Here is a 61,449-nt window from a genome sequence, read left to right on the forward strand (position 1 = left end):
CAGTCCACTTCCTGTTCCTGGGCTCAGCTGAGCCTGCTGCCCTGGGCTTCACGCAGCTGCTGGCCTGCCCTACACGCTCCCATTGTGCCATTTTAAACCAACTGTGTTGAGAGAAGCTCATCTGACAATGCACATGAATTATCCTTGCTTCTTTGCTGCTACCATAAAATGCCTGGAACCCAGACATTTCCCAAATTCCAGCTTCATGACAGGCCCCATTCATTTTCTGTTTGTGGACATCATGTGGCTTGTTTCCTACCAGTGCAGCCATTGTGCCCGGCTCCCCTGGGGTCGGATGTTTTATTTTCCTTTGGCAAAGCTTGCTCCATTCTTTTCCCCACTGTAAGAGCCTGGCAAAAACACAGGCTTCGGTGAAATGGCCATCAGATCGCTGTGTGGTTTGGCCCTGCTTGGCTATCTGTCTCTGGGGCACCAGTCAATTCAATTAAACAAGGTCAAAGCTGTGCTGGCTAAGTTTATTGTCACTACTTTTCTACATTTTCACCTTATTGGAAGAAGTTAAACAGCAATGAGAAGGGCATTCATTGTAATTTGATCTCAATTAGGTACAAAAACATAGAAACAAATACCTATAGAAATATACACACATCTGTCCCACCACAGCACACACACAAAGAAAAAAAGACTGGAAGGAAATACGTCAAAATATTTATAGTGGGTATCTCCGAGTAGTGGGGATTTTGACTCTTTTATTTGCTTACGTATACTTTTCCGTACTCTTCAAAATTCCCCAAAGGGGCCGCTAACACTTAGACTCACAGCAGGAAACAGATGTCAAGTTCCAAGAGACCTGAAGAGCATTCAATGAAGCCACTGTTTGCAGAGGTTCAGAGTTAAGGTCACTGTACCAGTCCTGGGAGGTGAGATGACCCTGCAGTAACAAATGACTGCTGAAATCTCAGCTTATCTCTTGCTCACGCTGCATGTCTAGAAAGGTTCCTATGCTCTGCTTCACGTTCCTGTGTCTTCTCTCTGGGGTGTGGACTAATGGAACTGTCTCTCTCTGAAATGTTGCTGGTTATTGCAACAAAAGAAAAGAAAACTCTGATGATTATTCACTGCCTATCCACGTGGCAGGAAAATTCATGTGGTCCTCCTCAATGAGGAAGCCAGGAAGCACACTCCTGACTCGTATCAACAGAAAGAACCCCAGGGTTTGGCAAACAACCCTAATAACTACCAAGGTGCCACTAAGAGACGGGAACACACTTAGTGAACAGCAACAGCGGGGGGCTGGTAGCAGCCTTCAGTCTGTACTTTGGGAGTGAAATCAAGGCTGGCAGGGAGGAAGGGAATAATCCTGCTTCTCTTTCCTTCCACCATCTGATGGAATGCATCCGATGGTGCACCCTTAACAGAACCCAATCAGAATCCAGGGGTCACGGAAGCTAGGCAATGTAATCGACATGGGCAGCCTCCTTGGACACCAGACACAGCAGAAAAAAAAAGGAATGTATCTGGAAATATAGCTGGTATTATTTTTGTAACCAAATAATAAAGTGTTATTTACATAAAAATACAGCTAAGAGGACTAGCAATGAAGAAGCATCATTCCACACATCTTCACATGGCTGTGACTCTGGGCCAGCCCTGCCAGCCTCGGACTCAGCTCTAGGAATGTAGTGGTTTACCAGACACAAGTTGTGCTTTTGAGGAGTCACAGGCTACCTGGGGGAGAGAGACACCTAACCAACAACTAAAACACAGGGAGATGCAACGGAATATGACTCAGCCTCAAATAAAGGAGGAAATCCTCTCATTTGCAATAACATAGACGAGCTTGGAGGGCGTTATGCTAAGGTGAAATAAGCCAGACAGAGAAAGACAAATACTGCATAGTACCACTTAGATGTGGAATCTTAGAAAAAGAAAAAAGAGAAAAAATGTCAAATGCATAGAAACAGAGAGTAGAATGGTAGTTGCCAGGGCTGGGGGGTCGGGGAAATGGAGAGAGGTTGGTAAAAGGGTATAAACTTTCCATTTTCAGATGAATAACTTTCCATTATCTGAGGATCTGATGTAAAACATGGTGACTACAGCTGTATGATACAATTGATATTTGCTGAGCATGGAACTTACACGTTTTAACCAAAGATGTTTTAAAAAGGTAACTATGTGAGGGGAGGGATGTGTTAATTACCCGGGTAAGGGGAATCCTTTCACAACATATATGTATATTAAATCATCATGCTGTACACTTCAAACATATTACAATTTTATTTGTCCGTTATACCTCCATAAAGCTGGAAAAAACCAAATGCTGGTCTCTGGGTGGTATGTTGGAAATGAGGACAGGGTGCTCACCGCTGACAAGTCTTCTGAATGGCCCGGTAAACCCAGTTCCCTCTCTATTTCTGTTCAGCTTTCCCACCTGCAGAGTGAAACTTCTCAATTCCTAGCTCAGAGCCACGAAGTTCCCAAGACAACAGATGACTGTGCGAGGGAAGCCAAGGCTCACGTCCGCTCTTAACTTGCACTTTTACTAAGATGAGTGTAGAGGATGCACACTCACCAGATTCTGATTTATTTCAGTCCGTGCTGGCTTGGAGAGGGTGTCGGGGTCAGAGGCACGCGCTGATTTGCAGGGTTCGTCCACACGTGCACGTGTATGTAGATATGCGCGCGCCCCTTCCTCTCTGCACTGCTCGTCCTTCACTTAGCAGACCCAAAACTCACCTTTCTCGCCTGGTGGAGAAAAGACTAGTGCCACTGGGTTCCTCCATTAGCTGAAGATGCGCTTGTGATGAATTATGAATGACCCAACACGTCTGAAATCATAAAGAAATCCAATTTAAGTTTCTACACACAGTTCAAAGTCCGCTTTGCATCTGTCCTATGCTCACATCTATTGTGCATCTTAGTAAGTTTTGCAGAGGAATGATCAGCAAATGTTGGGGTTTTGCATCAGGCAGATATTGACTAATACTCTTTGTTGCTTTTTGCAGAGAAAGGCATATTTTAGTCTTTCATTTTCCCTTTTCTGTGTGTGAGAGTGTGTATGTGTGTGTGTTTAATATCCAGAAACATTAAATAGCGCATCAGCCCAAGAGAAGCCGATTGCTCTCTTTTATGCTTTTCCACTGATGGGATGGATCCAGGGGACTCTTCTAAGACTGAGCAAAGAATTCAGTGCCTTTCTAAAGGCCTGTGATCCATTTAAGTGGAGAGCCACAGTTACATTTCAACTTTGTCTCTTAAAGACTCCCTTTTGGGGATTGGTGTGGGGAACTCTTTGTAGTAGTTAGAATTTGGTCAGAAAAATGACAGTCATTTATGGATTCCCTGTATGAAGGATTTTTTTTTTATAGCTACACTTTTCATTTTGACATTGCAGATTCATATGTAATACACACAATACAGAGAGATACCATGTACGTGTTACCCAGTTTCCTACAACGATAACATCTTGCAAAACTAGTGTACTATCTGGATATAGTCCAGAGATCTTAGATTTCCTGTTTCATTTGTACTCATTTGAGTGTCTGTATGTGTGTGTATTTAGTTCTGTGCAATTTTAAAAGCATGTATGTGTTCACCACCACAACCAAGATACAGAGCAGTTCCTTCATGGCAAGGACCCCTGTGTTGCCCTTCTTGCCATACCCGCTTTCCTCCTGCCCTTCACCCACCCAACCCTCCCTAACACCTGGAATTACTCCTCTGTTCTCCATTTCTATAATTCTTTCATTTCAAGAATGTTATATACATGGAATGATGCAGTATGGAACATTTTGGGATGACCTTTTATCACTCAGCATCATCCCCTAAAGATTCATAGAAGCTGATGCAGGTATCAAGCGTCTGTTTCATTTTGTTGCTAAATAGTATTCCATGGTATGGATGACGCATCATAGTTTAGTCAACTACCGTCCACTGAGGGACATCTGGGTTGTTTTGGGCTATTAGGAATAAAGCTTCTATAAACATACATGTACAGGTTTTTGTGTAAACACAAGTTTTCATTTCTGTAACACAAATGCCCAAAAGTATGATTGCTGGATTACGTGGTAATTACGTGTTTAGTTTCATGAGAATCTGCCAGCTGTTTTCCAGAGTTGGCTGTACTGTTTTATACTCCCACCAGCAGTGTCTGTGAGTGAGCAGGGAGTGAGCCAGTTTCTCCTACTTCTTGCCATCATTTGGGGTTGTCACAAGTTTTTATTCCGTTCATTCTAAAGGGTGTGTAGCAATAGCTTATTGTGGTTTTCATTTGCATTTCCCTAATGGCTAATGATGTTGAACACCTTTGCATGTGCTTAGCTGGCATCTGGATATCTTCTCTGGTGAAATGTCTGTTCATGTCTTTTGCCCATTTTCTAACTGGATTGTTTTTTTTTTTCACTGTTGAATTTTGAGAGTTCTTTATATATTCTAGATATATGGAGTTCTTTGTGGCATATGAGATTTGAAAATATTTTCTGCCATCTACAGCTTGTCATTTCATCCACAGAATGAAAGTTTATAATTTTGATGAGGTATAATTTAACAATTTTTCTTTTTATGGATCACGTTTTTGGGGGTCAAATCTAAGAATTCTCTGCTTGACCCCAAGTCCTGAAAATACTCTTTTTATCACCTAAAAGCATTATAGTTTCACATTTTACAATTAAGTCCATGATCCACTCTGAGTTAACTTTTGTATAAGGTGTGAGGTTTAGATTAAGGTTCATTTCTTTTGCCTGTGGATGTCCAATCAGGACCACCTGCTGAAAAGGCTATAACCTTCTGCCATTGAATTGTCTTCCCAGACCGGGGCACGAACCCGTGTCCCCTGCATCGGCAGGCGGACTCTCAACCACTGCGCCACCAGGGAAGCCCTGTGTTTGCACTTTTTTCCAAAGGTCATTTGGGCATATTTGTGTGCGCCTATTTCTGTATCTCTGTTCTGTTCCATTGATCTCCGTGTCATCCCTCAGAGAGTACCACACTGTCTTGATTATTCTAGGTATCTAGTAAGGTTTAATATTGAGTGGAATGATTCCTCCTACTTTATTTTTCTTTTCAAGATTGTTTTGGTTATTCTAGGGCCTCTGCCTTTGTATATAAATTTAGAATTAGCTTGCTTACGTCTTTTTAAAAAACTGTATGAGGTGTTTTAGTGTAAAGAATGAGAAGCTTAGACAGCCATTTGGAGGGCTGGAGGCGTGAAGGCAGCAAAGCCTTGTCTGACCATCTCAGCAGCAGTGTTGAAGCAGGGGCTCTGAAGGGCTCACCCAGAGGCCATTATAAACCTTAAGAATCTCAGGAAAGCTCTTACCAATTTTCTGCATTGGCTGCACCAAAACAGGTGACTCTTTAAGTCAACTTGGAGCAGCCTTGACCTCCAGGCTGCTTCCGTATTTACCTGCCACTCTCCCTGGGGGCCATGGCCTCCCCTTCTCAGAGGCTGACTCAAATGCAGGAACAGGATGGAGGGCAACCTCTCTAGCTACAAAGGGGACCCTCGAAGTGGTAGGAGGGTCAGGGGTTGACCGCGGATAGTTTAGCGCTGCCTGGGTTTGTGAATCTGTTGTCAGATTTCTGTGACGTTGACGAGGAAGAGATTTTGGAAGCGAGGTCTTCCTTTAACTTTCTCCTTTCCATCTTCTCATGGAGCAGCTCTCAGAGGCTCAGAGCCATCTGGGAGAGGATCCCTGAAACCCAGAGAGGGTGCTTTTCACATGTTCATTCATTCAGTGCCTCAGGGGAAAGGTGTGTCCATCAGCTAAGGAGACAGTGGGGTGGACGTCCCAGTGGAGGTGCCGGGACAGGCAGGCGAGTCGACCATGGTGGTGGCATCGGGAATGCTGTGGGGAAGGGATGCTGGGCCATGGGTTATGCATGGAGGTGGGGCTGTCTTTGTGCACTGGGGAGGATGCTGCAGAGGAAGTAAAGTCTCTGCTGAGAACTAAAGGTGCCCTGGAGGGGGCCAAGAGGAGAGGACATGTGAGTGATTTTACTGGAAGCAGGGAGGAAGGCTGGGGTGTGGACTCACTGCAGGCTGGAAATGCAGACCCCAGCTTATTGCCTCATTTCTTACTTGGCCCTGGGGAGCCATGTGACAACTCCAGTCTCCCAAGGGAAAGCTGGAAAGTAGATTGGACCTGATTTCTGTGCTTCCTTCCCACACCCCAATTCTGGGAACCAAGTACTTTGTGTTTTAAAAACAGCTGGTAGGGGGCTTCCCTGGTGGCACAGCGGTTGAGAGTCCGCCTGCCGATGCAGGGGACGCGGGTTCGTGCCCCAGTCCGGGAAGATCCCACATGCCGCGGAGCGGCTGGGCCCGTGAGCCATGGCCGCTGAGCCTGTGCGTCCGGAGCCTGTGCTCCGCAACGGGAGAGGCCGCAACAGTGAGAGGCCCGCGTACCGCAAAACAAACAAACAAACAAAAGAAACAGCTGGTAGGTTATGTAATTTGGTGCTTCTCCCGCCCTTCCCCCATCACCCTGAACCCACCAACACCCTTTAGAGCCAGAGTGAAGACTGACAGGGCTCCTTTGGAGAAAAACAGGATTGTAGATCACACTTGTTCTACCCAAATGAAACACTTCTCTACCACGTAGGGCTCTCACATGAATGACACGTCAGTTCTAATTTGTGACAGGGAGCTAAGTTAATCCGGCTCCAGCCCTCGCAAGGCCACACGCAGCACGTCCCAGAAAATAATAACGCAATTGTTTAAGTGTCACTGCGGCAGGGCCGAGAGTCGGGCTGTCTGTGGCTCTGTACCCCTGTGTGGCAAGAATGTCCATGTTGTGCGAACTGCTGGGCAGTGGGGCAGCTTTGTGGGGTGACTATTACTCTGCCCTGGAGGGAGACAAGTCCTTCAAGAAGCATTTGGGCTGCATGCCTTCAGTTCCACAATCCCAGGCTCTTCTTCAGTAGTCAAGCCAAGGTCATGGTCTGAGGCTGTTCCTCAGGGGTCAGCCCAAGGTCATGGTCTCAGGCTGCTCCTCAGTGGTCAAGACAAGGTCATGGTCTGAGGCTGTTCCTCAGGGGTCAGCCCAAGGTCATGGTCTCAGGCTGCTCCTCAGTGGTCAACTCAAGGTCATGGTCTCAGGCTGTCCCTCAGTGGTCAACTCAAGGTCAGCTAGTTGACAGCAACAGTGGAGCTGGTGACTTAGTACTCAGTGGAAATATCCAGGATAGTCGTTCGAGTGAGAAGAGGGACCATGGAAGAGTTAATGTTTAGATGGGCAGGTGATGTAGTTACTTCCAGGACTGAGCAGCCTGATGAAGGGGCTGGTCGTCTTCCAGAATCTTCAGTGCATAGCACTGAAGAGAGGCTTTGAGTAGATGATTTAATTCCCACTCCAAGAGGATTATACTCTGTATTTGTTTCTTGGGGCTGCCCTAACAAATTTCTAAACTGGGAGGCTTAAAACAACAGAAAATTATTCTTTGACAGTTCTGGAAGCCAAAAGTCGGAAATCAAGGTGTCAGCAGGGTTGGTATCTTCTGGAGGCTCTGAGGGAGAATCCATTCCATGTCTCTCTCCTAGTTTCGGGTGGCTGATTGCAATCCGTGACATTCCTTAGCTTATAGCTGCATCGTTCCTATTTCTGTTTCCATCTTCATGTGGCTTTTCCGTCCTTCTGCACGTCTTGTCCCCTTTTCTTCTTTTATAAAGACACTTGTCCCTGCATTTAGGGTTCACCCTAATCCAGGATGATCTCATCTCAAGATCCTTAACTTAATTACATCTGCGAAGACCAAAGAAGGTCACATCTGCTGCTTCTAGGTGGACATATCGTTTAAGGCAATCATTCAACATTTCAACCCACCACAGCTCCCAAGATGCTCAGGTGTGATTGGCCATCTGACTTGCTTTGGTCAATGTAACATGAGCAAGAATGAAGTATATTTCTTCTGAGCAGAAGCTTTAAGCAACATTGCATGATGCTGCCATGCTCTCTCCCCGCTCCCCTCTAGAAGTGTGTGTTCCGAGGGGAATGCTTTCATTGGTCCAGCATGAAAACGATACAAATATAGAGCTGAGCCACAGACCCTTGGCTAATATGTAATAGGAGAAATCTACCTTTGTGCTGTGTTTACCACAACATCACCTAGAAAAACCAACTCAAATATGCACACTGAGTTTATGAGGTACATTTTAGACAATCACACAGCATCTTGTCAAGTCCCAAGGCATCATCTCAGGTTTAGAAATGGTCTAACTCTCCTTGCTGCTATCATCTACCTTTGTTGTTCTTCCATTTTTGAGACATGCTTCCTGCAACGTCCTTTTAACTGGTTCCCAACTGCAGTAAAGAAAATGCTGTAAGCTTTTGTGTTGATTGATGAACAAAAGAGCTTCAAAACCAAAGTGAGAAAAAAATACAAGTTCTGGAATGTAATCAAGTCCAGAACAGTTATGGCCCCTTCCCTGGGGCTTCTGACTCCCGAGATTGTCACCTGTGGCCCCTCGGTGCTCTAGGGTGGCCTTCCATTGTCTCACTCATGCCTTTCGGTAAGCAGTGTTTACCTGTTTCTACTCTGCATGAGCTGGGCTCCTTTGACCTCTCTGTCTCTACCCCACATTTATTCCAAATCCCGCATCACCCCTTTCTATCTCCTGCACTGCACCTGCCTTGGCCAAAGCCACAATTCTTTCCTACCTGACCTACATCCACAGCCTCCTAACAAGTCTTCTGTCTCAACTCTTACTCCTACTAGGTGCACGGGAACTATTTATGAATTAATGGGTGGGTCAGGCTTTGTGCCAAGCTACAGCACTGTGTTCTTGTGGAGGATACAGACCCCAAACATATAATACACAAAATGTTTAATCTCGAATTACAAAGGAAACAAATGAGGGATTGAGATGGAAAGGGGGACGCTATATTGGCTATGGGTGGGGGGCTTGTCCAAGGGGGTCACATTTAAGTACCGATGACAATGCAGAGAAGGGTGGGTGGAGCCTGACCCGGAAACAGGATAGGAGGCTAAGAGCTGAGTGGGCTGGATCCCTCATTGAGAAATGTTCCCTCCAGTGACCTGACAGATGCGAAGTATATTTTGCTGTACGATGTCTGGTGGCTCCTTGCCACGTGATCCCTCTCCAGAAGTTTGCTCTCTGGAGCGGCAGCTTTGTATTTTGGGTCACTGTTGAGAACATCGATCATTTTGGTTGCTTGCCTGGAGTAACCAAATGGTGACCCCCAGAGCTGTGAGTTGATACAGGGGTGTTGTTTTAAGCCCCTAGATTTGTGGTGATTTCTTACACAGCCTAGACAAACTAATACCCTCAGATGAACCATGACATCCAAATGTTCCCATTTTACAGATGAGGAAACCAAGGCCCAGCATGGTTGGCCATCTTACCCAAGATCAGCCTGTTGGTGGTAGGGAAGGGGCTTGAACTGAATTCTGGTGATCTCCCAGTCTATTGCCTGCCACAAGGCCACATGTACTTAAATCAAAGAGCCCTGGGTACCTATTTCTTATTCAGATTACTCAACCATTTGATCCATTTAGTTATTTAAATGTGCAGAAATTGCTCAAAATAATGGCAAAAGGACCATGCACTGTTATCACCTTCGCTGGCAATAATAGACAAGTTGAGGTCAAGCTTGTGTGTTAATTACATGGTGGCCAGTTGGAGAGGCCCCGTGTCTTTGGTTCTTTTTACAGTTGCAAAGGTGACAGGATCTACAGCTTATGGATTCCATACAATGGGTTTGGCCTAACGTGCATGATGGTAACAGACCTTCATAAATTGGAAGGAAATGGCAAAAGCTAAATGATGATCACAGGTACACTTTAATGTAATTGTGTTCTTAAAGCCGCCTTCCTTAAGTGACTGGAGCATTGACTTCAGACTGAATTGGAGTCATTAGTCCAAAAATAATTCATCCCCAACATCTCGACCTCCGTCTGAGTCAACAGTGCGCGACACACGGAGCTTTTGCCTTTATTGTTGAAATTCCATAATCTATGAGGCACTCTTGGTCAGAAGTAGCTCGTTATTAAAATATAGTATTACATTCATGGGTGATGATGGCTTTAATTCAGGACTCTGTTGGCTTACCCGAGGAGGCCCCAACTCTTACAGGCGCCACTCTCCTTTCTCCCACGGTAAAGTTAATTTACCACTATGATAAAAAATGTGATTTATTTTACAACAGATCAGTAATTGTGCTCTACAAATAAGTTCGTAATGATAATCAACAGCATTTTCAACATAATTGAATTTGTCTTCTCCCGAGAGGTAGTTAAATGCAATGATAATAACACCAGCGTTATGGACTCCGCAGCAGTTAATCATAGTCTGAATATGCAGACAGCCCCAATATTGTATTGACAGAAATTAAATTAACCATCAGCTTGGGCAATCAGTGGCTATACAGCTATTAAAAGCAATAAAGGCAACAAACCCCAACCATTGCCAATTACGTTTTGACAGATACAAGGGAAAGGACAGAGGCTTTTGATGTAAGATTTTTATTTCAGTGAAAATAAGACAGGAGAGTAGAACTTTGAACTTATCCAAGGGCCTCTTCTCCAAGGTTTGCTGAGCACAGGATGTACTCTCATGTGTGGTCCCTATCATTTGTTTTCTTTTTGTTAAAAGATGAAATTGAGTGGCCAGGATTCATAGTTTGTTCAATTTTAAGACATCTCTGCAATCAGCTTGTGTTTTGTTGCTCCTATCACAGTTTCCTACTTTTTTGTCCTAATGCTGTGACATCAAACACAGGCACATTATGAGGACTCAATTTTTTTTTTTTTTTTTTGCAGTACGCGGACCTCTCACTGTTTTGGCCTCTCCCGTTGAGGAGCACAGGCTCCGGACACGCAGGCTCAGTGGCCGTGGCTCACGGGCCCAGCCACTCCGCGGCATGTGGGATCCTCCCGGACCGGGACACGAACCCGCGTCCCCTGCATCGGCAGGTGGACTCTCAACCACTGCGCCACCAGGGAAGCCCCCCCAAAATTATTTTTTAACTAAGGTATGTACATTGTTTTTTCAAAAAACATAATGCTGTTGAACATTTACTAGACTTACAGTACAGTGTGAACATAATTTTTATATGCATTGGGAAATCAAAAAAATTAGTGTGACTTGTTTTATTGCAATATCCACTTTATTAAAGTCGCCTGGAACAGAACCCACATATCTCCGAGGTCTGCCTGTGTGTTGCATAGATTGAGTCCTTCATGCCTTGGACTTTTTAAACCCCGAAGCCCAGGTGCTTGCAAATACAAAGCATCAGCTTTTGAAAGAGGCCAGTGTTTTCTCTGATTTCTTGCCATATTATCCTTCTCCTGAGCTGATGGACGTTACTGATGGGACGGCAGACAGGACAAAGAAAACAGGGAACAGAAGATTCCATCCACTTTTCAAAATGCCATTCTGGCACGATGCCAGGGCATAGCTCTGAGTACAAGATTCCTTGATGTCTGGGTGCCCTCTGCTCCTGAAAGCACTGAGTCCCACTCTGCCCTACTGGTTACACAGTACAGGGCTGTGTCCTCCTCAGAGCACAGAGAAGTGGTCTGGTTTGGCCACAGGCAGGGTGATCAACTCAGTTCAGTGTGCCTGTGACTTCCCTGGTTTTAGCCGTGAAAGCCCCATGTCCCCAGAACTTCCTCAATCTCTGGCAAGCTGGAGCAGAGGTCACTCAGTCACAGACCATAAAACTCCTGGCAGAGAGGCTGCCAGAGCCAGCAGGACCGCCATCACCTGGCATCTTGGTTTCAAACTGTATCCAAAGAGCTTTAGAAGGTCCATGGACCCCTCCTCCCACTCAGGGGCTTCAGGGAACATGGGGAACGGGGTTGGGGTGGGGCACAGCTTCAGACTCCAGACTCCTGCTTTCAGAAGGGCCACCTGCTCTATTGGGCTATACTTTTTGGCCAACCACAAAACCCAAACTAAGCTTGAGACAAACAGATGCAGCATGGGACCATTATACATATGGGGAAACAGGCCTTAGGGAGGAGCAGAGACTGGGGAAGAATAAGGACCCGAGCTCCATTGTCCTAACTTCACATCCATGCTTGTCTCACAGCTCACGTCCTGGCCCATGTGAATGCAGCTCCCCAGTAGCCCTGCTCAAGCCCTCTTTCCCTGTCATGCTTCAGCCAGCTGTTCAGCTCTAGCGATGCTCCCAAACCTCACAGTAAATAAACAAGGACCCAGGTTCTGGCCCCTGAGGCTGCAGGAGGTGGAATGGTCACTGTAGTCTCATCAGGTAAAGAAAACTCAGGATTCTTTCCTCCCAGATAATACCACTTAGAAACTCCATTGTAAAATGAGTGGTGTTTGGGGACATATTAAACCTATTTAATTTATGCCTTTGCCACCAGTTAACATCATGCAAGCTGGGGCAGGCAGAAAAGGGAGAAGGAAGTGTTCTTTGGGAATATTTCTCTGACATATTTTTCGAAAGTGCACCCTGCCATGCACGGAAGGTGCAGTGGTGGGAGGTACGGTCCCTGCCTCCAGGAGGTTGTCATCTAAAGGAAGGGCATGGTGAGCAACAAGCATGGATAACAGGATAGTCAGTTCTAGACAGCAGAGCTGAAAGGTGGTTTCAGAGTCCAGGGCAGGGTGATCACGCTGGTCTGGGGGCTTGTGGGGAGGTCACGGAAGGCTTCTCAAAGGAAGTTGAAATTAAACACTTGGAAAAATAAGCCAGGCAAAGAGGATTGTCATCTACTTGGATTCTCACCACAGTTCCAGGAGGGGGTGACTAGTCCCTGAAAAAATGCCCCCTTTAACAGATAGGCACACTTGGGCCCAGGGAATTTCAAGGACTTGCTCCAAGTCTCAGAGCTTTCTAGGGGTGGATTCTGACCAGAACACAGATTTTTTTATTCCAAATCCAATACTCTTTCCACTTTGGGAGAGGTGGACTCTGCTTCTTCAAGAGGACACTGGATGGGCAAAAAGGAAGATGTTGCCATTGGGTCACTTGAGGACCAAGTAGACAGCTCTTGAATGGCAGTGACTTTATGTCTCAAACTACGTTTCCCTGTCCTGAAGACGTGCCCAGGGCCCTGGTTAGAGAATTCACACCCATATTTTCTGGCCCAATTCAAGATTACTTGGAGGGTCCTATCACCAGTGGAGGAGGCGTCTCTGACACTGTCTGGATTTTGCTACAGGAATATATCAAAATAAGCCCAATGCTCAATCTCTATAAACTAATCCCACTTGTATTTTTTTTATTATGTACATTTATGTGACTATAGAAATTGACTACACGTTATGATTTGGGCTGAGTTTCTTCAGAGTTCTTGACTTTAAAAAATGGTTATGATTTCAATTCTAAGCATTGCTCATCTACGGAGGTTAAGGCCCTATTTGAAAAATGACCTTAACATGGAAATTTTATTTAGAAAATGGAATTCAAGTGATTTATGACCTCTGGATTTATGAGCACTAAAAAACACACCCAGCAGAAGCTAGACGGTTTCGAGTTGATATCGGACTTGAAATTTAACTTGTGAATCAGCTTGGAGTTCTGAGTTGAAGAACATAATCTTCTATCTTCCTTTTGCAAAGCCATGGGGACTTGACATTAAATCATTTCATCTTCTTATGATTTATGAAAGAACAATCAACTAAAACCTTAAAGAAAATAAAAACGTTTGTGACATTTATACAATTATTGGTCAAACTCAGTTTGATCTTTAATTCAAGGTACAACTTGGATTCATATATTATAGAAACATGACAATAGTGCAAGTATTTGTCAGTAATAAAATGCATTTTAAGACAATATATTGGACCCTTAAGAATATCAAGAGGGCCCGATGTGAGGGGCCGGCACTGGGGGTGGCAGATTTATGTGGTCCCTTGGCTTACATGATGAAGGGGTCAATGTATCAAGGTAATGCCATGAATTGATCCAGGAAGATATTTTCTAGATTATGGAGAGCTTCAGAATCGAGGAGCATAACTCTTTCTTTCAGCAGGTAAAGCAAATGAAACTCAAAATGGGTAGGTGGAATGTCTGGGACTGCACAGATGATTCCAGAAAACGATGTCAAGAGCAGTTTGTCAGACAGCTCATTGTGGTACCCCGTTTAGGAAGATCTAATGCAATTATCTCAATTTATTTTTCCAGACAATACTGAGCACCTACCATGTGCCTAAATGTGCCAGCCTCAGAGGATGCAGAGATAAATGAATACAGCCACGCCTGATGTCAGGAAGGATGCAATCTGGTTTATTTATGTCCCATACAAAACTTCAAAACAGAAAATATTATTGTGCGTCTGGCTGGTTGGGAGTGCAGTTTGATGGATGAGAGAGTATCTATACTTTTGGAGATAATAGGTTTGCATAAATACAAATTCAGTGCATGTAAACTGGTTTTGAGATGACTCCGAAGGCCAGTGAGGCTTTTGAAAGGAGACACAGGAGTTGATGTTCCTGGGAAAGGACCAGAGAGACCAAAGCACAGAGTTTTCAAATTAAAGACATGAGTTTAAGATGAACCCGTCGTGCTACTTGGGCAAGTGGAGGAGATGCAGAAGCAGCTGGGAAGTGTGGGAATTAATCCTTGATTAACTGGTCCTTGATTGTCATGGTGAAGAGTTTGGATTCATGTATTAGATCAGGGCTGGCAGATTATGGCTTGTGGCCCAAACCTGGCCCACCACTTGCTTTTATCAATAAAGTTTTATTGGAACACAGACAATCTTGTGAATTTTGGTATTGCCTGTGGCTCTGTTCACGATACAATGGCAGAGTTAAATAGTTGTGATGGAGACCTTGTACCCAACCAAGCCTGAAATGTTTGCTCTCTGGCTTTTTAAGAAAAAGTTTGCTGCCTCCTTTATCAGCCACTGGGGAGCCACGTGGAATTTTTGAGTGGAAAGAAGAATATGGGGTTATTTATGGGGTACACTGGATGGTGAGGGCTCAGGAAACTGTTTTCCTATAACTCTCTTTCCCTTTCTTCTCTCTGGCATCAGTGGTGTGTGTTAAGTGTTCAACAATCTGCTCTGTGTTGGGGGGAACCCTAATCTGATTTATAGAGTTTGCTGATTTCTATGGTGTAAATACTCCCACCGCAGCTGATTTTATACTACTAGGATGAGGTCACTGAATGCACATCTGGAAGAGATGTGTGCAGTCAGCCTGGGAGCCACTGTACAGAGGCCCAGTAATTCAGCCAGCAAGCCTGAAAACCCTCACAGAGAAAAGCCACAGAAAACTCTCACTTCCTTGGTGTCCCTAATACAAGCACCAGCACTTTTCTGGTCAGAGAGCCTTTTGCCAGCAACAGACACTGCGTTGATTAACGCAGCAGAAGAAAAGTGTGTTGGAAGCATAGGGAAGGGTCTACAGGGAGGAAGGAAAGGACTATTGTCTGATTTTCTGGAAAGATCAGAAATGGGGTCACACTGGGACCCAATAGACGATCTCTTTGTTTTGTCTTGTTTTAATTTTATTGTAGTATATTAATTTACAATGTTGTGTTAGTTTCAGGTGTACAACATAGTGATTCAGTTGTATGTATACATGTATCTGCTCTTTTTCAGATCGTTTTCCCATATAGGTTATCACAGAATATTGAGTATAGTTCCCTGGGCAATACAGTAGTTCCTTGTTGATTATCTATTTTATATATAGTAGTGTGTGTATGTTAATCCCAAGCTTCTGATTTATTCCTCCCCACCACGTTTCCTCTTTGGTAACCATAAATTTGTTTTTGATATCTGTAAGCCTGTTTCTGTTTTGCGAATACGTTCATTTGTATCATTTAAAAAAATAGATTCCACATATGAGTGATATCATATGATATTTGTTTTTCTCTGTCTGACTTACTTCACTTAGTCTGATCATCCCTGGGTCAGACGGTCTCTTTGTATGAAGGGTCACCAGGTGATGCTGAATACTGCTGCCAGGTGAGAACCTTTGTGCGGGGCTTCATTTGGGCAGTACCCTGGCTAAGTAACCTGCCAATCTGAGTGCTATGAATGGATTAAGTTAAATCCTCTATCCAAAATTTCTTACAGAAATGCCTACTGTGTGCTGGGCACTGGGGTACAAATATAAGTAAAAAAACAAATGGTACCATTAAGACCTTGAAATCTGAGGAAGCAGAGGGGCAAATACACAAGCAACTGTAGTTCGGTGTGCTGGTAGATGGGGTTGTATGCTGTATGGTCCTGCCAGTGCAGAGCCCAATGTCCTGTGACCTACCCTGCTCACAGACATGCCTTCTGAGAGCTACATTTTCATCAAGACTTCTAATAAAGGATCACATGAAGCATGGATGAAAAATTATATTTCTGCATCTTTTGTTGAAGAAAATATTCATCGAATGGCCTACTGCATAGAAAGTCCCACAATCCATTCCCCTAAGACTTTAGGAAAATTTTTCTCTCTTATTGAATGCTGTGCTGAAACTGTTGTCAGACCATGAGACTTTAGTGACTTATCCCGTTTCCCTTTTTGCCTTGACTGCTAGGAAACTCCCACTTAATTAAATGTAGTGCATCACCATCATCACCATATCTGTCCTGGATTTTTAGTGCAATACTCTGTTCTCTATGACTGGATTCTTTTCTGGTTCTCTTATAACTGCATCTTTTAAAACAAACTGGCTGAAATTCTTTCTAGAAACAAATCATATATAATCATTACAGGAATTAAGTTGAGAATTTAGCTCTCATGGCATCATTTCATTCTCGATCTGATGTGATTCTCTCATGTTTAGAGCTGAATTTTCCTCACTGGTGAACAGTCTTAAGTGGACAGCCTATACAATTAAATGATGAAAGTATACAAGTGCTTATGCCACAGTCATTGCTGCCCTTCCCCCATCTCTGTAATTAATCCAGCTGTTCTCCAGTTCGCTTGCTTTGATTGCTGTTCCTAACTCCCTCCTCCCCTCTGAGTCCCTTTGGAATATATACCTCAGCACCCAATATTCACCCCAGGCTTCACCTGCCTAATCTATGGTGAACTTGCTGTCCTGACTCTCAGGGGTCTCTCCAGGACACTGTACTGGTACTCACCACTCAGTTCCTATAGCTGATACTACTGCTTCCTCCTAGGCCTCACACAGAACAAGTGGGCTGGCACTGCTTCCTGTCTGTTTTCCCAGCAAGGTTCAGGCAGGAATAGCTCAAGAAATGCTTTGAATTTATAGGAATTCACATTGGAGAGGTAAAACTTGAACTGGTGAATACCTGGCACCAGCCCCATCTTCAGGGCCAGGGGGAGAGTTATCTCCCTGGATAAACATCAGTTCCAGACACTGTGAAAACCTCACAGCAGGCCACAGGAGGAGGACTAGCAGTTTGAAGAGCTTCTTAGGGTCCTAAAGGGGACGTCACATGAAGCCATCAGAAGCCAACCGAGACATGGGGCTATGGGAACTGTCATTTTCCTCTTTCCTTCCTCCTTAACCACATTTTAATACTTCCTCCTTCAAGGTCACTGTCTCAGCTTTCCTTTGCAAGGTATTTCCCAATGAAAGACAAAGAAGGGCTGATGCATGGTATGGAAAGTTATGTATCTGGTAATTGGACTGGCTGTAGATTTCCTTCCTGTCACACTGGTGCCCACCATTTCCTACCATCAAGGTGATTTTTTGGGCATGGGTCCTCTATGGGTGAAGGAGAAATAGGCAGAAAGTGTTGTCATCAAACTGCAGGTCACTGTGGCTTCTCTGGTTACCTCACTTGGCAATGAAAAACAGGATTGTTATGTAGCAATGGTATGCCCCCACGCCCTGGTCTCTAAAATATTAAACATATATGCACACACATACATAGACATAAATAAAAGGCAACCCTCGCTTGCCTAAGACACTGAGACAGAGACACTGCCCATATATAATCAACCAGGAAATTTTTTCCAGGTGATGTTCCCTTCCTTACAAACATCCACCCATATATTACTGCACTGACAGCAGAATTCATATTACAAGCACTTTTATTTTCCGTAACAGTTATCCAAAGAAGTTTCTGCCTTGCTGAGTGGCAGGTTTGCATGCACGGACGTAAGGCCACGGCTGATTCTCTGTTATGACATCCTTCTACCCTGATGAGGAAAGACAGAATATTTCTCTGGTTTCTCTGTCACTGGTGAGTTTTCCTCCCTTCTTTCTCCATGAAGATATATGTCATAACAGAGATCAACAGCCAGGTGATTTCTCTTTCTGCAAAAGATAAAAACATTGCCAATTGCTGACACAAAGTTGGTACAGAGAGGGCAGAAGATTCCACTTTCCACCTGTCAGTTGGAAAATGGAGAGCTTGGAGAAGTGCGTGGTCCGCTCACGCAGCCTTGGTTCCCTTGAACGCCTTCCTCATTCCCGCAGGTGGCCGCTGTCCCGAGCTATCCCGTACTCCTCAAGTCCTCTTTCAAATTCCCCCCCTTCTAACAGAGCTTTCATCTCTGATCTATCACCCCATCCACCTGACTTCTTGTTGGTTGTCTATGCTCTCCTTCTTCAGCTCTCCCCATCGTTTCCTTCTTTTCATGCCAAGTCTTGCCCTTGTGTTCTTTTTTTTATTATATTTAAAAAATATTATTGAAGTATAGTTGATTTACAATGTGTTAATTTCTGCTATATAGCAGACCGACTCAGTTATACATATATATTATATATAGAATTATTATTAATAATATATATTACTTATATATACATATCCTTTTTCATATTCTTCTCCATTATGGTTTATCACAGGGTATTGAATATAGTTCCCTGTGCTATACAGTAAGACCTTGTTGTTTATCCATCCTATACATACTAGTTTGCATCTGCTAATTTCAAACTCCCAATCCACCCCTCCCCCACCCCCTGCCCCTTGGCAACCACTGAGTCTGTTCTCTATGTCTATGAGTCTGTTTCTGTTTTGTAGACATGTTTATTTGTGCTGTATTTTAGATCCCACATATAAGTGATATCATATGGTATTTGTCTTTTTCTGTCTTACTTCACTTAGTATGATAACATCTAGGTCCATCCATGGTGCTGCAAATGGCACTATTCCATTCTTTTTTATGGCTGAGTAATATTCCATTGCATATATGTACCGCATCTTCTTGATCCATTCATCTGTTGATGGACATTTAGGTTACTTCTATGTCTCAGCTACTGTAAATAATGCTGCTATGGACATAGGGGTACATGTATCTTTTTGAATTATAGTTTTGTCTGGGTATATGCCCAGGAGTGGGATTGCTGGATCATATTTGCCCTTGTGTTCCTGATCTAGTCTCTTCATTCATTTCAGCAACTTGCTTCATTCTGTTAAGCCCATTCTTTCCAGCTTACGTAACTTCTCCCAGTTGGTCATCAGTAGGTTCTAGCTGGCAATTCCAATGCACCTTGTCTCACTAAGGCATCACCACTCCCCCTTTCTCAATAATCAGTCTGTACTCACTTATCTTTTTTAGTCATCATCTTGCTTTACCTCCCAATTCGTATGCATTTGATATATTTTTCCATGTCCTCCCTTTCTTTGGCTTCTGGGATGTTATCTTCTCCTGTCTCTTGGGGTTTGTTCAGCCGTGGTAAGAATAAAATCAGTTTATATGAAGTGCTTAGTATAATACTACGGGCTGCTCTCAGGAAAAGATAAATAAAGCTTATCAGTTATGGTGATGTTAAAAAAAATTAAAAAATAAAGAGTCAGCCATGGGACACCAAGATGCCATTGGGACAATACCTTATGTATAGTGTTTTAGCAACTATCAAATCTTTGGATGTTAAATGTTGTCAGTGATTCATATTTGAGGCAAAGATTCCTCACTTCTATTCTTTGAAGCTTCAGAGTCCATTGAGTTGAAAAGAATCCTAAGTGTGCAAAGCAGGTTGCCGAAACATCTAACAACCTGTTACGATTTACAACTACTTAATGTGAATCGGAATTTTTCTCGATTACGTGGGGCGGGGGAGGAGGTAAGACAATGATTGATTCATAATCCCTACTTTCACATTTTTTTGTGTGTTAAAATAACCTGACTGTTTACAGTGGCTGGCTTCCTGTTATAGGACATATACCATAAATATTAACTGATGACGATCCCGCTTCATCAGCTGGGTAATTGGGGTCGGGTCTAAGCTTTCATGTGAAGAAGGCCAGTTGGCTGTTTACAAAGGATGACACCATTGGCTTGTAAGAGGAAGTCTTTCAAACTTTTGAAACCTCATTTCCCTGCAATTTCTCATATACCCAGAGCGGGGACCATGTGGATAATATTGCCTTTTCCTTTCAAATCTGTGTTTTTCACGCCTGTGCCCTTGCTGTTCCACGGGCCTGGAATGGCCCCACCCTCCTCAGCCCTCCTTAGACTGCAGGGCTCAAAGCCTGTGTTCATCTCTAATGTAGCTTCATCACTTTGTTACTACTTGTATAGTCGCTTCTACCTGTTAAGTTCACCCCCTTAAGGTAAAGGCCACGTTAATTTATTCACATTTATCATTTATTTATCCATTCATCATTTACAAATACAGATGGAGCCCTCACTATGACAAAATAATAATAATAATGTGCAGGAGCTCACAGTTTTGTGGGAGATGAAAACATATTTAAGCAAATACAATATTGCGTTATTATGTTAACAGAGAGTATGGGAAATGGGGTCCTTGCAGTGATGGTAAGGAGAGCAGGAGTGGGGAGGGACCAGGAGATCTCACATTGTCTTGGGAGTGAAAGAGGCTTCCTGCAGGGAAGGAGATTTGAAGGACAACAAGAGTTAGCCAGTGAAAAGCCATGAGTGATTCCTCTCTACATGCCCTAGCATCTATCACTTGCTTGATATATGCTAGGGAATTACTAAATGCTTAGTAAATGCATAGATATGTGGCTGGATGGTTGAGTTGACCAACTGACGGATGGATGGATGGGTGGATGAGTAAACTAAATGAAAGGGTAAGCAGATAGATGGATAAATGGAAGGATGGGTGGATATATGGATGGTGGATAGATGACTAGCCTTGACAATTTCCGGTGGAGGAGAGAGCTGTTTGGAAAATATTTTTTCAGCTGTTATGCTATACAAATCCTCATTCCTCTACATATTGAATATTCTCCATATTAATTTGGACAATGCTTTAATAAAGGAAAGAAAGAGAAAGGTTCTATTTATCCCAGAAGCATATTTTGGGCCCTGAGCCCTGGGCAGGTTGCTAACCTCCTCAAGGAGCTCACCTATGAGCAGAACGATGTCAGCACAGGGACAAAGGCCGTGGATTCAGGGAGTCATGGGAGGAGAGAAGCAGGGTCTCTGGCTCCTCCCGCCAGATCTACTCCCCTGATCTAGGGTCGCTTGGCACAATTTCTCCTCTCTCAGGGGCCTTATCCACAGCTGTCACTGTTCTGTTTTGTTGAGCAACTGTCTCCCCCTGTGGATGTTAAGTTCCATGAGGGCAGGCACGGTGTTTGGCTTTGCTCAGCATTTTATCCCCAGCACTAATCACAGTGTCTGACAGATCGTAGGTTTTCAACCAATAAACCATGATGGACTGAATGAATAAAGTGAACAGAAGCTTCCCAGAGATGAGCTGTGTTCTTGCAGATGAAGCGAGGTTATGTGGGTTGGAAAGGTCAGAAATGATTCCCTGGTAGAAGGAGAAGCAGATGCAAAGGTTCAGAGGGATGGTGCAGGCAGCTTGGACGGCCGGGGCACAGGGGGAGAAGGGGGTGATGGGGGGAACAGGGAGGCAGGGCCGGCCCCTAGAGGCCTGACTAAGAACATGGTGTAACCGAAGGCTTTTAAACAGTGGAGTGACAGCCTTTGCTAGTCCTTTTCCGTGGGTCCTTCTGGGCACAGAGAGGAGGAGAGATAGGGCAGATCCTCCCTGGTTATCACAGAGGAACAAACTCTCCATCAGGGTAGAAAAAGAGGTGGTCCTTGCTCTGAACTTCTTGAGCAAAGTCCTAAACCAATCTGGGCCTCCACTGTCCCATATGCAAGTTGAGAGTTTGACTAGACCCCTCTGAGGTCCCGGCAGCTTCGAGCATGCTATGACCTGAGCGTGAAAGCCAGCTCTCTGTGTGGTGGACCCACTAACGTCCCCCTCAAACACCGCCCTCATGGATAATGGTTCTTTTAACACCACTCAGTGCTGCATTGACAGAAATTAAATTAGCCATCAGTGCGAGCAATCAGTGGCTATGGGGCTGTTAAAGGTAATAAAAGGCGATGCTCTTGAACCCCAGTCAATTATGCCCGACACAGTGAGGGGAGGGGACAGCAGCTTCTGACTGGAAAGGCAGCGTGGAGGCCTGACCCCAAGGCACAGGTTCAAACCCCACACCCAGGCTGTCCTTTGTAATAGGGACAGACACTGGGAGTTGATGTGCCCTTGGGGACACTACCCTTTGGAGGGTTGCTAATGGCCTAGTGACTTTAGGGGTACTGGGTTGGAATCAGGAGTCCTTGGCAGTGGTGGGAGCCAGACAGAATCACAGTCTCCCTCAGAACAGGCAGCTGAGGCATGGCGGGGAAATCCATAGGAGTAGAAACTTCTACTCTGCTCCTGGCTGGCCGTGCAACTTAGGGCAAGGGTGGTCACAACTCTGACCTTCAGACTCCTTATCCCCCCAGTAAGCATAATTGAAACTGGGTCACTAGAACCTTTTGACCATTTTGAGATAATTTATGCTGGGTGCCTAGTTCAGTAAGTGTTATTCGGCTTTCCATAATGAGGGGCAGAGGTGGGTGAGGACTTTGGCTCTGACAATGGCTTTGTTCTATCCCCTTGCACTGCTTCTAGACCAGAGGCCTGGGCCCCCTTCCCCATAGTTCTAGGGATCACCCACCTATTCTAGGGTGGATGAGCAAGAAAAGATCTCTGACCCTCTGTTTCCTCCTCTATAAAAAGGCTTGCAGTGAGGATTAAATAAGACGCATACACTCAGTCTTACTTTAAATCTTGTTTTGAAAACACCAACTTGCCCCAATGCAATTGAGCTAGTAGGGAACAGTGGAGGCCAGCTTGGATTTCATGTCTGCATATACTCAATTTCAGCCCTGAGAAACACTCCCTGAGCATTAGGTGAAGCAGAAAACATTCAGGACCCAGTCTGGTGGAGCCACATAGGAGCACGCAGTGCACACGCTCACCCCTTGCGCATCCCCCAGCTCCCTCAGCTCTCCGTGTGTTTACAGTCACATCCATTCACATCTAACTTTCCCGCCAACTCCAGATAACCACACCCACTGCTCCCAGTTACTCAGAAGCCACACCCCTTCTGACACCCATCTCCACAGGCAAACTTCAGGCCAGTTTTCAGAAAAAAACCCATATTTATTGCAGTATTCGTGCATTTCTGAAGGATTTAACATATATAAAGCTGTGCTATGGCTTTTAAGAATTCTTATCTATAAAAAAAAAAGACGAGACAAATATTATAAGATATCGCTTATATGTGGAATCTAAAAACAAAAGATGCAAGTGAACTTATATACAAAACAGAAATAGACCCACAGACATGAAAAACAAACTTACGGTTACCAAAGGGGAAAAGGGGGAGAGAGATGAATTAGGAGTTTGGGATTAACATATACACACTACTCTATATAAACTAGATAACCAACAATGACCTACTGTACAGCACAGGGAACTATACTCAATATCTTGTAATAACCTATAAGGGGAAAGAATCTGAAAAAGAATATATATATATATTATATATATATATTATATATATATGGTGTATACCTGAAACTAACACAACATTGTAAATCAACTGTACTTCAATAAAAAAATTAAATTAAAAAAAATAAAGGCAAGATTCACATAACATGCAGTTAACCATTTTTAAATGTATAATTCCATGGCATTTATTACATTCATGGTGTTGTGCAACCATTACCTATATTAAGTTCCAAAACATTTTCATCACCCCCCCAAATTTCACCTTGTCTTTTTATTATGTGTTATTGACAAAATTTCGGGGCATGCAGCTTTAACCCCCTTTTCTCTGCAAGCCCTGTTGTTTTTATCGTGTGATTTTGTGAAGTATCAACAGATGGTTTTGTAGCAAAACTGATTCTACATAAGGCTGTATCTGCATATTTGGTGACACTGACCCTGTTAGTCTATTAGTCTACATTCTCTAGAGTAACAGAACCCATAGGAGATAGAAATAGATATATTAAATATTGATAGATTATCTATAGTAAATACAATTAATAAAGATTATATATACAATGGTATATTAGCCATGAAAAAGAATGAAATCTTTCCATGTGCAGCAACATGGATGGACCTAGAGATTATCATAATGAGTGAAGTAAGTCAGACAGAGAACGACAAGCATCATATACTATCACTTATATGTGGAATCTGAAAAATAATACAAATGAATTTATTTACAAAACAGACTCACAGACAAAGAAAACAAACCTATGTTTGCCAAAGGGGAAAGTGGTAGAGGTGGGGTATAAATTAGGAGTATGGGATTAACAGATGCATACTACTTTATATGAAACATATAAACAATAAGAATTCACTGTATAGCACAGGGAACGATATTCAACACCATGTAATAACCTATAATGGAAAAGATTTTGAAACAAACAAACAAACAAAATATATATATACATAACTGAATCACTTTGCTGTACACCCCAAATTAACAAAATATTGTAAATCAACTATACTTTAATAAAAGAGATTATATTATGATTTTTTATTATATTAATTGTATAAATTATTATATGCATATATTAAATATTTCTATATCTATCTATCTATCTACTGTAAGGAATTGACTCATGTAATTATGGAGGCTGAGACGTCCAAGCTCTGCCATCAGCAGGCTGAAGACCCAGAGGAGCCAACAATGTAGTTCCTTCCAGTCTGAGTCCAGTCTGACGTCCCAGCTTGAAGACGGTCAGAGCAAGAGAATTCCTTCTTAATCAGCCTTTTGTTCTACTCAGACGTTCAGTGGGTTGGATGAGGCCCACCCACAATCTGCTTTACTCAGCACAAGCATTCACATGTTCATCTCATCCAAAAATACCCACCCAGACACACAGAATCATGTATGGCCAAAAGTCTGGGCACCTCGTGGCCCAGTCAAGTTGCCACAAAAAGTTAACCATCACACTGGCTAGTAACATTTCAACACCAAGGAAAGCACTGCTGTAGATGCCCCTATGAGTGCCCTAAACCCTCAGGCAAAAAAAGGGGAGCAGGCCCTGACTTCATTTCTTGGTGTCTCCCTCATGCTGCCCTCTCCTGCATGCTGACCTTGAACTCAGGTGCTACCTCTGGTCATCCCTTCCCCTTTCTCTTCAACCCACCCCAATATGACATCTGCCTCCTCCACTCCTTTGGTATCTGATAACCTCCATGTTGTCACAATAAGTGAGCACTTTTCTATCTTTCCATTGACAAGCACTCTTAGAGTCTGAGGCACCTCAAACCTTGGTGTCCAAAACTGAGCTCATTTTCTCCTTCACCAAACCTGTTATGCTCCATAACAATAGTGGTTGTAGATGCGCCACAGTGGGAGCACGGCACTAATCACGTATTTGGATGTGCTCTGGAAACTCTAAATAACTATTAACAGTATGTTTCCTGACAAACGCTTAAAGAATTATGCAGCCCCATGGTGACCTGTCTTGTGGTTACTTTGTGTGGTCCTTCATCCTTTTACATTCCAGCAGCCAACCCTGCAGCCACGGTGTTAAAAAAATATATTCTTAGCTTTTATCACCTGGAATAATTTATTCTTTTCAAAACCACAAAACTCATTTCAAAGTGATCTGGCCCCAAGCTGAGTGTGACCATGGTATTTCCAAAAGAACTAGAGTGGGAAGGAGAGTTCGATTGTTTGGTTCAATTCATTTCCTAATTTGGGCAGAATATTATCATTGCTTGTCTTCCACCACTTGGAGGTAATAGCTTAGATCATAATAATGGTAAAAACATTAACATTAATAATGATTACTATAGGTCAGGCACTATTCTGAGTTCTTTACCTATACTAACTTATTTGATTCTTGTGACAGAGTGATCACTATTATTATGTGCAGTTTACAGGACATGAAAGTTGCCTAAAATCACACAAGTGATAGGCGACAGAGCCAGGCTCTGAGCTAGGTGGAGTGAGTGTTCTGAAGCACCATGCTTTACTGTCTCATTGAAGACCTTATATTACACACACACACACACACACACATGTTATACACTTGCCTCAGATGTCCCCTTCGATTCCCTGGAAGTTTCCTGGTTGCATCTGCCTCATTCTGTAGCACAAGGCAGAAAGGCAGCATGGTGGCCGTTACCTATCTCTGGGTTTGGGTTTTGACTCAGCCACACCTCATGCATGTGACTTTGGGTGAGTTATTTATCATTTGAGTCTTAGTTTCCTCATGTGTAAAATGAGGATAATGAGGTTGTTGTGAGGGTATATAAAATTAAATGTGGTCACTGCACTTAGCAAGGCGTCTAGGCCACAGTCAACTCTCTATTGACGATGTTAACTATTATGATGGTATTATTGTTGCAGTGGTCACGCTGTGCACTGTCAAGGTCTTATGCCAGTCTTCACCCTAGGGACCTAGGATAAGACCTAGCATTTTGCAGGCAGTCAATTAAAGGTTTGTTGGATGGAACTGAATATATTTGGGTAAACTCAAACAATCTTTCCATGTCTCATTCAAGGCAGATGACCATCCTTTTCAAAAGACAACGTTAGGTTGGTCATTTCCTTTATAAATGAATGTTAACAACAGTTGAAAATATGTGTTCAATATATTTTTTTGGTGCTGCCAGTTCTTAGTCATCTTTTAATTAAAAGTACTTTTTATTGAATGTTAAATTGTCAAGATTTTGTGTGAAGAGTGGGGAGGTTGCCATGGAGAGGTTCATGTTGCTATGTGACTCGTGTCAGAACCGGAATCAAAATGGTAATGGTCATGTCAGTTCCGATAAAAAATGGATCCCCAACAGCTTCATTAAAAAGGGGAACTTTTATGTCTTCCTTTCTTGTCATTGTGCCAAGAATAACAGAAGGGGAAATATTGGATTTTGTAAAGAGGCAGACAATGGGGCCAGCTGCCTGCACTGTCCATGGTGAGAAGGTTCATACCAATTTGCTGGACGAGTCATGATGGCCCCCTTCTCCATATCTGCTGCTCCATGGGAGGGCTCTTCCTTTCTTTCATCCTTTCTTTTTTTCTTTCTCCCTCTCTCTTTCCTTCTTTCCATCCTTCCTTCCTTTTGGAACCTGGTTGTTTTTGGCTTTGACCCAACTCTCAGGTGGGTTTAGAGACCACGTCCTTCAGCGCTCCATGTTGGATTCATCCTGCCAAGCAAGGTGCAAGTTCTTATCCAGGTCCTGCAGATTACAAACAAGTGCAGACTCACCTTGGGTGTTCCCAGCTAGCCACCTCTGGACAGAGCCAGAACGTTGCCTCAGAACATGAACTTTTATTTTGTACATGTAGATGCAGGGGCAAAGTGATCATTGTGCTCCGGAGGGTTTTGCTCAACATCTCTATTACTTTCCAGTCAGTGCACCTTGGCATAGGCTCTTTCCTTCTCTAGGAATACTCTCCCTTCTCCTTGCCACCTAAACTTTTTCCAGATTTAGTCTTTAATTATTCCTTGCAGACTAGAATAGTGGTCAAGTGTACAGACCCTGGAGACAGAATGTTTGCACTGCCATGTACCCGCTGAGTGACTTCTCCGTGCCTGGAGGCTCTGAGACCTAGAGGGGGAAGGGAAGGTTGTCATCTCCTCTCTCCATTGCCTGGTCCAGCAGGCTCTCACAAAGGCACTGTAGTTTTCCGGGTGCTGTCAGGCTTTATTATTACAGCTTATCAAGGGGTCAGAGGTCAGAGTTTTAGTAGCAAGGGAACAGAGACTAGGTCATCAGATCAGTTGGTGTTCTATGTGGGAAAGTATCATTTGTCCAAATACTGGCTTTTAATAGGACCGCATCTGAAAGGTTACTCTCTTTTGAAAAGGGTTTTGCTCTTAGTTAATATCTCAGACTGCCAGTGTCTCCTGGTCCATCTGGCTGGATAGAATCATTTCTTTTTTTGAAATGGTTTGGAATTGTGTTTCAGTCTTGGCTACCTTAATGGTTAGCTAATTAAGTAAACCTTTGCTAAGGTCCTGTGACATGTCCAGCACGCATGTGTTGATAGATCCTGCAAGCTACACGATGAATATAAAAATGGAGGCTAAGTATTTTGGAGCTTGGGTCCAGCAGGGCAGATGTCATGGGTCAAATTCTGTCCACCCCAAAAATGTCAAAGTCCTAATTCCTGGTACCTGCGAATGTGACCTTATTTGGAAATGGGGTCTTTGCTGATGATTACGTTATTATGTGGTCATTAGGGTGGGTCCTACTCCAATATGACTCTGTCCTTATAAAAGTCTGAACATAGAGGTAGACACACACAAGGGGACAATGTCACAGGAAGAGGAAGGCAGAGACCAGGTTGATGTGTCTACAAGCCAAGAAACAGCAGCGATCACCAGCAACACCAGAAGCCAGGGAAGAGGCCTAGGATAGATTCTCCCTCACATACCTCAGAAGGAACCAACCATGTTGACCCCTGGAGCTCAGACTTCCAGACTCCACAACTGAGACAAATTTCTGTTGTTTGAATCACTTGGTTTGCACTACTTGGTTATGGCACCTAAGAAATAATAAGTAAGGCCTCATACAGACCCAGCAAACCCTTATGCAAAGTGGTAGGTGTTAATTACCCTGTGGAATTCAGTGTTCCAAGAGCAGGTGAAAGGACAGGTGACACCCAGGAAGGCTTCCTGGAGGAGGTGGCACTCTGCTGGGCTTCCAAAGATGAGTACGATGGAGATCTGTAGAGATGAAGTGTGGAGTTGAGTGGAAGATATCAGGGCTAAGGATGTGGGTGACAGGACTTTTCAGTCTGGTTTATCTGATGGAATTGCCTTCCTCTGAAGTTATTTGTTGAATTAGGTGACAGTGCCTCATCCCCAAAGAAACTGCCCCTTCCTTCCGGCAACCCCCGCCCCCACCAGTGAATTCCTTGATACGAGCTAACTCAGTCTTCCCCTGGGAGTTTTTGACTTGAGAAAGCATCCAGTTCAACAGAAAGGTGAGAGTATGCGCATGTATTTCAGGGCTTGAATTCATGGAGTTGCTGGTTCATCTGGAAATTTCACCTCCGGTGGGATGGTTGGAGATTAGTGCTAATGAGGGACCAGGTTCCTCAGTGGAACATTTCACTGGCACACAGTGGCCAGCAACAACAACATCCCAGGCTGTCAATTCTAGGACAGAAGCTTCCGAAGAGATGTCTGGACGCTTGCTTGTTTGGAATGATTAAGTGTGAAATCATTGCATCCTGGGGGTGGGGGTCAAGGGATTCTCATCACAACACTAAAAACCAGAGTCAATACTGCTTCATTGATTGTGACCAGTGGACCATATTAACGTATGAAGTTGATGGCTGGGAGGCTGGCTGGGGGGGACATGAAAACTCTGCAATGTCTCCCCTACTTCTCTCTAAATGAATCTGTTCTGAGATCTAAAGCTCATGCAAAAAGCCAAGGGGCACCTAGACTGTCTTCCCCTCCCCACCTTTCTCCCGCAGCCATGCTTTCCCCGAGCCCCGCTCCCTTGGCCGTGGGTTTGGTAATTTCTGACGCATCCTGGTAATTTTATGTGTCCTTGAAGGCTCTGTTGGTGTGAGTTCCCCACACGCCCGCCGGTACCAGCTGTGTGCACGTGTTGGTGGCGTGTCTGTAAGTTACGTTGATGTGTAACTGCGTATTTGTCTGCAACGATGTATGTGCTGGGCCCGTGTCGTTATATGCACACAGATAGGCGTTCCCACGTGCAGGAGTGCATGGGGCGTGCGGTGTACTGTGGGGGTCTTAGTGTCGTACCCCTGCTGTGTGCCGGGGTGGAGGCTAGTCTTGTGTGTGTTGGTACATGAAACTTGTGTGTTCCCTGTGTCTATGTGCAGGGGTGTGTGTGTGTGTGTGTGTTATGTAGCACATCCTGCATGTGTGTTTGGATATGTCTGTGGGGCATGGGGGATTTGTGTGTGTGCGTGCATGTATGCATGTGTGTGCGTGCATGTGTATGTACGTGCGTGCATGCATGTGTGCATGTATGTGTGCGTGTGCGTGTGATCACGTTAGGAGGTGTTAGTCCACCTTCACCTTAGATCATGGTCTTTGAAGCACCACATTTTCCAGATTGTTCCAACCTTCACCCAAACTGAAAATTGCAACTTCATCTTTCTCCCTCTTGTCCGCCTTTTGAGCTGCTGCGTTCCTTTTTCCCCCTTTCCTGTCCATGACATTATCCAAACCCTCAATGAGGGAAAGAGGAAATTAAGAAAAAAAAAAAAAGGCCTCTCTGGCAACCAAAATACCTTTAAGTGTAGCATAATTACCACTGCTCTGCCCCTTTTCCCTCCCCTGCTGGGACAATTCCACAAACCCTACAACATACACTTAAATCTTCAACTTCTCAGAGACACTACACGCAGATGGGAAAGATTTGATTAAAATTACAGTGCTTTAGGTTCAATTTCACCTATTAAGAAAAAAAAACGCAAATGGGGTGCTGGACTTTTTTTTCCCTTCCCAGAGAAACAAGTAGGCCACAGTAATTACTCAGGGGCCTGCTGTGCGCCCTCAGAAGCCCCCCTGGTGGTATTTTCCTGCTACCTGTCTTTGTAGAGATGTTGACATCAACACGAACGATAACTATGCCAGTGCGGAGGAGGCTGAGCTGTTTCTTCCTCTCTCTCTTCTTTCTCCTTTCCTCCCTTCCTTCTTTCCTTCCTTCTTTCAAAAAAATTATTTATTTTGCGGTACGTGGGCCTCTCACTGCTGTGGCCTCTCCCATTGCGGAGCACAGGCTCTGGACGCGCAGGCTCAGCGGCCATGGCTCACGGGCCCAGCTGCTCCGCGGCATGTGGGATCTTCCCGTGGGATCTTCCCGGACCGGGGCACGAACCCGCGTCCCCTGCATCGGCAGGCGGACTCTCAACCACTGCGCCACCAGGGAAAGCCCCCTTCCTTCCTTTTTAAAAAAGTTCTTTTCTTGTTGGTTTTTTGAAAGTCTTCCCAAAGCAAAGGGGAGGAGGAGGGAAAAGCCAGTGCCTCCCCCGTCTGCATGTTACGTGCATCTCTGTGAGCTGGTGATGCGCTCATGCATCCCAGTACCTTCCTCTCCATCTGGGGCTGCTCCCTGAATGCGGATGGCTGGGGAGCCTCCCCCAACCTCAGGGCTGCAGTGCCCACTTCCTACAGGAAGCCCTCCTGAGGGCCCCTCACTCCCTCCTGGGAAGCCCTCAGAGCTTTCCCTGTTCCTGGGGGATGGCGGGGTAGCACTCTATGTTATTTGCTGTTGCCGTTATGTCAGAGCACATCTTCCCTCTGCTCTGGCCTGAGAGCTTTGGGACTTTGAGAGCTTTTTGGGACAAGACTGTGACTTGTTCACTTTGGAAGCCCTGCATCCTTTGCACACGGCGGGGCTCGGCGGGGACTTTAATTAGGTGCAATCGTCACATTGTCTGGGGCAATTTTAGGGGCCCACAGAAATATTTTAATATTCATTTATTTTAAAATGAAAAGAAAAAATAATGACTAATACAATTAATAACATAACATTATACCAACACAGACAAAATATATCTTAAAATATGTTTTTATGGAGGAAGGGGCTCAAGGAGGCCCAAGTGCCCACAGCCCGCGAATGTTGCATGTGGCCCTGGTGCTCAGTGGTCCTGTGGCCTGACTGTGTAAACCACACCTCCCCTACCCGCTTCTAGGGTCATCTTCCAGAGCAGGCATTGCTGCCAGTCAGGGACCTCTGTCCAGGCCTCAGAACCTTTCTGTACACAGACTCAGCCCAGCAGGGTTGGTAGATCAGGGTTAGGGTGAGTTCACGACTTTGGGCCTCTCAGGACTCATTGTTCCATTACTTCATCTATTCACTCAGACCACCTCTGTTTGGTATCGCACTTGAAGGTCAGTATGAGGTGGGGTGTCCCCAGGTGTGGAGTCAGAGTATGCTTATTCCAGGCCTGGGGCTGTGGTTCGTTGGCTGGTGACCCTGGGGCTGGCACTCAGTTTCCTCATTTGTCAAATGGGCAGCATTGGTTCTGCCAGTGTTTCACTCCGGGTTACTCTGTAGCCCAGTGGGTTAAGTCTGGGAAGGCCCTGGCTCATAAGAGGCACTCACTCAGTGCCATGGCGATGGTTTAATGTTCTGTCAAAATGCAAACAGTGGAGACAATTCACGTAAAAATGGGGGAGAGGTTCAGAAAACAGGACCTAAGAGGAATGTGGTCACCCACACCTGGCCCAGGTACCACTCTGGCTGGAACCAATGGGGTCCAAACAACCTTTCAACTGATTTTGGATCTTCTTTCCAATGACCTTGCTAAGCAGCTGCCCATTCAGTGCTTGAATACTCTTACTGATGAGGAACTCACTTCTTGACTGTGTTGCCTTCCCAGTTAAAGCTCTGAAAAGATGAAAAACTTGATTTGTATCCCTGAAAGATAAGGGAAGGGGGATAAGCTTGGTTGGAAGGCTTTGAGCTCTGTGTACCTCAGACAGGGCACCTGAGAGTTCTCAGGCAAACAGCACATAGAAATGTCAATTTGAGTCACGAATGACTCTCTTCTGCGCTGGGAAAAGCAGAGCTGTCTTTGAACCACCAAGGAGCAACGTGTATTAGCTATGCTTGAACCTCAATCCATTTGACTGAGCTCCCTGAACTTAGCCCTGAGGTGTAACCCCCGTACAGGGGAGCTGAGAATCACCATTCCAGGGGAATTCCTACAAACCAGAATGCATCTTGTTTCTTGATCTTTCTTTCTTTCTTTTTTTAACCCCAATGGGAAGTTTTACTTTCCCTCGCCATTTAAGTTTTCTGTAAGTTCCTCTGGCTTTTCTTTTGGACAGAATAAGAAACTACAGGGAACAAAATTGAAATGGACTTTTTTTTTTTTTTTTTTTTTGTCTTCAAAAAAACAATAACAGAGAGGGAGAAAGAAATGGAAAAAAAAAATAAAGTCCATCTGGGTTTGGTTCCAGTTTCAGTAAAGTTTCAGGCCTGTGCTTATTTTAACCAAGCCATTTGTCCCATCCCTATTTATACAACAGGATGCAAAATGAGGTGTTCCTTCCTTGTGTCCTGCTACCTGTCAAAAAGAAATCTGTCTTGGAGGAAAAGCCAGCAGCTCAAACGTCTTTCATTTGGATATGTTTTACTCGCCCCAAAACCCTACTCAACATGGAACTATGGCACCTGGTTGGGGTGCAGGGCAGAGCCCATCTGGTCAGCATGGGGAGAGATAAGCTTGGAGGCAGAAGACCTGGAAGCCAAGCTCTGTCTCTCTTTAGCTCTGCGATCTTAGTTCAGTTACTTTCCCCAGCCTTCTCCTCTGATAAAGGGGAACAACAGCAGTCATAACACCCACCTCTCAAGACTGCAGGTTCAGCAGAATTATATCATAATAGTAATAATCACAAAAACAACCATGACAATACTAGGAGTTACCACTCTTTATGTGGCAGGCACTGTGCTAAAAGTGATCTATGTGTAGTAGCTCATGCAAACCTCATTATAACCTGAGAAGAAGTATTATGATTGTCCCCAGTTTACAAATGAAAAGTTGAGCCACTCAACTTGGCTCTTTCTACAATGTCTAAAAGACACCTTGTAGGTCCCAGAGTTATATTGTGGAGACTTCACCATCACGCATCAAGGATAGCCTCACGTGACAAGAAAAAAAAAGGATGCTCAGAAAGTCCAGCCACGTCCCTCAGGGACCAGCGCCAACATCCAAACATGAGTCTCTTCAGTTGACCTGTATTATTTAGGGTATCGCTAACTGCCCTAACAGACCCCAACCTTTCAAGGGCTAGGACAACAGAAGTTTATTAGAAAAAAGAAACCTCAACAAACACCTTATTTAGTGCTCACAAAACAGACTGATGTGGGTGTCTGTGCTTGGCAGTGGCTCTCCTCCACTAGGTGGTTCAGGGACCCAGGGTCCTTCCACCTGGTGACTTGGCTCTCCTCCACCCAGCTGGTGGATCAGAAGAGGTAATACAGAAATGCACTGGCTTCCAAACGGCCACTTACACTTCATTGGTTGAAACTGGTCACATGGACCCACCTAGATGCAAAGGAGCCTGGGAAATGTAGTCCTGAGCCAGCCTGTGACAATTCTCAAGTCTGGAAGTAAGTTGATAGACAGCTTATTATCTCCGTCGCAACATCTGGACTTCTTCCTGAAGGAAAAACACTGTGGGTCACACATCAAGTTATCTAAAGACTTGAAACCAGCCCCACATGGACTTCACTGCAGGCATCATGGAAAATTCCAGAACACTCCCTTAGAAGCAAGCAAGCAAACTCCTCCCCCACAAATGATCTTCAGCCTGTGTCCTGAAAGCTCTGCCTTGTGTCTCTCTTCTGTGTCACATTTTATGTAATCTGGTTTTCCTTTTTAGAATTTCACACAAGAATAAAAATGCAGTGCATTCTTCTCACGTCTGCTCCACCTCTGCATTGCTTGGGCCCAAAGATTTTCAGGTGGGATCATTATTTTTGATAGGAGAGCTGTAACTTGGAATGAAGATGACAAATACAGAACATTTTTATTTGCAAAGAGAGGGAAAAAGGGAGAAAAAAAATATCAATCTTAGAAGCAAGATACATAAAAGGACATCCAATTGGGATATGCTCGGGTGAAAGCATCATTTTGTTTAAAAACAGGGACTTTTTCCCCACAGTCGATATGTAGGGCTCATAGCTACTCGTTGAATAAAAGCATAAACTAGATCAAAAAATTTTTTAACTCTCTATCAGAGAGAAAGAGGGAGAACATTTAAGTTACTTACTGATATCTTCATGTTTTCAAATTTTAGAGCCAGTCGCAAATTTCATAATCAACTCAACCATTCCTCTCATTTTATAGATGAGGAGACTTGCAGTCAGAGCTGTGTCAGAACAGTTTCTAAAATGCTTTCCCCAAGCTATTTTCCACGTGGCTGCCAGATCTATCTTTCTAAAGTAAATATCCAACAAATTGCATCATTGCTTGAAACGTTTCAAATTACCATCACCTACCAGATGACAGCTGACTGCCCTCCATCAGCTCAACCCTGTCCCCTCTGGCTTCTTCTCATGCCACTCCCTGCCTCCCGGGCTCCTGCGGGGCTGAACTCATCCACCATGCCAGTCAGCTCAGAAGTCAACTCCAGTGAACAGAAGAAATTCCCTTTCCTGGTTCACTGCAATGCTACTTAACCAACCCAAGCCCAGAAATTACTGCGTGGTACTGAAACAGGAGGGAAGGGGACAGGGCACAACCTCTAAAAGAATGGCATAGCCATAGGACATGACAAAAACTGGTTAGAACCAACTAGGTCCCAGATGGCAGAAGATTCAACTTCCAGTGGACCTTGAGCCCCATTATACACTCATTGTAATGCATTAGCTAAATGACACACCCACCAGCGCCATGACAGTTCCAAGGATGACCATAAAAGTCCAAAAAGTGGGTGGTGCCTCAGTTCCTGGAAATCTTCACGTTTTCTCCAAAATAGTTGGAATAATCCTCCCACTCATTAGCCTGTGAAATTACCCAGCCCGTGAAAACTAACCACCCCAGATTTCGGGGCCTGTCGCCTTCTGAGATGGCCCACACTCTGTCTGTGGCGTGTGTATCTCTCTAAATAAATCCACTCTTACCTATCACTTTGTCTCTCACTGAATTCTTTCTGCAATGAGACATCAAGAACCAGAGCTTCAAGTCCTGAGACCAGGTGTGTGATCTCAATTAAAAGACAGTGGGTTCGGGCTTCCCTGATGGTGCAGTGGTTGAGTGTCCGCCTGCCGATGCAGGGGACATGGGTTCGTGCCCCGGTCCGGAAGGATCCCACGTGCCGTGGAGCGGCTGGGCCCGTGAGCCATGGCCGCTGAGCCTGTGCATCCGGAGCCTGTGCTCCACAGCGGGGGAGGGCACAAAAGAGTGAGACCCCTGAATTGAAAAAAAAAAAAAAAAAAGTGGATCAAGTCCCAGTCTAAGTTGTACAGTTTCAGTACCCAAAAGAAGCTCTTTGTATATTGATGGTTTTTCTACTCATCCTTCTAAGACTTTAAGCCTGCCAGATGCTCTCTTTACATGATGATCCCCTCATTAAACTGTGGGCTCCCGGAAGAAGCAGAAGCTGTGTTTTATTGTTTTATTGATTATTCTCTTTCCAGGGTCTGGTGTAATACTATGCTCTTACATAGATGTGCCAAAAACACTTGTGTGACTGTTGCCTCTGACTGGGCTACGGTGTCCTATTGGCTAAATCCAGAGCCCCTGTCGAGTGCTCTTTGCTTGCAATGTGCATGGCTGGGCTTCCTCATCACCTTGGGGTTTGAAACATCATCCATCAGAACGGCTTTTCCTGACCTCCTGGTCTAAAAAATGTCCATCAGTCTCTGTATCAGTCAGGGTTCTCTGGAGAAACAGAACCAATAGGAAATATAAAATAAGGAATTAGCTCATAGGATTATGGAGGCAGAGAAATCCTACAATCTGCTATCTGTAAACTGGAGCCCAAGGAAAGCCAGTGGTATAGATTTGGTCCAAGCCCAAGGCCTGAAAATCAGGACAGCTGATAACAGTCTAAGTCTCAGGCTGAGTGCAGGAGAAAACCAACATCCCACATACATACACTACTATGTATAAAATAGGGAACTAATGAGAATGTACTGTATAGCACAGGGAACTCTACTCGATGATCTGTGGTGACCTAATGGGAAGGAACTCTAGAAAAGAGTGGATATATGTATATGTATAACTGATTCAGTTTGCCATACAGCAGAAACTAACACAACATTGTAAAGCAACTATACTTCAAAAAAACAAAAAAAACAAACCAAACAAAAAAAACACCAACGTCCCAGCTTGAAGACAGGCAGAGAGAACAAATTCTCTCTTCTTCCACTTTCTTTTCTATTCAAACCCTCAATGGATTGGATGAGGGCCACCCACATTGGGTAGGACCCTGTGCTTTACTCAGGGTACTGATTCAAATGCTAATCTCCTCCAGAAAAGCCTCTCAGACACACCTGAAATAGTGTTTAACCAAATATTTGGGCTCCCTGGGACCCCATCAAGTTGACACTTAAAATTAACCAACACGTTCTCTGTCTCTTTAACCTGCTTTGTTTTCTTTGTAGCATTTATCACCATCTAATAGAGTAAAGCTGGATTTCTTTACTTATTTATCATCTGTCTCTCCAGCACTGGAATGTGTCATGAGAGCAGACCCTCAGTCTGTTACGTTTGCTGTTCAATTCCTGTGCCTAGAACCAGGCCTGGCACCTAGTAGGTGATCAAGAATTATCTGCAAAGTGAATGGATGAATCATGTAACTAACAAGTATACTAATCCAGGATGGTCTCCCAGAGCAGACCTCTGTTTTTTTCTATGAAAAAAAGAGAGAGAAAAAAAAACCCCAAAATCAAAAAAACCACGTTATACTGAATCTTTCCCAAAAGTTTAATGTCTGGGAAATACAAAAACAAACAAAAACAAAATATAAACAGTTGAACCAAAACCTCCCCCAAGCCCCCAGGGATTCCTCACAATACAGCCAACACGAGTCCTTTGAAATCTTACTCAGGAGATATGTGCTGTGGGAAGAAACGAGGAAGAAATAGCAGATTTCTCGGTTTTATTTTTATGACCAACTTGCTAGTTAACAGTGGGAGCAATCAATAAACTTTAATAGAAGGCTATTACTTTAGGGTTGTAGTAAACTGAAGAATAAAGAATAATAGCTTTTCAACCTTTTATCAGTCTGGGGAGCTCATTTAATATGCACGGGAAAATACATTATAATAATTTTTATAACTGTGCAGTCCAGACCTCTCTAAAGATTTTCCAGGAAGTAAGTCATGTGCAAAGAATCCAACCCAAATAGATGGTACAGAAACTGTGTGGCTACCGTGGGTGAGGGCAGCCCAGCTAATTCTATCAAGAATTGGATGTTTATATTAAAAACGCCACTGGGTTCTACACTGGCCGGAGCAGCTCACTGCTGACGTGTTAAACCAGTCCTCCTTAACAAAGTGGACGGATCAGTCCCATTTGGAATCATTGAGACTTGTAGACAAATACACTCAAGCTTTAAGTATATAATTTTTAACCTCTTAGAAAGGTTGCATGATGTGTTATGAAACTATTTCTGTGCGGAGCTCAAATGTAAGGCTCCTCAAAGGAGCCCCATTAATCCTAATTTAATGTGCATCTGGTCACCATTTGGAAGAGGAAATAGGCCAAGAACTGAAGAAACAACCTGTGTTCGTGCACAAAAAAAGGCTCTGAGTCCATGTCAAGGACCTTCGAGGCTCCTCCAGCCTCTCAGCTCTCTGAGCCCACAGGACTATTCCAGGTACAACCACGCCCTTTGACCCACCTGTCTCTTGTCTCCTTACTGACCATCCTGGCCTACTCTCCACTCTGCTGAGAAAGCGATTGCTGGGGTCTAGAACGAGCTCCCCAAATGAGTCACTTTTGTGTAAGGGTTATAAGGAGAGAAAGGCAATGGCGACCCTGCAGGTTTAAAAGAAACGACTGCCCCTCCCAAACCTAGCTAGAAAAATTTAAATTGGGGAATTGTCCCAGCAGAGAGTTATAACAGGAGATATATTTATCTGAATGGCCCCAACTCCGTGGCAGGGCAAACATCTAATTACCAAATATCTGTTCTTCCACTTATTGTCCTGTGAATGACCCTCCTGTCCTTGGAAGCCCCAGGCCCCATCCCCTTCCTTAGCTCCGGTTGGCATATAAACCTCATTTTACCTTTCTGTCTCTGACTCTCTCATGTATGGGGGGTTCCTGTACATACAAAATTAAATTTGATTTTCTTTTATTAATCTGTGTTATGTCAATTTAATTCTTAGGTCAGCCGGGAGAAACTAGAAGGATAGAGGAAAGTTTCTTCCTCTCAATATGATCATTCTACACTGACAATCTTGTCTGTGTCTCCCCTGGGACTACCAAAGGTCCACAGAAGAAAGTTCAAGTTCAAGGCCCCAGGGAACAGGGCTGGGACTAGCGTGAGGCAAGGGAGGTATTCTCCTCAGTTGCAAAATTTAAGAGGGTGCAGAAAAACCCAGCCATCCAGATAAATAACATTTAACGCACTATGTTTGAAGTTAAACTTAATGCAAAAAAAAATCCATGATGAACAAAAAGATCAACATTTTAAATAAATATGGGATCAGGCCTGCTGGGCTCTATTGGAACCTGAGGCCAAAGGTAAAAAATGAGTACGACTGATCTCGTACATAAGGTCAAGTATGCTTTTGATCTTTTGTTTATCATGGACTTTGCATTCATTTTGAATCTTTAGACAATATTGCATTAAAATATTATTTATCTTAAGGACAGAGTTTCTCAAAGTCCCCTTAACAATTCTGCAGCCAGTGTGGGTGTCTGACTCATCCCGCCCCCGCAATCTTAGCCCTGCCAGAATTAGACCCTTTCGCCTCTGCAGTCCCACTGTCCTTTGTTTTGTTCCGTGACACCAGGGAGGTGGATTGTGGTGTGTGTCTCCTCTCTTACACTGGGAGGACGGCGCTATGATTTCAACTTGTGTTTGCATCTCCCAGGCCTCACCCAGTGCTCTAGGCACCGAGATATTGAACTAGAAGATGCAGGCTGCAGAGGGTGGCATTCGAAAACTTTTATGCTGCCCCATACCTGTCAAAGAGCCTCACAGCTATGCCTTCTCCACCCCCCTTCACCTTTCACACTGGACTGCTCAGTGTTTCTTGGTGTCACCCTGAAGCTCGAGACCTTTGCCGATCCTGTTTTCTGTCCCTGGATTTCCCTACGTTTTCTCCCCTGCCACCGTGCCAGGAAGAGGCTGCGTGCTGGTGACCCACAGCCTGGATGTACATCTGGATTCTTACCTCTTAGCAGGTGTATAGCCTTGGCAAGCTGTTCAGCCTCCTTGCACCTGAGTTTCCTCATCTGTAAAATAAGACAAGCGTAGTGCCTCCTGGAGAGGGTTTTTGAGGGTTCTATAAATTAATGACTATAAAGCCTTTAGAACCAAGCAGTGTGAAATAAACTAGAGAAACCAGCCAGGTATAGTGCAACAGCTGGGCCGAGAAATAGTGGGTGTTCCCATGTCTGGGGCAACGAAAGACAATGCTTGGATACCCAGATCCAGGCAGAGTGCTTGTAAGGAAAACACTAGCTTCATAGACAAACTGTGGCATCCTGGGGGATAAATAAGTACCCTGTCCTCCTCTCTTTCTCTTGCTATGGTTCCTCTAACTGGATGCAGGACTGAAACCAAGAAGGACACTGTGGGGCTCCTGGGCATGGAAGCCTTTCTGTCCCCCATTTCTTGTTTGTAGGGAATAGACTACAGCCTCCATGACATTTCCTGAGTTCTAAAGGACAGATTCGAACAGTCGCTAATCAGGGAAGGGAGGGAATGCAGGGAAAAGGGAGGAGCCGCCAAGAAACAATGGTACAGACTTGGAGCAGGGTCCTGGTTCTGCCTCAAGGGGATACACAGTGATATCAATGAAAACCCCAAACAAATGGAAGATGTTAGCATTCTTCATTCCAGATGAAAGGAACCAGAGAGGATCTGCAAGAAGACTTCCTGAGGCCTGATTAAAGGAACCACAGAAACTCATCAGATTAGCTGAGACCAGATTAAAGGAGTGCAGGTCCTGCACACACCCTAATTTTATCAGCAACCCCACCCTTGAACCATTGCTGTAAAACTCCTCACCAAATCCTCCCGGGTTGTGGACACACAGTTTTGGTGTGCAGGAAGCTGCTGTGTCCCCCTTTGCCTGGCAAAGAAATAAAGCTATTCTTTTCTACTGCACTCAAATCTCTGTCTCTGGGATTCAATTCGGCACTGGTGCACGGAAGCCGAGTTTTGGCATCAGGACCACAGGGCCAGGGGCCCACTGAGGCCATCCACGGAGCTCAGCCTGTGGGGCTCAGCACAGAGAAAAGGGGGCTGGTCAGCGGGCTCGGGGGCAATATTCCAATTAGGGTGACATCTTCCTCTCCTGGGTGTGGGCACCGAATGAACCCAACTTCTTGCTGAACATGATGTACTCTATACCGCCGTGCACGTGGCAGCAACTTCATCCTGCAAAGAGGCCGTGCCACCCTGCTTGCTCTGGGGTCTCCACAGCCTTCTCAGGTTTCTCTGTTTTTCTAGAGAAAAAAAAGAAAAAAAGAAACCTTGCTCACTGGGGCAGGTTTCCCCAAGCTCTCATGGTTCTGATGATAATAGGTTTGTGTATGCTGGTGAATTAGTCTGCACCCATCCAACCATCTTTAGCTCACATTAATCACACCCTTTTACTCAAAACACTACAACTCTGATCTAAACCAATTAAGCCTATGCTGTTTAGACAAAGAGATTAATACAGCTCTGGAAAGCATAACCTTTGGCCATAGAGGTGTCTTAAGATAATGAGCTCGGTTCAGTGGGCTGGCTTTGTGGAGAGGTATGTTTTGGGAGAAGATATCTATTTGCAGATTCTAAATCAGCAGGAAAAGAAGTGCACGCCAGCAAACCATTTCTGGTTGTACACAGGCAAGTATAAAGGAGGTGATGGGAGCCCGATTTAGAGCCGATGGCTTGGAAATGCAGATCCTCTTTCCTTTGGAAAATCCAGCTGACTCTGACAAAGGAACAAAATATAAAATCCAGCAAAAGTAATTGCAGCTGTCATATGAGTCTCAAATATATAGCAGGTATGAAGCGTTGCTCGGTGTGTAATCCTTTCTGCTCTCATGGGAATGGATGGAGGACTTCACAGTGTATGTGTGTGTGTGTGTGTGTGTGTATGTGTGTGTATGTGTGTGTGTGTATATGTGTGTGTATGTGTGTGTATGTCTGTGTGTATGTCTGTGTATATGTGTGTGTATGTGTGTATGTGTGTATATGTGTGTGTATGTGTGTATATGTGTGTGTGTGTGTGTGTGTGTGTGTGTGTAGGAAGGAGCACTGGAGTAGGAATCCCATGTGTGGAGGTGGGTTTGGGGTTGAATCCTTGAGAGTTGGTACAGGCTACCGGTCTTGGTAGATGCTGAGGATTGACGGAGAAGTAGAGCCTGGTCCCTGCCTTCAACATGCATGCCATCCAGTGGGGGACAGGGACCCACGAACAAAAACATCAAGAGTGAGGCTGTGGAGAGGTGAACATGAGGTGCCTGGGAGCCCAAGTTCGGGAAACTGAGTCCACAGGTGGCCAAAGCCTCTGAGATCAAGTAACTCTGCATTGAATCTTCAAAGATACAGAAGTCTCCTGGCTGGAAAGTGTCAGAAGGATTCTAGGCAGGTAGAGAGAGCTGTGGAAGCAAAGGTCTGAAACAGCAAGAAAGGCGTTTGCCATACCTCTGAGCCCCTGGAGCGTGAAGTGTGAGGTTGGGGGAGGATGAAGGTAACACTGGTGAGGCCAGAGCATCCGGGACCATGGTTCCTAAATTAGGATGCTTGGAGATTATTTTCTAAACAATGGAAATAAAAGGAATTTAAGCGTAAGACTCAGTCTGCTCTATTTCTGGAAGGTCACCTTGGTCACACACCCCGTTGGCAGTGAAGCCCTAATCAAGTTATTTCACTTATCTGACCTCAGATTTCCCATTAGTGAAATAGGTATTTGACACTACGGTTTCTGAGGTCCTCATAAGCATGTATTAACCATGCCTTTTTCTTCTTCTTCTTTTTTTTTTTTTTTTTTTTTGCGGTACGCGGGCCTCTCACTGTTGTGACCTCTCCTGTTGTGGAGCACAGGCTCTGGACGCGCAGGCTCAGCGGCCATGGCTCACAGGACTAGCCGCTCCGTGGCATGTGGGATCTTCCCGGACCGGGGCACGAACCCGTGTCCCCTGCATCGGCAGGCAGACTCTCAACTCTGTGCCACCAGGGAAGCCCTCTTCTTTATGTTTGATGCTTTGATATGTTGGGGCCTGAGGATACTGCAGGAACTGCCCCTCCCAGGGCTGGCTAATTCCTAGAGATGACCTTTCATATGCAAACCAACCAACCCAGAATACCACCCCAAGCACCTCCTCTATTGGTCCTCACACTCCAGGCCACTATTCCCCTGCCCCAGTCACCCCAGGACCAGGGACCAGCCAACTAGGGGCAGCCCCTAGGCCCCAGAGCCTACTGAAATTATTCAAACTAGCCCATCCAAAACCTGTTCACCCTGTCACCGTTCCTTCTGTGAAACCACAACGAAAGCTCACTTTCTTCACCCCACTCCCAGCCTCCTGACTTTGGTACTTCCCAGGGGGGTCCCACCATGGAGTGGGGTGCGCCCTCCTCCCGGAATCTGTGAGCATAACAAGCTCTCTTTCAATGACAATTGTTTCCTGGTCTGTTGGCCTAAAATAAATCATAAATAAATAAATAACAATAAAACCTAGATTTTAAAATGATAAATAATAAAAAAACTAATCAAATAATTAAACCTAGATTCTAAAATACAGCAGGATTCTTTTTTTGTTGTTCTTTTAATTCATTCATTTATTCATTCGTTCAACAAAAGCTTACTGAGTAATAACCAAGTGGCAAAAAAACCATGCCAGGTTATAGACGATCTAGAGGAGAATTAGACACCAGTTTTTTCCCCTAAGAATTCATTAACTAATAATAATAAACATTATGGAGTACTTCCATGAACTTTCCTATATAAAATACAACAGGATTCTTTTTTTTTTTTTTTTTTTGCGGTACACGGGCCTCTCACTGCTGTGGCCTCTCCCGTTGCGGAGCACAGGCTCCGGACGCGCAGGGTTAGCGGCTACGGCTCACCGGCCCAGCCGCTCCGCGGCATGTGGGATCTTCCCGGCCCTCAACCACTGCGCCACCAGGGAAGCCCTACAGCAGGATTCTTGAATGCTGAGGACAAGCTGGGGTCCTGGCCAAGCCAGGTCCCAGTAGAGGGGTGTGTGCGTTTCCGGTTTCCGATTTCCACAGAGGCCCCCTGTGTACTAGCGGTAGCCTTGTGTCAAGTCATTTCAGTTCTTTGAACCTCAGCGTTCTCATTTACAAAGGCCGCATATTGGGCTAAATGTTGGCTGAGTTTTCCAGATTTGAGATTCTGTGACAGTAGAGTTACTCTCTGGGGGATCTGAGCCGAACCTGTGCCTCAAGTTTGCCAGGTGTCAGCCAGGCCTAAATTCCCCCATTCTGTCCCTCCTGATCCTACGGACACAGAGTGGGAGAAACTACCTGAAGTGCTTCATAAACTGTCAAGTGCGGTTCTGCCGGTGGCCTGCTATTAGCCTTATTGTGGAGGATGAACTGGTACCCCGGCTGTAGGTGTGTGAGACATTTAGGGCAGTGGTATATGATTTAGCAAATTATCTCTTCAGTGTGCTAAAGTGTCCGCCAGGAGTTTGCTCACTGCAGGATCAGGGAACACTAAGGCCTCGCTATATTCAATAACAGTGGCTTAATTATCATGATTATCTCGCGTTTGTATAAAGTCTTTAGTTTCAGGATCTCAAAGTACTTTATAAACATTAAGCCTCCTGGTCCCCCAGGGGAGACATTAAATTGATGCAGAGTTTGCAGGTCTCTCCTCTTCCTGGCTCGGAAGTGGTTTCCTCCCATCCAGGTGAGGAGAAGAGGGAATCTTTTCATCCGTTGTTGTGTACGTTTGACCTGAGAGGCTTAGGTTTTGTGGGTTATGGGCCAAGGTGAAAAGACTGAGCCTGGAAATAACCATGGATGGAGAGTGGACCAGACCCTGCACCTGCATTAGATTCTGTCACAGCAGTACGTACCCCCCACTTCACAGATGGAAACTGTGGCTCAGAGAGGTTGAGTTGCATACCCAAGGTCACACAGCCTGTGAGAGGTAGACACACCTAGGTGGGACCCAGATCTGTAGGTCTCGCGAAGACCAAAATTGTCATTCTTTGCACTGAACTTGCTGTTCCCCTCTCTCGCCGCCATGTGAGGACACAGCAAGAAGGCCGCTGTCTATAAGCCAGGAAGAGAGTTCGCACCAGAGCCCAGCCGCACCCGCCCTCTAATCTTGATCTTGCAGCTTCCGGGACTGTGAGAAAATAAATACCTTTCATTTAAGCCACCCAGTCTATGATATTTTGTTATGGCAGCTGGAGCTGGCTAAGACAGAAGCTGTGTAGAGCCTTTTCACATGCACAGTTTCCTTTGCTTCTCAAAAACGCCCTGTGTTGCAGGCAGTTTTACCTGAGTTCACTGAGGCTCAGACAAGGGGCGTGGCTTGGCAAAGTCACACAACCAGTGGGTGGAGAACTCTCAGGAATATCTTTCGTTTTTGAATAGCCATGCCCAGCTCAGGCCAACAGATAAACCTTGGGCATGTGAAGAGCCCTTGGTCACTCAGAAAGCGTAGCTCACCAGGATGGAGGACCCCACTGAATTATCCCAGCCCTGCAGCCTGGAGGAGGGGAGTCCTTGCATAAGTCAGTCACACTCTCTGAGCCTCAGTGTTTTCATTTGTAAAATATAGGCAATACCAGTGACTCACAGGGCAGTACAGAAGCCTGGGGAGGCCAGCATCCATTCACTAGAAGGAAATTAAAAACCTGTTGAATGAATGGGTGAATAGATGGATGGGTTAGGATGGTCTTTCTCTTCATGGGCAGCCAAGTTGTTAATAATTTGGACTCCTTTCTATACAAATAGCTATTTTTGTCATTTTCGTCTTTTTTTTTTTCAGAGGAAATGGACCTTATTGGTGATTTATATTTTGATAGCCTTATAGGGATTTTCTGAATTGCTGGAGGGCTGGAGGGGTCCATGAACTTCAGGTGTCTTTTAGCACTACCACTATATTTTTTTTAAATTTTGATCCTATGGTCTACTTCTGAGACTAACGATTTGCTTTTTAGCTTAACTGTATTTATCGATTTGCTCTAAAGACATGATCGTTGTAAGCAGCTTCCATCTGGAGGAGCTGTGAATTCGGAACTCAAGTCTTTGGAAAATACATCCATGTGGCCTCTGTGCTGGGAGGTGTCACATGCGCGTTTGTAAATATCACATCTTCATCAACATCCATTTGGTGTCATCCTGGTTTAAGTTAGAGGAGGATTCCATCAGCAAAGTGATTAGCTCCAGGGGGCAGAATTCCTTCCAGTGAATGAATACTGTTTTTCCCATTTGATACATCTCCAAATTGATGTTTCCATCTCATTGTTTTTGTATTTGTTTTTTAACTTTATCTAAAGATTTCTTTAAAATGAGAATTATTTAACAAAAGGAAAACTCCAACCACTCTCTTATGTAAAGCTAATATGACAATGCAAGTGTCAACAAGGGGGCAAGATCCGTCTCAGGGAAATCTTGAAACCTCTAAGTGGAATTTGCATAAAATAGTTCTGGTATTATTATTCACTATTCTTTCCATGACAGATATGTCAGGGCCTTGAAACCTAAAAGAACAATTATGCTATTGTATCTCTCGGAGGATTCAAGGGGTGTGTCTTTGGTGGAAAAAGTGCTATTAGAGCTTTGAAAGCAGTTAAAAGACAAGCCCAAGGGACTCTTTAGCTAGTCATTTTATAAAGAATGCCTCAGCTTTAAGTGTCTTAAAATACGTTTATTCAACTCTTACTTTCGGCTTTAAAAAAAAAAACCTACTAATAATTAATGGCTCTAGTTTTTTTTAACATTTGCATTAGCTATAAATAAAAACTCTCGATGAAGTCATTGTTGATTAAGTTAAACTCTAATTCTTATGTGATGGGACCCCTATCTTTGACAAGCTTGCGACGGATTACCTGTAAATTTGTTTTGTTTTTTTTTTTTAATTTACCTAACATTGCAGAAGCCATTGTCTTTGCCAATTATGGACCAAACCGGAAACTCATCAGGAAATCCTTCCCTTGCACAAGCTGGCTTAATGTAACATGTCTGCACATTAAACACCGAAGCATTGATAAGGCAGGTCTCATTGCAGCTGGATGTGGGTGCGGTAGGCGGTGATCCGACTTTAATTTCCTCTGAAACTTGCTGATTACGTTATTCTCCGGTTCGGCTGGGCTTCACTGAGAAAAGGCATGCCAACTTTTGATGGGAATAGTTTTGAAATTCAAGAAAGACACAGAGAAGCACAAAAATACCCCTGTCACATTGGATGATAAGTTGGTATGGAAAAGGAAGGCGTTGGGAAAATTTCAGTCAAAGTGCTGCAAAGACAGTGGGGTCAGGGGAGCTTTTGTTCAAAGGTACAAGAACTAATATGCACAGGCGCGGATGGGTGATCTGTGTTTTTAACCAGCTGTAACGTGGTGCTCATTTCACACACTTCCTAAAATCAAAAGACAATATACGTTTATTTTTGCTCACACATTCTTTCACTTCGTATTTATTTGGAGCTGGGAGCATCCCTTGAAACCATAGTTTGACTTGTTATTTTATGGATGAGCAAAGAGAGTTTCAGAGTGGGGAAAACTCAGTCCAATCATTCCATCACAAAGGGAGGAAGAGAACTGTATCTTCCAGAGTTGCAGAATTCTGGCTGGCACACGGACACCTTAAATAAAGATCACATTTCCCGTCATCTCATGCAGCCATGGGTGCCCTTGGGATAAGGTTCCTGACTCCATGGAGTACCATGCCCAGATTGGACTCCCTGACACTGCTCCATATGTGAGAGAGAAATAAAGCTCTGTCTGTTTAGGCCACTGTACTTTTGGGTCTTATCACTTGCATCCATATTCAATCTTAAACGAATAGAGTTAGTACTACAAATGCTCGCTAGGCTCCAAGCAGTGTGTGTTAAACGGATTATTGAGGCTGTTATTAATAGGCCATCCCATTCCAAGCAGGATGGCATCCAATCTGGTTGTCTCGAATACCCTGCTAGACTCGGCACCCCGTGACGGATGACTGTGTCATTCACTTAAAAATCTCAAGCACCCAGCACAGAGCCTGACACACTCAGGGGGTGCTCCATAAAATTTTATAAGCTGTCAGTGGACAAATGACACCCTGAAGAGATGAAAAGGAGAAGCTGGTCAGTGCCTCTACCACAGTGTGCCTGGGTATACTCGGTGGAGAAGTACAAGTCTAAGCCTGCTGTTTTGGCCCGACCCTACATTACCATGTGTTGTTTGATGACGAAATGATTCCTTAACATCTCATGGATTTGTCTTTCTCTCTCTGTCTTTTTCCTTTCTGCTACTGTATCTCAACATGATATAAACAGCGTAGATCTTGGCTCTTGCCAACTGCTGTTTGGTTAAAATCGCCTGTATTGTCTTGGCATGTGTTGGCGTCTTTAAATTAGCAGAGGAAAGAATTGATTTTAAAAATGGCATTTGCATTAAGGGTTATGAATGGGCAATTTGGGAAGCATGACGATATACATGGGAAGTTATGCACAAATATTATAATGAGCATAGCAGTGGGGTTTTTACTCATGAAATACACATTCTTGTACACCCACCGTGGACATATTTTATGCTGCAGAAAGTGTCTGTGTGGCACAATTCACATATCCAAGTCCAGGTAAGGTCACTCTCAATCTGGACATTTTTTGTTTTGTTTTTTTGTTTTTCTTTCAGACTTTTTGAGTTTCTTAATACCTTCTTTTTAAAAAAATTCGATCAAATGGATTTAATAAACATATATAAAACATTCCATCCAACAGCAGCACAAACATTTTTCTCAAATGCACACAAAATATCTCCTAAGATTGATTATATATTAGGTCACAAAACAAGTCTGAACAAATTCCAGCAGATAGCAAGTATAAAAGTAACTTTTTTGTTTTTTTAACTTTGTCATCATTTGGACATCATTTATTTTTATGTGATTCATGTCTGACCCCTTTAAGGATCTCAACTTAAGCAAATCACACTACACCCCCAGAGAGGAAAGCACGGCTAGGTTCCCAGATTATTAAATCAAAACTGGGACTACCTTTCTCTGATTACTTGACACCTTCATTCTCTCAACCCCCTTGGCTGTTGACCTCTTGCCTCAGCCTCTAACTGTGTGTTTGTTTAAACGCACTGGTGGCCTGATGCCTCTTCTTCTGGCTCAGGAGTTCCCTGGATTCTTAGCAACAAATTTCTTCCCTCAATTATCCATCTGACTATTGTCCACCCATCTGTTTTCTAGGTACTGTGCCAGGTGGGGGACAGAGAGATGAATAAGATGCAATCCTTCCCCTTAGAAGAGCTCACAGTTTGGTGAAGGGCACAGACAGGGAAAGAAGTTAATTCCAATATGGTGGAGTCGGGTTGGTCAAGGGAAGCAAAGAGAACCTTGATGACCTAGTAGCAGTTAGCCAGGGAACGCGCAGGCTCCTGCAGTAAAGGCAAGAGAAAGGGTAGGGATTTCAAGCAGGACACTTTAGAAAAAGTTTCAGGAAAACAAATACTGATTTATACATGCAGATCTCCAAATACTTAGCAAGACGTGTGTTTTTCATTATCATTATCGTTGTCATCATCATCATCAACATCATTGGTATGTATCCGGTAAGAGAAACTCACATCTTTGAAGAAGAGCTCAAATGGCTGTTCTGGGTGCACAGAATGTTTATTCCTGGTGATGAGCTTAACATCTATGAGTAGATATGGGGCCTGGATGGCATGTGGCAAAAGTCAATGATTATGCTCACAGGTAAGCTGGTTTATTCTCTCCTGTTTTGACTATGCAACTCTAGAAACAAGTTTCTATGTCAAAGAAATTATTAAATTTGAATACGAATCACATGCCAATGTAGAGGCTTAATTCCCTTGATTCTTGCTTCCCGCCTCCCAAATATAAATGTTTCCATTGCATGTTTACCATGATAAGTACAAGCATTGGGAATAATAATAATGACAACAGATATAGTTTTTACCTTTTGATAAGTACCACTCCAGGGCTTTTATTGCTCAGTTAGTATTCTCTCCAGCTCTTGGAGATTGGTATCATTGTTATTCCCAGTTTACAGTTGAGAAAACTGAGGTAGAAGGAGCAAGATCCCCTGCCCAAGTCCACACAGTAAGTGAGGGGCCAAGATTTGAATGCGGGCTTCTGAGTTTGGGGCCGAGCCTCTGACCCCCTGTGTACTGTGGCAGAGAGATGCTCTGATTTTGCACCTCATCTCCGTGTTACAGATGAAGGAACTAAAATCAGCAACTTTGGCCAATAACCGGCCTCTGGTTGTGCATTTGGAGCCGATGTGTGGCCCCAGGTGAAGCCAGAATGATCCTCATTCTCTTTCCCAACTGCGAGCTCCTTGCAATGCCAACAGCACATTATTACATTCACGTTAATACTGCAGATCACCTGGGCAGCTTTTATGTGGGGAGATGGGGAGATGGACTCCCAAATTAGGCTGATATTTTCCACCTGAAAAGTCTGAGGATTTGTCATTGTTGGGGCGTCGTCTGCCCTCTGTCCTCCCCTCCCGTGCTCTGACTCATCTCTGTCACTCTTTCTATTCCCAGCTTCTTTACCCTCCCAGCCCCTTTCAATCACACGACTGGGGACCCATCAGCCATCAGACTCAAGTCCCTTCTCGTTTCACAACGTCCCTTTGACCCTGGGACGTTCCCCCCAGCTCAACTTCTGTTCATCTTTGCTTTTGAAAGCCACATCCCTTCCCGTGGCAGCAGGAGCCTGCAGAATCCCACCCAAGCTGTCCAAGTTCAACTCTGAGCCACGCCAGTCAGACGATGAAGTGTCTGCTCTGATGGGAGATTGAAGCTATTGAGTGAAAGGAAAAGAACTCTTAAGTGGGCTGACTGTGAAATTGTTGGAGGAATAAAAAGTGGCAAAGGAGATGGGAAATGGGCAATCTGCTGAGTCTAAGCACCCCCAGACAAAGGGGAAACTGTTTAATAGGGTTTTAGGAAAGAGATCGACAAATGAGGGATATGGAATGAAAAAGCAAGACTTTTGAGAATATTAGCAACTGTGCCACACTTGGGTCGAGCAAACCTCATTGAGTCTGGAAACCTTGCTTCTAGGACAATTTCTGCCTTTACCTGTGTTACGTGGCATCTACATCTTGGCCATGTGGATGAGGCCAAACACATCTCTTCCCCTCCATGAGCTTCTCTTTTCTTTTCTTTTTTCTTTTTTTGATGTGACCCATTTTTAAGGTCTTTATTGAATTTGTTACAATATTGCTTCTGTTTTACGTTTTTGGTTTTTGGGCTGCGAGGCATGTGGGATCTTTAGCTCCCCGACCAGAGATCAAACCTGCACCCCTTGCACTGGAAGGTGAAGTCTTAACCACTGACCCACCAGGGAAGTCCTGAGCCTCTCTTTTCTTATTTGTAAAAGTATAGGATTAGATCAGGTCACCTTTGCAGATATTACTAAATTCTGTTATTTGGAATAATAATAGAGCTTGGATGGCTTTAAGAAAGCCCTCCTTATAAGAATCATTTTATGAAAATATTCATTTATTTTTCATTTCTAAAATTTATAGATACTCAAATTTGAAAGTTTAAAATACATTGGAAAGTGGAGAGACGAAGGAAAAAAACTCTGCAAAGACCCACCATGCATTGGTGTATTTTATTCCAATCTTCTATATGTGGTGATCTGTTGTTTAGTAAGCTGTTTCACGCACAGGACACCTTGCGGTGTGTACTATGCATTCTGTGTACTTCATGTTAATGTGATATCAAGTTCAAGTTATTGTGAACTCTTCCTGTGCACCGTTTGAAGACCGCAGAGCAGGTCATCTAGAAGCCGTGACATAATCACCAGCTCATTCCCGCAGAGATGAACATTTTATGCTATTTCTTTTCTGCCCTCTCCCGTGCCCCTACTTTACCTATCATGCTGCTTCTGCACTGCGTCCTCCAGCAGGACTGCGAGGGACGCTCTGGAACCTGGGGCAGGTCTGGCAGGCAACTGAGAGAGGTCAGTGGAGGGACTGTTTACCATGACGTGGGCAGAATTCAGAAATCGGTATGAGACGGTGACATGCCCAGGGACCAGTAACTGAGGAGAGCTGGTACCCTGCCAGGACCGAAGGGGTAGAGGAGGCTAAAGCTACTGGAGAGGAGAGGGCACCCCTGGCAGGAGGGAGCCCCCAAATTGCAGTGTGTCCATGAATCTTCCATGAAGATAACTCCTAAGGCTTTTGTCCTGCCTCTTCTTTCCACTGTGGTTCAAAACCAGCCCCGGGATTTAAGACTTATTCTAAAAAAAAAACAAGAGAAAACAAAAGGAGCTCAAGAATGAGGGCAGGGAACAGATGTGATTCTGTCCCCCCCTGCATTTCTCTCATGCTCCTTCCTTTCTCCTTTGTATTACAAGCTTCTTCTTCTCTCCACCCTCATTTATACGATGGGGCAAGGAATGGGGTTATCGTGGCAAGGATTAAATGTGAAAATAGCTGCTGCAGACAAGGTGCTTCAAGAAGGCAACCTGGCGTTTCTTAAAGGATAAATTCTAAATGAAAAGTTGGAGCGGGGACAGCAATTCTCAACACTCAGCCCTGGACCACCCACCTGATCTGTGGAATTCTACTCAGGAAATGGCATCTTACCAAGCGCTCCCATTTCTCAAGCTTGTCCAGCACAGCCAGTCTGAAAGCCACTGAGACAGAAGCCCAAAGGGGAGAGAGAGATCCTCCAAGGTGTATCTGGTGACCTCAAATGACAATAGCCGGTGATCAACAATCCTGGTTTACTCAGGACAGGGTCCCGAGAGTCAGGACTTTCAGTGCTGAAACCAGGAAAGTTCCAGGTAAATGAGCTTGAATTGCTCACCCTGACCCCAGGTCTGCCCAAAGTAACCAAGCCACTATGCCATCATGTCAAGCTACTCTCTGTTCACCATATCTTTAGGGCACCTAGAGCCTCCTCGGATCTTACCTCCTGTGACCTTCTCAAGATACACAGGGGTTGAGCTCCACCCCCTGCATTTTCCAGGTGAGGAACTGACACATCAGGAGATGTAGAGACCCATCTGAGGTAGGGTCAGAATGGGGCCAGTCCTCACTCAGGTGAGCTTCATCCTGACCCCAGCAGCACGGGCCAGTCCTCATGAGATGGTATCCTACTGATCAAGGTCATCTATGCCAAGAGGGGGTTCTCTTTCAACACACACACCAGAATGTGCAGACTCCTTGAATACAGGAGGTGCTCAATGAATAATTGTTGACTCAACAAATGGACGAATAACTCAACAAAGTCTCATGGAATATGCACAAGTGTAGTTATTTTTCTCTATCTGTCTCTCCACTAGACTGCATGCTACATGTGGGTTTGGGTCATACCTGCCTGTGTCTGACTTACTTCACTTAGTATGATAATGTCTAGGTCCAACCATGTTGCTGCAAATGGCATTATTTCATTCTTTTTTATGGTTGAGTAATATTCCATTGTGACACACACACACACACACACACACACACACACACACACACACACCACATCTTCTTTATCCATTCCTCTGTCGATGGACATTCAGGTTGTTTCCGTGTCTTGGCTATTGTAAATAGTGCTTCAATGAACATTGGGGGGCATGCATCTTCTCGAATCATGGTTTTCTCCAGATATGTGCCCAGGAGTGGGATTGCTGGATCGCCATGGCATTATAATAGTTCACCCTGATGGGAATTTCATGGAAGCCATGAAACAAAACCTTATTCCCAGACTGACTTTTCACATGTGGTCCCGGGTAGCTCTGAAGAAGTTCAGACAGAGATTCCCGCAAGGAAGAGGGGTGATCACCCCCTTCAACTGACAAATTTTTGTCCATCTCCTGGGCACAGCTGGGACATTGACTCTTGGGTGCTCATGGCAGTTGACAGCTTGTTGGAGATCCCTGAGAAAGAACCTGCTTTCAGATGCAAGGGAAATGCCCACCTCTGATGCTCCCCAAGGTTTTCCAAACAGATCTGGTCTGTTCATCCCGAAAAAGGGGTGCTGGGTCTATACCATCACCTCTATATCTTTAATCTCCATCTCTGGGAAAGCTGCTGAGACCCAGATGTCTCAGCAGAGTTGTGAACTTGAACTAATGTGACTTCTGGTTCAAAGATGATTTGAGAGAGGCAAGCCCAGTTTATGACAAGAGGTGTAGAAAGAGAGGAGCACGATCAAAGCGTTTTCAAGGAGAAAGCCAAGGAGACGTCTTCAGCCGGGTAACATGTTCTCTGAAAAGGAAGCAACTGCTGGCGTGTTCAGAGTTAGAAGATTCCCACGGATGGGACCCTTATCAGCGAGGATGGTTCTGAGCCCTCGTGATATCATGCTGCAAACACAGATGGAAGAGTAAACATGATTTCCTTCTTCCAAGGAAGGCTGGACAATTTGTGTCTTGTCGTTAAACTAAAATTGTTGTTTCGGTTTTTTAATGTTTTGTTTTGTTTTGTTTTTACATCTGGAGATACACAATGAAATTCCAGGGTAGAGCTTTTAGATTTACTTGTTCATATATTTATTTATACACTCATCAAACAGTTATGGTGCCCTCACGAAGCTATGACCAGGCACAGTCTCAGAGACATCTTTGCCAAAGACATCTTTCTTTGCTGTGAAGAAACCCAGGGCCTGTGAATAATCACAAAAGAGTGAGGCTTCTTCTTCTATAGAAGGGTGGTTTTCTTCCTGATACCGGCAGGTCCATTGTATGGTTGATTCCCTTGAGTTCTATAAAGGAAGATGAGGTGCAGTCCCTTCTGTGAGCTTGCCAGCCATACCTTTTTCACCACTTAAAATTTCTCCTATACTTGGAATTATACGAAGCCACCCTCTCCTCGGTGTCTATATTTTTGAATTCTCTGCTCCTCTCCTGAAATGCTGTTCCTTCTGAAAAATTGCTATTCATCCTTCAACACCCAGGTCACTTCCTCCATGAAGACTTTTCTGCCTTGCCTTGGTTTGGTACCCAGCTGGATGAGGGCTCACTCTGCATTATTGTTTGGCCTTTTCTCCTTGTCTCAAATGTGCTAGTATTGTGCCCCAGGTCCTTTGCACCTGTCATTCCCTCTGCTCTTGGTCATGTGCTCCATCTGAATCCTTCTGGCCTATGTTGATGTCTCAGCTAATAGGTCACATCTGTAGGGGGCTCTCCCTGTAGCCCTCTGAGAACTGGCCTGTTCTGGCTGCTACCTGAGTCTGGATTTTCCCGGGGGGTGAGGGGAAGCTTCTCACGTCGTTGAACTTGCTCCTGCTAAGATGAAGCTGTCTTTAGGCCTCCAGATATGGTATCGTTACGTCACAGGCAATAACTAAATGTGTTTTCACCTTTGCTGAGTCAAGAGCCCCTTTGAAATGTAAACACAAGATCTACCTGAAGATCAGAATTCCTGTTCCCTACACACAGGTCTCTGCTGAAAGCTCCCTTCTCTGAGCATCATTTAACTAGTACTTCATTCTAGGATTGCACCGTCTTATATATGTCTGAATACTATACATCATGTAAAAAAGTATAATAACCAGACACATAATCGGTGTCTTGAGCACCAATTTTGTCAGTCATTCTTCTAAAGAATTCCATGCATACCATCTCTGTTATGCATCATCATAGCCCTGGGAGGGAACTATGAATTTACTGGTTACATAGATCAAGGATGGCCAAACTACAGCTCCTGAGCTGAATCTGGCCCGCCACCTGCTTTAGCAAATCACATTTTCCTGGAGCACAGGCCACTCCCACTTTTGACATAATGTTTATGGATGCTTTCAAAGTACAGCCCAGAGTTGAGTAGTTGGGAAGGAGACTCAAATATTTACTCTCTGGCTTTTTAAAGAAGTGGTTTGCTAACCTCTGATATAGGTGGCAAAGCTGGGCTCAGAGAGGTTATTTACAAACTGTGCTCTGACCAAGTCCACGGCTGGGGGTTATGGCGTTGTATCCTGGGTGTCATAGCTATGCTTGGCTTCAATCTGCAATGGATGCAGAGTTTCCCATCTGTTCTTGGGACCTCAGTTTCCCCAGCTGGGAGATGAAGTGTTTGGACTTGATCCAGTGGCCCAGGCAGCATGGAGTAGATTCTGTGGCTGGAGGTCTCGGGGTCTGTGTGTTCGAAGGGCTGGGGATGGTTTAGGGGAATAAGAGGACCAAGCTGGGATTTAAGTCCAGGATGCCAAGTGAAGAACTTCACCCCAAAGGCAGCACCGCCCAGTACTGTTTGCATGTCTGTTCTTGCTGTCTGAAGGAGGGAAGTCTCTGGAATCAGAGCAACAACCATTTATAGGGCCAAGGGCTGGAGGGATGCAGGCCACTCTTGGCACTTTCTCACCGTATGCCTCCCTGCAACACTCAGGGCAATAATTCTCATCTATAAAGTGGGGCAGCGGGATCTGAGTTCTTGGTGAGTGAGGCGCCTGCTGGTCTAGCGAGCAGCTCTCACCACTGGGCAGAGCCTTGAAGCCGCCCCCGTGGATGCTGCCGTCAGCCTGCTCTGGGTCTAGCCTGGATTTAGATCCACTGTGTTCAGGATGACACAGGTCACGCCCCCACCTTTTATCTCCTTTCTCCCCCAGAGGTGGAAGTCCTTTTACTCGGCATCTGCTTCTTTAAGGAGCATTTCTTCAAAAAAATAATAAGTCCGATGCACACACATGCACACAGACACACACAAATGAGAAAAACTGGGGAAATAAGAATATGATGGGTAGATTGTATCAATTTCCTGTCTCTGGTTTGATCCATCCTCTAGTGACACAAGATATAGTCACTGGGGGAAAAACCAGGTAGAAGGAACACTGGATTTCTCTGCATTTCTTCTTACAACTGCATGTGAATTTACAATGATCTCAAAATAAAAAGTTTAATTAAAAAAATAAGTTGGTACTTACTGTATATTCCCAGGAGTTGTCATTTTTATTAAGTCAGGATATCAGTGGATAAGTCTGTTTGTCAAAGGAGTCAGTGGGACTTCGGTAGCAGGATCAACATTACATATTTATTGAAGGTTTGATTTCTGTTAATTTGGGGAGAATCATAAATCTCTTTGAGAATCTGTTAAATTCCATGAGCCCTTTCCCCGTCAATTATATACATGTGTGCGTGTGTGTGTGTGCGTGCGTGCAGCTATGTGCACACGTGGGCACCTGCATGCATGTTCACACGCTCAGATGTAGGTTACCCATGGAGTTCACTCAAGGGCCCCACAGAACAGGGAAACACGGAGCAAGGGGTACTTCTGGAGCCCTGAACAATCGGCCTGCCTTCACTTCCAAGCACGAAAGCCCTGCTTTGATCTGTTTCATATTTTGGATATTTGTTTCCGATTTCATTTGGAAAAGGATTTTCACTGCCTCAAAAACAATTTAGCATTGCCGGATATCTTGGGGAGAAAGAGCAGAGGATGAGATGCGGGGAACAGAAGGCCTGCCTCTGAGACCCAGGTCTGTGTAACTGTCATCACTGGGCTTTGATTTCCTCATCTCCAGATTGGTTTGGGGGGGCAGGTTTTGGGGTACTTCACAGGGGCACTGTGGGGATTCGGTGCCCGTCTTGCCTCCCTCACTGGGTCTGGCCTGTTGATCCTCTGGTGCTGGACAGGGCTTTGCTATTTGCCAGAGGGTGTCCGGAAGACAGGTCAGTGGGCATCTCAGAGCTGGCCCACCGGCTGCCTTTCATCTGCTCCAGAAGGAAAGCAATGATCTAGCCCAGCTCCTCTCTCTCTTTCTCTCTCTCTCTCTCTCTCTCTCTCTCTCTCTCTCTCTGCCACCAAGAAAGAAATGCTGACAAGTGGGAAGGGAAAAAGAATAACACTTGTAAAACTTTCCCTAGTCTAGGGGAATTTACTTTGAAATTTGTGCCGGATAGAGTAATTAGTAAACTTGCTCTTAATAGTGTTTCGAAGACGTAATTTTTTCACACCTTCCCTGACTTTGACACTGCGCTTTTGAAACTTCATTTTGCACTGTGCTTCATTGTTCTTTAATCTGCTACACTCTGCATTGAGTATCACGGAAATTTCGCACTTACTATGTCAATAACATCTGGCAAAATTGCCACCTATTAAGAGTAAGTGTTCTTTTTTCTCCGGTGAGAAATGTGATGGTGTATTATATTGGTTTCCCTTGAGAGGCTAAGGAGACAATTTTAAAGCAGACAAATGCATTAAAGAAATAACCTGAACTCTAAGAAAAGGTTACAGAAAGTCAGAAACTTTTTTTTTTCTTTTTCTTCTTGGGTTTATTTATTTATTTGGGGGGTGAGGGTGGGTTTTACTGCAGGGAGACACCTCTCTGATCTCTCCTTTGGGACAGTGTTTCTCCACACAGCTCCTACTCTAAATCGGAGACCTTTTGCACCAAGCCTTTGCAGGCCTTTGCAGTTAAGGGTGCCAGGACCCTGGACCCCCGGGCTACAGTGAAAGAGCTGTGCCGAGCACCCTGACTGGGCTCCACCACCCAGTAGCTGTGTGTTGTTGGGCAACTCACTGAACTTGAAGACCCTCGGTCTCTTCTTATGGGCAATGGAGATCATCAAGGCTGCCTTTTGGTGTTACCCTGAAGATGAGTGGAATTTGTCAGGGTGTCCTGGATAGAGGGACCGGCAGATAAGTGGTACCTGTTACTGTCATGACTACTTAGCAAGGTTAAAACTCCGTAGGTGTTTATTTCTTTAAAGTCTAAACCATTGGGGGCCACAGATACCTGTGAGTCACAGATCCGTATCCCTAAATAACACGTCGAAATGTCCCATTGTGACTGGAGCAGGCAGGGGATTGTGTGTCCTCTCTCTGCAGGCATCCAGCTTGTCGTCCCAGCAAGAGGGCCGTCAAAGGCAGAGCAGCCTCATTTTCTATAAGCTGTTCACTGGGAACACAGAGTGAAGGAGACCCTGACAGAGACACTGGTGCCCCTGACAAGGTAACAGTCTTGGGAACTGGAGTGCTATCACTCGCCTGGCTACTTCCTGTATCCAGGACTGGCTGGTGTGGCCTGGGCATGCTCTAGGGCAGAGGTAGGTCAGTGCTGACAAAATAGTGACATAATCGTGACAATGGCCATGCAGTACTGGGCGCTTGACATACAGCAGGCCCTGTTCTCACTTATCTACTCACGGGGTGGTCACGACAGCCCTGTGAAGTAGGTACTCCAGCTGTCCCCAGTTCACAGCTCGGGAAAAAAAGGCACAGAACAACTGGGAAACTGGCCTGAATTCTTGTGCATCAATTTCAGAATAAAGTTCACTCTTTCTGGTCTGGCGTTCAAGGCTCATGGCCTGATCCCTATGTCTTTCTGATCTCAAATTCCATCATTTCCCCATTTGCATCTATAATCTAGCAGTTTCCTGAATACCCATGCTCCCATCTACCTGGCTTTCAGGAGTGCAATTTCCTCTGCCTGGAACCCCTTCCTCGGCTCTGCTGTCTGACTCATTGATTCATTGATTCATTTTTTCATCGAGAAGGATGTGGAAACACAGGGACATGTTTATCAACCTCTGGGCACTTCAAAGTCCCCATCTCTACAATTAACTTTTGTAGAAAATCAAGGATGATAATGCAGACACAACTGGTAAAGTTCCTAGGACTTAATAAATCAGAAGTTACAAACTGGCAGCCCCTGAGCCACAAATAGACCACAGATCCATATTGCTGAGCCTTCATAGGGTGTTAAAAAATGGAATCAGTTGCTGACATATACAAGTTGGGAGATTTCATAAGACAAATGCAGACTTTTAACTTCTATTCAATAAATTGAGAGCTTTGGCCACCCTGAGCCCACATTGGCGCGTGGAAGCCACAGGCGCTGTTCTTAGGGGGTGTGTGCTCTGCAGGTTGCCACAGTCTCCACCCCTCCCTGGTACCTCATATCTGATCTCTTTACTCATTAAAGATACCATTTTGGCCTCTGGAGCCATTTGAGTTACAGCCCTTTTGCAAATAGTAACTTGAATCCTCAAGTGTTCATCTCTTCATACGTACTATATTTTGAGCACACCCGTCTGGTGCCAGGCCTGTGCTAGATGCCAGGCATAAAGAAGCAGATGAATTCAATCGTCAAGACTCCTTTCCGATGTGATCTCTTCCAGGAAGACTTCCTTGATACATCTGACTGGATTGGAGGCCCAGGCCAGGTCCTCCTGGAGCCTTGGGTTTACCTGTCTTTATAGTCATCACTCAAATGGAAATGGTCAGTTTGTCTGTTTCTCACAGTAGATGTGCAGCCCTCAATCACAGGATCTGTGTCTTATTTGTCTTTGAATTCCCAGCCCTTCCTCAGGGCCTGGTGAAGAGGCGGGCCTCTGGGCTTGTTTAACTCATGCATGGATGGATGAACAAATAAACAAAAACAAAAACTGAACCTACCGGACCCTCTACCGCTCATCTTTGAACCAAGAAGACTGAGCAAAGTATGTCTTAAGCTGCTTCCTGCTGGAAAACTCCAAGTCTCAGTTAAAAAACATCAATATTTAGATGGCTATATTTTCTTTCCAAATGCCCACAATATTTTACATCCTGATAATATTTACGGGTTGTCCTCAGAGATAACTAATTGGATTTGCCATGCAGCTCACAGGGAAAACGTATGGAGGATGGTCCCTCATTACTCACACAGGAAGGTGATACCTCACGCCCCAAACTTATATCGCCGTGATTCAGAGAACACAACCGGGACGGGAAGGAATAACGTCCCTGCTGTCACCCCGTCTTTCTCATGCATTTACCACTTGGACAGAGTTATTTGCATCTGAATTGAACCTGCGTTAAAATTTCGAGTTTATGTACTGCCGGTTATAAACAAAGAAGTTCCAGAAAGGAGGTTGGGCTGCAGAAGCTGATCCTCATTTTCCGAGGGCTGCCTTTCTCGCTGACCCCACGGTTCTGAAGTCACCCATCTTTGGTGCCCTTGAGGCCAAGGGCACATTCCCTGTGAGGGGCAGGGCCTGCACTTGGTGAGATGCAAAGGTAGAATTACAGAGCTTCCATCATCCCATTTCTCTCTGCATTCACTCCCTCTCCCCAGTTTTCATCCTTGTTCCTTGACCTTCCTTGTTTCTTTCTAAGCTTCTAAGTTCTTTTTTCTTTTCAGGGGAGTGGGGATAAAATCTAAAGTGCTGTGTGGAAGTAGTCCTTTGATTCTGTTTCCCCCACTGGACTTCATCTCTCTAAGGGAAGGGCCTGTGCCTAATTCACTTTCATTTTCCCGGTGTGTCTAGCCGAGTATGACAATGTGATCAACAAAACAAAGAAAGAAGGAAGGAAGGAATGATGGAAATCTGACCTTGGCCATTGACCAGGTGTCTGTATGAGCCAAGCACCACACTAGTCTTGCTGCATCTATGATTTCTTTTAATCCTCACAACACTCTGTAGCTGATCTTGTTGTTATTATTGTTACTGTTACCATTGCTATTTTATAAATAGGGAAACTGAAGTGCAGAGAGGTTAAGTGACTTTCCCAAGGTCAATAAGAGGAGTCAGGACTCAAACCCAGAAAAAGTCATCAGTGCTCATTATAGAAATGTTAGAATCCCATTGTGTGTGTGAACGTGTGTGTGTGTGTGTGTGTGTGTGTGTGTGTGTGTGTGTGTGTGTG

General features: G+C 44.6%; 1 long non-coding RNA gene across 1 annotated transcript; it reads right to left on the reverse strand.

Moving 5' to 3' along the window:
- Nucleotides 1–35,511: 35,511 nt before the first annotated feature.
- On the reverse strand, nt 35,512–53,378 carry LOC113627779 (uncharacterized). The gene is made up of 3 exons (XR_003435725.1): nt 53,369–53,378; nt 46,246–46,249; nt 35,512–35,597 (listed from the first exon to the last, which is right to left on the reverse strand). It is a non-coding gene; the product is annotated as an uncharacterized LOC113627779 (long non-coding RNA).
- Between the last annotated feature and the right edge of the window lie 8,071 nt (nt 53,379–61,449).

The sequence above is a fragment of the Aethalodelphis obliquidens genome, unplaced genomic scaffold (genome assembly GCF_003676395.1).
Source record: "Aethalodelphis obliquidens isolate GAN/ISIS:26980383/991018 unplaced genomic scaffold, ASM367639v1 scaffold21, whole genome shotgun sequence".
In the NCBI taxonomy this organism is placed as follows: Eukaryota; Metazoa; Chordata; class Mammalia; order Artiodactyla; family Delphinidae; genus Aethalodelphis; species Aethalodelphis obliquidens.